This window comes from Ranitomeya variabilis, chromosome 2 (genome assembly GCF_051348905.1).
Source record: "Ranitomeya variabilis isolate aRanVar5 chromosome 2, aRanVar5.hap1, whole genome shotgun sequence".
Taxonomy (NCBI): domain Eukaryota; kingdom Metazoa; phylum Chordata; class Amphibia; order Anura; family Dendrobatidae; genus Ranitomeya; species Ranitomeya variabilis.
In genome coordinates this window covers 975,402,436-975,474,524 of record NC_135233.1, presented here as the reverse complement: position 1 = coordinate 975,474,524, position 72,089 = coordinate 975,402,436, and positions in this window count along the sequence as shown.

Sequence of the window (72,089 nt, the reverse complement as noted above, 5' to 3'; positions counted from 1 at the left end):
TGCACTGGATGCACATGAGGTATGTCCACCCATGATAAGATTGTTCAAAGAGACTAGGTGTGAGGAAACCAGATTATATCTTAATTACAAAAACTATTTTTTAGCAAACCAAGAAGAATATGCTGTTATCTATGATTTTGCTTGTATAAGCCTGACTTGGAAGCTGATATTCCATATAACATAGTGTGCGCTTATCTTTGATGACTAGTGATGTTTGCTGATGTGCTAATTATGATTATATTATGGAGCCAGTTTGTTGACGCAGAAATCAGAGAGGAAAAGTATGCAAATAGAGTAAATAATCAAGTAACGCTACTTGATCTCATCACTATTGTTTCTCATATCTTGATGCTGGACTGAAGGACACTTGTTAAATCTAAAATTAGATTATATGCCTTAGTATAAAGAGACTCAGAGTCAGAGAGACTGAGAGAGAGACAGCCAGAGATTCTGCGAAGACATATACATCCAAAGGACCAGAGACAGGACAGCACCCAATATCATGGCACCATCACGTGGGACACAGATCTATAATTCTACAGGAAACAACCTAGGGATTTACGGCTCCAGTTGGAAGAATACAGATCTGCTCCATTGACCATTGCTGGACCATGGATATGTTTGAGAAAGCCAGGATTGGACCCGCTGGTCACCTGGCTCCATAGAAATGTTTGGTTAATCCAGGTTGTGACTCTCATGTCCACTGACCTTTTACCTTGTATGGACTATTGGTCTATGGACTATGGTCATCTTCCTATGCTTGTTGTTACCTCCTCTCTGTGTGTACCACAGGTGGAGAAGCGACCATAGGAGCTCTGACATAACATCTGCCATCATCCTGGTGGGTCAGTGGAAGGGTGAGACTCTGTAATGTGCACCATCTTCGATACTGTGCTGAGACTCTTTGTTATCTGCCTGTTTTGTGGTTCAGTAAACATTGCCGCACTGCTTTACCCTCACCCTGTGTTTTCTGAGTAGCATTATGAAAAAATGGACCCTTGATGCAGGTTACGAGCTTGCGTATTTTGGCCAAAATATCGACCAAGCCCAGCACTTTTGGTCTTGTATACAGGGGTGTTCACACTGGGATGCATAGAGAGAGTGCTGGCCAGCCTGCCTAATCAAATAGTATGGGCGTGACTAGTAGGCTGAGATCCAGACACTATGCATTTCCTTTATGTGAACAGTATCCTATATAGGCCTATATTGTGCAAATGTATACTAAGCAGTCACCCCCTCCATGAATGGGTTGGTGGTGAGTGGCTCTCTATTTAATATTTTGCACCTGTGTTGCCAACATCTTGCTATATGGGCTGGCTACATCCAGTAGTGCATTTGTTCAAAGACCTGGACAGGAAAGCTGTGCTGCCTTTTTTCTGCTGTTTTTTTTTTTTTTTGAGGATTTTAATCCTTATTTGTGGCTTTGTAATTAGTTTAGTGATAGGACTTGCAAGTGTGGAGACCCTTGACGTGGGTTGCGAGCTTGCGTATTTCGGCCAAAATATCGACCAATACCTCACTATTTTTATGTATTTTGTGCACTATAATTTTTAGGGTGCAGCTAAGCCCAGCACGTTTGGTCTTGCATGCAGGGGTGTTCACACTGGGATGCATTGAGAGAGTGCTGGCCAGCCCACCTAATCAAATAGTAAGGTCGTGACTAATAGACTGAGAACCAGACACTATCCTTTATGTGAACAGCATTCTATACAGGCCTTTATTGTGCAAATGTGTACTAAGTAATCACCCCCTCCATGAATGGGTAGGTGGTGAGTGGCTGTCTAATTAGTATTTTGCACCTGTGTTGCCAGCATCTTGCTATATGGGCTGGCTGCATCCTGTAATGCATTTGCTCAAAGACCTGGGCAGGTAAGCAGTGCTGCCTTTTTTCCGCTGCAGCATTATGTAGCATTTCTGTTTTTCTGAGTAGCATTATGCCCATGTTAAAGGGAGAGTGGGCATTTGGCAGGACGATCCCTGGTTCATGCGATTTTGGCTAGCGGACCTGGGTGCCCTCCGACCCCCCCCCCCCCCGTGTCTCTACACTAGGTAGATTTCAATATATGTTTTAAATGCCAGCTCATGTTCAAGTTAAGTTGAACTTTTGACTTACTGCTAGAGATAAACAAAGACATTTTAATGGAATTGAATGCTACTCAATTATTATGAAAAACTACATTTGCCAAAAAGCTGATTTTTTGCTATTCAAATAACTGGCGGACCTGACCTGCTTTTTTCTGCACTGTAACAAGTCATAAAAATGTTAAAAAACAAAACAAACAGAAAAAATTCTTAGATTTACCATATTACTCACCTTTCCTCCCCCTCTGCATTACTTGTCCAGTCTTTGCAACATTTTTAAAGGAATCTGCGCAAGTGCCCTAAAGGTCATCATGCTATGGCATGTGCCATTACCTTACATGCATATGTGCAGAGCACTCATCCAAACCGGAAGATGCGACCCAGCTTAAGAGACAGGGGTTTGAGGGCAATTAGTGATGATCTGAAGATGTGATGAGGACCTGATGGGGGATGTTAAGGAGAGAAAGGTCTGGAGAGATGAATTGTAAGTGGAGTATGCTGAAATAATTTTTTTTCACTTTATACATTTTAAATTTATTATGCACTGTGGTCTGGAGGAAGAACCCAGAGCCAAAAATAGGGACATTAAAATCATGGAGAATAGCTTCTCTGCAAATCAAAGTTTTAACACAATCCATGTAATGTGGTATTTAACAAAATTTTTGCAATTATAGCAGGTTGTATAGCTGTCATTTTTTCAAGCAACACAGGAAAAAAATCATAATCCATGAATAACGTACAGTAAATATAATATCAACTAGATGGTAGCCCGATTCTAACGCATCGGGTATTCTAGAATATATATGTACAGTTTGTTTATGAAGATTTTAGAATAATACATTGAATACACAGGATTCGGCCGGCCGCGACCAATTAGCGAAGCGTGGTTCAAATCCCGCACCAATTTGCGGCCGGACAGCACCTGTCGCTGATTGTTCGTGGCTGGCCATGTAGTATATAACAGCCCACGTAGTAAATAGCATAACCATGTAGTATATTGCACAGCCACGTATTATATAGCACAGCCACGTAGTATATAGCACAGCCCACAGAGTATATAGCACAGCCCACGGAGTATATAGCACAGCCCACGGAGTATATAGCACAGCCACATAGTACATAACACAGCCCACGGAGTATATAGCACAGCCACATAGTATATAGCACAGCCCACGGAGTGTATAACAGCCCACATAGCATATAACACAGCCACGTAGTTTATAACAGCCATAGTACATTGCACAGCCCACGTAGTACATTGCACAGCCCACGTAGTATATAGCAGAGCCCATGCAGTATATTGCGCAGCCCACGTATTATATTGCACAGCCCACGTAGTACATTGCACAGCCCACGTATTATATTGCACAGCCCACATATTATATTGCACAGCCCACGTAGTATATTGCACAGCCCACGTATTATATTGCACAGTCCATGTAGTACATTGCACAGCCCACGTAGTACATTGCACAGCCCACGTATTATATTGCACAGCCCACGTATTATATTGCACAGCCCACGTAGTATATTGCACAGCCCACGTATTATATTGCACAGCTCACGTATTATATTGCACAGCTCACGTATTATATTGCACAACCCACGTAGTACATTGCACAGCCCACGTAGTATATTGTACAGCTCACGTAGTATATTGCACAGCCCATGTAGTATATTGCAGAGCCCATGCAGTATATTGCACAGCCCACGTAGTATATTGCACAGCCCATGTATTATATTGCACAGCCCATGTATTATATTGCACAGCCCATGTAGTATATTGCACAGCCCACGTATTATATTGCACAGCCCATGTATTATATTGCACAGCCCATGTATTATATTGCACAGCCCACGTAGTATATTGCACAGCCCACGTATTATATTGCACAGCCCATGTATTATATTGCACAGCCCATGTAGTATATTGCACAGCCCGCGCAGTATATAGCAATGTGGGCATCATATCCCTGTTAAAAAAAAGAATTAAAAAATAAAATAGTTCTATACTCACCTTCCGTTGGCCCCGGATCCAGGTGAAGCGGTTACCGACACTCCGTGCATGCTCCAGTCCCGAGACCGCTACATCATCATCTTGCGAGACCGCAATGCATGGAGCGGTCACCGGAGCATCGCGAGGAGCGGGAAAGGCCAGTTCTGCATCCGAGGGGCAGACGTACGGTGAGTATATAACGATTTTTTATTTTTTTATTATTTTTAAAATTAGATCTTTTAACTATTAATGCCGCATAGGCAGCATCAATAGTAAAAAGTTGGTCACACAGGGTTAATAGCAGCGGTAGCGGACTCCGTTACACCGCGGCACAATGCAGTCAATTACCGCTGCCATTAACCCTGTGTGAGCGCTGACTGAAGGGGATTATAGAGTGGGCACTGACTGCGGGGAGGAAGGGGCGGCCATTTGCCGCCAGACTGTGCCCGTCGCTGATTGGTCGTGGCCGTTTTGCCGCGACCAATCAGCGACTTGGATTTCAATGACAGACAGAGGCCGCGACCAATGAATATCCGTGACAGACAGAAGGACAGACAGAAGGACAAACAGAAAGACGGAAGTGACCCTTAGACAATTATATAGTAGATTTAAAATATACTGCTGTTTGCTTTTGAATCTGCTTTTAAATGGGGTATTCCCCTCTTACACATTTATGGTATTTTCACAGGATATTCCATAGATGCTTGATAAATGTATATAATTAAGAATTATCATGCACTGTTGCAGCGGAGAGGTGGGTTTGTGCGCTCTGCTTTTGCCATTCATTTTTATTGATGTACTGAAAATTGCCGCAAGATTGCGCTTGACAGTTTTTGGAACTGTTACACAAATGTATGGAGAGAGCATCACATTAGTGGAATGTTACAGGTCCCTATTCTGAAGATAGATGTGAGACCTCAAAGTTGTGACCCACATCTTTCATACATTTATGCTATGTGCGCCGAATATGTCATAAATGTAAGATAAACTTTTTAAGTTGCTTCTACAATTTATGATAATTTTAAATGCATGCAGATTTGTAGACATTTTCAGACAATTATTATATATTAGTGATAAAAAAGGATAACTTATTACAAATGGAATTTTTTTTACTAATAACAATGAATTAAAAAATAAAAATAACGACAAATTAATAAATTCTTAACCCTTTCCTGTGAATAGGCTATAAGTGTTGTTCCTGGGAAAATCCCTTTAAGTAAGATATTTAAGAAATGTAATTAAAAAGAAAAGAAATGTCCAACTGAACAAACCTTATCTGCACTACGAAATAAAAAAGCTAACTTTTATGAAGTATAATTATAAAGAATGCCAGTGAATGCATAACACTTGGATATATATCTTCTGTTGTCTGACAGAAAGTATTTTGTAGATCCATCAATTTCCAAATCGCTTCTGAAGCTGCTCAATTTATCTTTTTTATTTGTAGTTTTTCTAACTTTTACTTCAATTTTACGATCTATTCTGATAGAGAACAAAATTATTTTAGATTAAAATGTAGCAAAGGAGAAGGAATATCTTGTAGTAAATCACTACTTGGATGTATCGTATAACATTACAATGCGTATTTGTAGTTTACTGTAACAGAACATGCCAGAGGGAGATATAGAATAGATTAGGATAGGACACTTTCTTACTAATGTATGTTACAGTTTACAAGCAAAATATAATGTGTTATAGCAAGAGATGAGCAAATATATCCGAGTGGAATAAAATTCTCCTTGAATTTTACAAAAATTCATATTCTATAGAATATGGAGGAATATGACATTTTTTGCAATTTGCTTTGCATGAATATGCCATTTTTCTGAACCGCAAAAGAAATTCCCTGGTGATGCTTGATGCAAAATGCATGTCAGGAGCATTTTATCTTATAGATAAGACTTTATTGATACGTCTGAGCATGCACTTTGTTATATGTGACCCCCTTCTCTTTTGTACTGTGTTTGCCTATAAGGCAAGACACGTTGCGGATTGGTGTGCGGATTTTTCCCCACTGTTTTTTTCAAAATCTGCAGGTAAATCGCGGATTTCCTGTGGTTTTTGTGCAGATTCCACCTGCAGTTTTACACCTGCGGATTCCTATTGATGAACAGGTGTAAACTGCTGCGGAATCCGCACAAAGAATTGACATGCTGCGGAAAAAACACTGCCGCGTTTCTGTGCATTTTTTTCCGCAGCATGTGCACTGTGGATTTTGCTTTCCATATGTTTACATGGTACTGTACAAAGCATGGAAAACAGCTGCAGATCTGCAGCGTCAAATCCGCTGCGGATCGGCAGCAAAATCCGCAACGTGTGCACATTGCCTAAAAATATCCTTTGAATTTTTTATTCTCTGAACATATACCTCCTATATTTTTAAATTCAAATTCACCAATTTTGCCACATTTTTGCAAAAACCTTTCATCTGTGGCAACTGAAAGAAGCACATATTTAAGGTGCCTTTAATTGCCTTGAAAATATGTGTAGAATAGTGATGAGAAAACGTGCTCAGTGAAATTCAGATAACACTCGAGTACCTGGGTGATCGGATATGATTGCCACTGGTCAAGCATTGTCTGGTGCTCAGATTGAATGCTGACTTACCCGCCTGACATGTTTGTTGCATGTTTCACAGCCTATAAACATGCTGGGATTGCCTGCTAGTCACTGTAATGCTGTAGCTATCTTGGTAGTGGCTTTACTGTGATTGGCTGGCCGCAATAACTAATTAGAGGTTATAAAAGGACTGGTGCCACCATGCTCGGCACACTGATGCCATTGCACAATTGAGGGACAAATGTGATAGCAGGAATAGAGTAGTTGTCCAGGCCTCGGAATGCACTCTTTGATTAATCAGAGTCGTATACTGGTGCTACTGGTTCTAATGCTGAACCATCATACTAAAAGTCCTTCTAAGGGTTAATCCTGTTCTTCTCCTGTTTCTAAGAGATCCCTTCTGCATTTTGCCTAGGGACAACTGCTTGAGCAAAGATAATGGCTGAATACAGCCTCTAGGCAAGGCATAGAGGTTTACATTTCATTGCTAAAGATATACAGTGCCTTGCGAAAGTATTCGGCCCCCTGGAACTATTCAACCTTTTCCCACATATCATGCCCAATACATAAAGATACCAAATGTAAATTTTTGGTGAAGAATCAACAACAAGTGGAACACAATTGTGAAGTTGAATGAAATTTATAGGTTATTTTACATTTTTTGTGGAAATTCAAAAACTGAAAAGTGTGGAGTGCAATATTATTCGGCACCTTTAACTTAATACTTTGTTGCGCCACCTTTTGCTGCGATTACAGCTGCAAGTCGCTTGGGGTATGTCTTTATCAGTTTTGTACATAGAGAGACTGAAATTCTTGCCCATTCTTCCTTGGCAAACAGCTCAAGCTCAGTGAGGTTTGATGGAGATCGTTTGTGAACAACAGTTTTCAACTCTTTCCACAGATTCCTGATTGGATTGAAGTCTGGACTTCGACTTGGCCATTCTAACACCTGGATACGTTTATTTGTGAATCATTCCATTGTAGATTTTGCTTTATGTTTGGGATCATTGTCTTGTTGGAAGACAAATCTCCGTCCCAGTCTCTGGTCTTTTGCAGACTCCAACAGGTTTTCTTCAAGAATGGTCCTGTATTTGACTCCATCCATCTTCCCATCAATTTTAACCATCTTCTCTGTCCCTGCTGAAGAAAAGCAGACCCAAACCATGATGCTGCCACCACAATGTTTGGCAGTGGGGATGGTGTGTTCAGGGTGATGAGCTGTGTTGCCTTTACGCCAAACATATCGTTTGGCATTGTTGCCAAAAAGTTCGATTTTGGTTTCATCTGACAAGAGTACCTTCTTCCACATGTTTGGTGTGTCTCCCAGGTGGTTTATTGCAAACTTTAAACTACACTTTTTATTGATATCTTGGAGAAATGGCTTTCTTCTTGCCACTCATCCATAAAGGCCAGATTTGTGCAATGTATGACTGATTGTTGTCCCATGAACAGACTGTCCCGCCTCAGCTGTAGATCTCTGCAGTTCATCCAGAGTGATCATGGTCCTCTTGGCTGCATCTCTGATCAGTCTTCTCCTTGTTTCAGATGAAAGTTTAGAGGGAAGGCCGGGTCTTGGTAGATTTGCAGTGGTATGATACTCCTATTTCAATATTATTGCTTGCACAGTGCTCCTTGGCATGTTTAAAGTTTTGGAAATCGTTTTGTATCTAAATCCAGCTTTAAACTTCTCTACAACAGTATCACGGACCTGTCTGTTGTGTTCCTTGGTCTTCATGATGCTCTCTGTGCTTCAAACAGAACCCTGAGACTATCACAGAGCAGGTGCGTTTATTCGGAGACTTGATTACACACAGGTGGATTGTATTTATCATCATTAGGCATTTAGCACAACATTGGATCATTCAGAGATCCACAATGAACTTCTGGAGTGAGTTTGGTGCTCTGAAAGTAAAGGGGCCGAATAATATTGCACGCCCCACTTTTTTAATTTCCCCCCAAAATTTAAAATTACCAATAAATTTCATTCAACTTCACAATTGTGTTCCACTTGTTGTTGAGTCTTCACCAAAAATTTACATTTGGTATCTTTATGTTTGAAGCATGATACCAGGGAAAAGGTTGAAAAGTTCCAGGAAGCCAAATACTTCCGCAAGGCACTGTAGGTTTTGCAGGTTACCACATTTTTGGGGTGAAAAAATTGAATGTATTGTCATCCATGCAGTTTACGGTGATTTGTGTAAAATTATGGTGGTTAAAAATTTGTAAAAACCGCTTGGCCTTGCTGTATTTCCATTCTTTGTTTTTGTTCCAAGAATTGACTATTGTCATCCTTACAGTTTAATGTGCTTTATGGAAAATTACGGTGGTCTAAAATAAAAAAATAATGCCTGGTCTGATACAGTTAACATAATTTTTTGGTTCCAAAAACATACTATTGTCATTCATATAGCATAGCCTGCTACAGGTGACAATTTTTTTTATTAACCCCTTCATGACCTGAGGTATTTTCGTTTTTGTTTTTTCTCCCCTTCTTCACAGAGCCCTAACTTTTTTATTTTTCAGTCAATATGGCCATGTGAGAGCTATTTTTTGTGAGATAAGTTGTACTTTTGAACAATACCATTTGTTTTAACATATCTTTTATTGGAAAACAGGAAGAAAAAATCAAAGTGCCGTGAAATTGCAAAAAAGTGCAATCCCACAGTTGTTTTTGTTTTGTTTTTTTTACTATGTTCGCTAAATGCTAAAACTGACCTATATGATTCTCCAGGTTATCTTGAGTTCATAGACACTAGTGATGAGCGAACGTGCTCGCCACTGCTCGTCACTATGCTCGGTGTACTCGGCAAGCAGAGAGCATTTCCAGGATTATTCGGTGGTAACTGCAGTCTCCACTCAGTGTTTTTGGCAGACTTTAGAGACCCAATCACGGTGCAGGGATTGTCTGCCAGGCCATGAAACGCCGCAGCCATCTTTGTTGTGGTCGTGCAGTGATTGGCTTGGTCGCACAGCATCATCCTGAGTATAAGAGACCTGGCGCCACCCTGCTCGCCTCATTCAACTCCAGATTCAGCGAGAGTAGGGAGCGCTGCTGCTGAGATAGGGTCAGAATTGTGGTTTTTAGTGTCAGTGTAGGTCTGCAACTGTGAAATCCACAACTCCTGAGAAACCAACAGTCCTTTTTAGGGCTAATTTGTGGGTCCCGATATTGTAGCGCTAGGCAGGCAGGGCACAGCATATTCACATCAGTGCAAGGGTTGCAGGCACTGTATGCACGTCCATTGCTCCCATGGCATCCCTCCCAAAGCTCCATAACTGTCTGCTGCTGCAGCTTCGTTACTATATACCTTTTTTTTTTTTTCAAAAAATTCACCCCCAAAAAACAAAAATATACAGTCTGTTTTGTCAGACCGAGGCCTGTTGAAAAATCCTAGTTTGTCAGGCATACGTAGCATAGTTGTGTGTGCTAGCCTTGTACCACTGTTTTTTTTGTGTGTTAAATTCACTGAAAAAGGCCTCATATATCTGCGTGCTTCAACTTTGGGCATTGTAGGCCGGTGGACCCCCTTTTTTTGCTGTCTGAGACTCTAATTCCATACAGCCGTATTTTGCATCTTAAAAAAAAAGGCCACATATTTTACAGTGTGGTATTTTCGTGACAGCCCTCATATATCTGTGTGCTCCAAGTTTGTACATTATAGGCTGGTGTACCTATTTTTTGCTGTCTGATACTCTAATTCTATACAGCAGTATTTTGCATTTTATTAAAAAAACAGGCCACATATTTGTCAGTGTGGTATTTCCGTGACAGCCCTCATATATCTGCGTGCTCCAAGTTTGTGCATTGTAGGTCAGTGTACCTCTTTTTGCTGTCTGATTCTCTAATTCTATACAGCAGTATTTAGCATTTTACAAAAAAGGCCACATATTTGTGAGTGTGGTATTTCCGTGACAGCCCTCATATATCTGCATGCTCCAAGTTTGTGCATTGTAGGCCGGTGTACCTCTTTTTATGCTGTCTGATAGTCTAATTCTATACAGTATTTTGCATCTTAAAAAAAAGGCCACATATTTTACAGTGTGGTATTTCCATGACAGCCCTCATATATCTGTGTGCTCCAAGTTTGTGCATTGTAGGGCAGTATTTTGCATCTTACAAAAAAAAATGCCACACATTTTTCAGTGTGGTATTTCCGTGACAGCCCTCATATATCTGTGTGCTCCAGGTTTGTGCATTGTAGGCCGGTGTACCTCTTTTTTTGCTGTCTGATACTCTAATTCTATAAAGCAGTATTTTGCATTTTATAAAAAAACAGGCCACATATTTTACAGTGTGGTATTTCCGTGAGAGCCGTCATACATCTGTGTGCTCCAAGTTTGTGCATTGTAGGCTGGTGTATCTCTTTTTTTTGCTGTCTGATACTCTAATTCTATACAGCACTATTTAGCATACATTTACTTCACCAAAAAGCCCCCAAAAACTGAATAGAGTCTGTTAGATCAGGCCGAGGCCTGCCTGGTGTTTGGGTTTGAAAAATCTTATATTTGCAGGCATACTGATCAGATATTATTTTGCTACTGATAAATATATTTTTTAAGCATTTGAAATAACACTTTAGTCAATTTAAAATGGGCAAGGCAAGGGGCAAGGGACAGGGAAGTGGACGTGATGATGACGGTGCATGCAGAGGACGAGGCCATGGCCAAGGTGAAAGTGGGCAACAACAAAGACCCACATCTTCTCAATCGACCTTCCTGTTCCAGTTTCTTGGGGACCGCAGCACCCACTATTGAAGCCAGAGCAGTGTGAAATGGTTGTTGGCTGGATAGCGGATAATGCTTCCAGTCACTTAGCCACCACCACCAACACCATGTCCTCCACATGGTCAAGTCTGAGTAGCTGTGAGCGTGGCCCGGATTTTCCTCACCCTGATCCTCCTTCCTCACACCAAGCCGAGTGCCCTGAGACAACTGATCCCACACTTGGACACTCTGAAGAGCTGTTCAGTTTTCCATTTCAAGATTCCGGACTCTCTGCCAGTCAACCTCAATTGGGGACAGATGATATCGCATGTAGAGCTGCCCAAAGCTTTGACCAGCCTCAGTCACACGAAGTCGATTATGGGAAAGTCTCACAAGAGGTGGACGATGATAGACACAATTGCCAGAAAGTCAGGAGGAGGAGCAGGGTGCGGATGTGGAAGACGAGGTGTTGGATGACATAGTGAGTGACCCAACCTGGCAGGAGGACATGCATAGCGAGGACAGCAGCACACAGGGGGAAGGAGGCATATCCCCCAAACAGGCAGGAAGAAGCAGTGTGGTGGCCACAGACAGGAGGAGTGCATCCATTCCCCGTAACACCAACATGAGTGAAGTTGCCATTCCACCTGTGAGATCTTCTCGAGCCTGGCTATTTTTTTAAAGACTCTGCCGATAACCCCAAACAGGCCATTTGCAGCACCTGCCATGCCTGACAACCACCAGCATGATCAGGCACATGGCAGCAAAGCACCTGACTTTGTGGGCGGAACCCAAGACTCCAGGACCACTGCCTGCAGGTCACACCACTGTTTCTTCCACAGTTTTGCAGAGAAGCCAATCCCCAGTATACCGTGCATGTGAAGATGCCTCTACCCCTACACCTGTTGGGGCCCACAGTCAAGCAGCACCATCATCAAGGCCGTCCACTACCTTGTCCCAGCGCAGCCATCAATTGTCTATAACCCAGTGTTTGGAACGCAAGAGGAAATACCCCACCAACGCCCCATAGGCCACAGTCCTAATTTCAAATATTTCTCTTCTGCTTGTGCTAAAAATGCTGCTTTTTAGGCTCATTGAGACGGAAGCTTTCCACAACCTGATGGCAGTGGCCATCCCAAGGTACTCGGTCTCCTGTCACCACTATTTCTCCCGGTGTGCCATACCGGCATTACAGCAGCATGTGTCCCACAACAATACCCATGCCCTCAACAATGCTGTTACAGGGAAAGTCCACCTAATCACGGACATGTGGACAAGTGGTTGTGGGCAGGGATGATACATCTCACTGACGGCACACTAGGTTAACATAGTGAAAGCCGGGACCCAGTCAGACCTTGGGATGGAACACATCCTCCCCACGCCGAGGATTGCTGGCCCTATGTCAATCAGAAATCTCTGAAATCAACGCATCAGTCCAAAGCTGGAAGCACTGCAGCACTGCCGCAGCCAATCGGCAACAGGCTGTGCTGCATAGGTGACAAACCGCACAATGCAGAAGAGTTGTGGACAGCTCTGAAACAACAGTCAGATGTTGGGATGACACTGCTGAACCTACAGCGAGGCATGGTCATTTGTGACAATGGCCGTAACAATTTGCCCAGCGGCTCTGAGGCAAGGTGAGCTCACACACATATAGTACCTGTCTTGGCCCATATGCTTAACCTTGTGGTTCAACGGTTTCTGAAAAGATACCCGGAGCTGCCAGATCTGCTAGTGAAAGTACGCCATCTGTCTGCCCATGTTAGAAAGTCAGCTACAGCTTCTGCCGCCCTTGCCGTGCTTCAGCAGCTTTTTCAGCTTCCAGATCACCGACTGTTGTGTGTTGTCCCCACACGCTGGAACTCTACGATGCATATGTTGGAAAGGATTTGTGAGCAAATGAGGGCAGTTGTTGACTACCAACATCAACAAGGCCATCAAATTTCAGGTCAGACTCCACACATAAGACCTCAGGAGTTGACATGGATGTCAGACATATGTAACATCCTCCAAAACTTTGAGGACTGCACCAAGATGGTTAGCAACGATCATGCCATAATTAGTGCCACCATCCCGCGTCTCAGCATTCTGAAAACTTCTCTGCTCACAATTAAAGAGGATGCATTGAAGGCAGAGCACGAGGACATGGAGCAAGGAAACATACAGGGGGATTACACTCAGCTCAGCCTCATGTCTTCTCAACGTGGATTGGTAGGCAATGAGGAGGAGGAGGAACAGGAGCTACTTTCATACGCTATAGACGGTACTACAATCACATCTGTATTAGCATCTGTTCAGTGGGGATGGCCTGAGGACAGGGAGGAGAAGGATGAGGATGAGGAGGAGGAGGACAGATTGGTCAGTCGTCCTGTTAGTGAGGACATGGAAGTCTTGCCTGTTAGCAGTCTGGCACGCATGGCTGACTTTATGTTGTGCTGCATTTCACGTGACCCTCGCAATATCAAAATTTTGGGTGACACTCATTACTGGTTGGTGACACTTCTTAGACCCACGCTACAAGGAGAACTTTCAATCTCTTCTGCCTGAGGCAGAGAGGTGTACTAAAATGTTGCAGTACCAGAGGGCCCTTGTAGCGGAATTACTTAGAAAATTCCCATGTGCGAAAGCCGGCAGCAGACGTCAGAGTTTGTTGAACAACCAAGGAGTCCAAGCGAGAGAGACAGAAGTGCAATCCAGCTCAGGCAGGGGAACCCTGGCCAAGTTCTGGGATGGCTTTCTCAGACCCTCCCATCGTGGCGGCCCAGAGGCAAGGGGTGCTGTCACAAGAAGTGCAATGTCTATGAAGATGGTGAGGGAGTACCTTGCAGATCGCACAAACATTCTCCGTGATTCCTCTGTGCCTTTTAATTATTGGGTATCCAAGCTGGACACGTGGCATGAACTGGCTCTCTACGCCTTGGAGGTCCTGGCCTGCCCTGCTACTAGCGTTCTGTCAAAGAGGGTTTATAGTGCCGCTGGTGGAATTATAACAGATAAGTGCATCCGCCTGTCAACTGAAAATGCTGACAAGCTGACTCTTAAAAAAATGAACAAGGGCTTGATTGGGAAAGACTTCTGTACACCACCAAGTGAAAACAGTGAAACATAACCTCAAATACATTCTCTATTTTGGGGAGGTGTATTCTCATACACCCCTTCACAACCACACATGGGTATATGCTTCCAGATTTGGTCTGTTTGTTCTTATCCTCCTCCTTATCCTCATCTTCATTATCCAGAACCACTATATCACTAGGGTGAACGTGCTATGTAAAGTGCTTTTTGGCCAAGGGGGCTGTGATGGCACTCTTTTATTTTTTAAAAAAGGATCACACATTGGGGATTTGGGCATGACATTACTTTGGGCCTACTTCTTAACTCGGTCTCCTGCAATCTGTCCTGTACGTGCCAGTAGATCACCAGAGTGAAAGTGCTTTGTATGGTGCTTTTTGGCCAAGGGGGCTGTGATGGCACTCTTATTTTTTTTTTAAAAGTATCCCACATTGAGGAATTGGGCATTACATTACTTTGGGCCTACTTCTTAACTAGGTCTCCTACAATCTGCCCTGTACCTGCCAGTAAATCACCTGGGTGAACATGCTCTGTACTGTTATAGGCCGGTGAAGTTTGGACAAGGAGTGTTATGATCTGGTGACCTTGGAGCCGCATGAAACTTTCTCTGGAGTCGGTGGAACCTGTACTGACCGCAAATCCTGAACTAACACCGCAACTAGAAGTAGCCGTGGGGTCTGCCTAACATACCTTAGACACCTCGACACAGCCGGAGGACTAAATACCCCTATAGATGGAAATAGGAATGCTACCTTGCCTCAGAGCAGACCCCCAAAGGATAGGCAGCCCCCCACGAATAATGACTGTGAGTAGGAGAAGAATAGACACACACAGGTAGAAAACAGGATTTAGCAAAAGAGGCCACTCTAGCTAAATAGGAAAGGATAGGACAGATTACTAGGCGGTCAGTATTAAAACCCTTCCAAAAATATCCACAGCAAATAATACAAAAAGTTCCACAATCTAACTAAAGACATGGAATGTATATCTGCCACTCCAGAGAATTCAACAAGACTGAGAAAATACTGACACAATCTAAGCTGGACAAGAAAACACAAAGAATAGCACTGAATTGTGAAGCACACAACATGTGTGCCACAGGAAAAAAAAACAGACACTTATCTTTGCTGATTTGGCAGAAAGGCAGGAGGAACCAGGCAGAGTTCCTACACCTCCCAACAACAATTGACAACTGGCAAGGACTAATGAATCCTGCACGCCTAAATACCCCAGTCAGAACTGCAATCAGCAGATACACCTGACCAGGACTGCAACTCAGGGGCAACTGCATTACCACCTACAACCACCGGAGGTAGCCCAAAAGCAGAATTCACAACAAAGGAGCCTGCAATGGCATTAGTCTATTTTTAAAAAAGGTACCCCCATTGGGGAATTGTTTGGCAGATCATGCACTGCATTACAAGTATCAGAGACACACAACACTACACTGGGCCTAATTCTTAACTCTGTCTCCTGCAATGTCTCTTGAATAACTGCCACTAGATCACCAGGGTGAACGTGCTTTGTACTGTTATAGGCTGGTGAAGTTTGGGCAAGGGGGGCTGTGATGGCACTAGCATATTTTTAAAAATGTACCCCACATTGGTGAAACCACATCCTCACTGGCAAACACTTCATAACATTTGTGTACCTTAGAGCTACCTTGAAAAGCTCCTTTTTGTTTGTGTTGCCTGGTTGCTCACACTGGACACAATACACTTCATATAAATTTTATAAAGCAATGCTGTTAGTTTGGCTCAGTAGTTCATTAAAATTAATACTTTGTCCACTATATTAGTTTCTCTCTTTGAGAGCCTTAACTTTGGCTGCCTCAAATGTACAAATGGTGAATATACCAATGGTGATTTGTAACCAAGATTAAAATACTGTACACCCAATGCATTGAGACAATCACATAGCTGCATTTCTTGTAAAACATTCACAGATGTGACAGACAATGCTCATAGTGACACAATCTTGATAAATGTTTGTTTATTCACTTCACAAACAGTTCTAAGCCCCTATATGTTTGATGTTTGTCATTGTAAAACATTAAGGTTTACTGAAACTATGCCTATGGTGGTTTGATCTAAATCCTTGTGGGGTTCTCTATCTTGGTGTTGCTTCTCTGATATTCCAGACGAATGATGTTTAAAAGCCTCTTGGTGATGATCTAAGTATACTGTATGTAGTTAATCTTCATACATATGTAATCACTATATTTATTTAATCTTTATATGTACTTATTAACCTGTGTTTGTTAACACATGCAAAAGTGAACGCACTCAAACTATTCAATCATACTATTCCTTGAATTTTTTAGTTTGCAATAAAATTGCCTTGTATTGCAAGTATTAGCCTTTTTTTAAAGCCGTATCTGAACCTTAGTGTTAAAAACATGGCAAATAAAATTGCCAAATACTACTGTAAATAATTGTGCAAAGAGGGAACCATCATACCATTAAAAAATACATGAGGATTTTCATGGACCCATCCAGTATGTGGGTTCCAAGGCCTAATGTGGTGAATATGACTGACTATGCAGCAGGGCTGGCTTTGCTGTCCATGTGTAAAGCAAAGGAGTACGGGAGTACAAAATGCATATTGTGAAGTGGATTTTCATGGACCCATCCAGTATGTGGGTTCCAAGGCCTAATGGGGTGCATATGACTTACTATGCAGCAGGGCTGGCGTTGCTGCCAATGTGTAAAACAAAGGAGTACGGGACTACAAAATGCATATTGTGAAGTGGATTTTCAGAGGCCCATCCAGTATGTGGGTTCCAAGGCCTATTGGGGTGCATATGACTATGCAGCAGGGCTGGCATTGCTGCCCATGTGTAAAACAAAAGAGTACGGGAGTTCAAAATGCATATTGTGAAGTGGATTTTCATGGGCCCATCCAGTATGTGGGTTCCAAGGTGTAATGAGGTGCATATGACTATGCATCAGGGCTGGCCTTGCTGCCAATGTGTAAAACAAAGGAGTACGGGAGTACAAAATGTATATTGTGAAGTGGATTTTCATGGGCCCATCCAGTATGTGGGTTCCAAGGCGTAATGGGGTGCATATGATTGACTGTGTAGCAGGGCTGGCTTTACTGCCCATGTGTAAAACAAAGGAGTACAGGAGTATAAAATGCATATTGTGAAGTGGATTTTCATGGACCCATCCAGTATGTGGGTTCCAACGGCTAATGGGGTGCATATGACTGACTATGTAGCAGGGCTGGCTTTGCTTCCCATGTGTACAACAAAGGAGTACAGGAGTACAAAATGCATATTTTGAAGTGGATTTTCATAGGCCCATCCAGTATGTGGGTTCCAAGGCCTAATGGGGTGCATGTATAACCTACAACATAATTACCATGGCCGAGACGGAATTCTACCGCTTAGGTCGAATACATTATACTAGGGTTGAGCGACTTTTATTTTTATAGGATTGGGTCGGGTTTCACGAAACCCGACTTTCTCAAAAGTCGGGTCGAGTGAAATCGGCCGATCCTATAAAAAAGTCGGGGTTGGGGTCGTCCGAAACACGAAACCCAATGCAGTGCAATGGGATACTATGGTTCCCAGGGTCTGAAGGAGAGGAAACTCTCATTCAGGCCCTGGGATCCATATTAATGTGTAAAATAAAGAATCAAAATAAAAAATATTGATATACTCACCCTCGGACGCGCCCTGGTACTAACCGGCAGGCTTCCTTCCTAAGAATGAGCGCGTGAATGACCTGCGGTGACGTCGCGGCTTGTGATTGGTCACGAGCGGTCACATGGACAAGCCGCGACGTCATCTAAGGTCCTTCACGCGCTCATTCTTAGGAAGGAAGGCTGCCGGAAAGAAGCAGGGCGCATCCGAGGGTGAGTATATTCCTATTAGGTATATACTCACCCTCGGACGCGCCCTGCTTCTTTCCGGCAGCCTTCCTTCCTAAGAATGAGCGCGTGAAGGACCTTAGATGACGTCGCGACTTGTCCATGTGACCGCTCGTGACCAATCACAAGCCGCGACGTCACCGCAGGTCATTCACGCGCTCATTCTTAGGAAGGAAGCCTGCCGGTTAGTACCAGGGCGTGTCCGAGGGTGAGTATATCAATATTTTTTATTTTGATTCTTTATTTAACACTTAAATATGGATTACGATACCGATTCCCAATATCGCAAACATATCGGAACTCGGTATCGGAATTCCGATACCAGATTCAGAAGATCGCCGACCTCATGGCCGACCCCACACAGGGGTCGGGTCGGGTTTCATGAAACCCGACTTTGCCAAAAGTCGGCGACTTCTGAAAATGGCCGACCCGTTTCGCTCAACCCTACATTATACCAACAACGAAAGCTCTGATCTCTGTACTGAAAAGCTCTTGCTGTATTATAAAACTATATTTATATCAGCATATCTCAATAAAGACTTAAGGTACCTTCACACGAAGCGACGCTGCAGCGATAGCGACAACGATGCCGATCGCTGCAGCGTCGCTGTTTGATTGCTGGAGAGCTGTCACACAGACCGCTCTCCAGCGACCAACGATGCCGAGGTCCCCGGGTAACCAGGGTAAACATCGGGTTGCTAAGCGCAGGGCCGCGCTTAGTAACCCGATGTTTACCCTGGTTACCAGCGTAAAAGTAAAAAAAACAAACAGTACATGCTCACCTGCTCGTCCTCCAGCATCTGCTTCCTGACACTGACTGAGCTCCGGCCCTAACAGCACAGCGGTGACGTCACCGCTGTGCTTTCACTTTCACTTTAGGGCCGGTGCTCAGTAAGTGTCAGGAAGCAGACGCTGGAGGACGAGCAGGTGAGCATGTACTGTTTGTTTTTTTTACTTTTACGCTGGTAACCAGGGTAAACATCGGGTTACTAAGCGCGGCCCTGCGCTTGGTAACCCGATGTTTACCCTGGTTACCAGTGTAAAACATCGCTGGTATCGTTGCTTTTGCTTTCAAACACAACGATACACAGCGATCGGACGACCAAATAAAGTTCTGGACTTTATTCAGCGACCAGCGACATCACAGCAGGATCCTGATCGCTGCTGCGTGTCAAACGAAACGATATCGCTAGCGAGGACGCTGCAACGTCACGGATCGCTAGCGATGTCGTTTCGTGTGAAGGTACCTTAAGAGGATTTTTTAGTGAGAAAATATAATTTTATTATACACATTAAACATATCAGACAGACAAAATGGCATTTATATATGAGAAGCAGCTAAAACTCACTGGCACCGTAAAAGTTGAAAAATATAATGCCAGGAATAGAGAAATAATGGTGTCTCAATGGGCACAATTATGCACTGTTGTATCGGGTGGTAAACAAAAGACTGAATCTAATGTATCATATATGTCATATAACACTGATCAGTGGGTCAGGTTCAGGGATTAGTGTGTCAGCTGTACCTAAAAATAGTCACACACTGAAGCAGTTAGAAGCTCTTTATAGTATAACCGTAATCTGCGCTATATGGCTCCCCGTTGCTCCCCATCATGACCCAATATAAAAGTTGTAATTAGTAAGTCAGTTAGTCCACAGTGCCAAGGCAAGAACCCGAAGTTTAAGTTTAAGTGAATTTACCTTGATGAACACTCTGTGCTATAGCGTCCGTGAGACACGCAAGAGGCTCTTGCGTGTCTCATGGATGCTATAGCACAGGGTGTTCATCATGTCTCAAGGTAAATTCACTCCTGGGGGGTATTGCAATGGGGATCGGATCACTCACTATGACATGTCCAATTTCTTCACCAGATAATTCTACCTGTTGTCTCTGCACCAGAGCGCCGATTTCTTTCTGTAGGACACATTGCTCACTGGAACCAGCAGTTTCGGCCACCTGTTGTAACAAGACAATAATCTAGTCAAGACAATTTTCAATGACATTAGTACCAATGGTCATCTTAGGGTTACATTCAAGTTACATTCAAGTCGATCAATATCAACAATCACCTTTCCTTTGGCCTTCAATTCTACCTGCCCCACCTTAATGGTGACCTCTTTGTACCCCACCTGTGGCAAAGGCTGACCATTAAGGGCAACTATTGTTAAATCACTATCTGGGCCACTGGTAATGCCTGTGTCAGCCCAGTACCATTTATATAGGCTGTAAGGCATAGTCGTCACCTGAGAACCAGTGTCCAATAGCGTTCATCGGGATGCCGTCGATCACAATGGGGAGGACCAGTCGTCCTCTGACATACTTGGTTCACCAACTTTCTGGGCCTGGTCGTCCTTCTGCCCCAGGGGTCGCTCGTTTAAATGACAGTACCTTGCAATATGTCCTGCCTGGTTGCACAGCAGCAGATGGGTCTTCTGTCCTGATGATAGCGGTCATTATCTCTTCCTCTGGTCAGTGGAATCCTCTTCGGTCTTCGCCAGGGGACATCCTCAGGGCTGGCAGCCAGCTTGATCTTTTCTTTCAGAGATTCCTGCAGGGACTGCATGGTCCTGGCTAGTGCATCTACGCTTTTTGTCAGTTCCTGTACCTGGAGGCGTAGTCCTGTGGAAGGATCATCATCCAGGATCTGTGCGTTGGCCTCAACAGGGACCTGAGGATATGATGCCACCTCCTGGTGGCACATGAGGGCTGGATGCCTAGGGGGCACTGTGCGGCTGGGCTGAGGTTCGTGCAGCACCCGGATGGCCGGTCTTTAAATTGCACAAAGTCCAGGTCAGGGTTTTGCAAGGCCAAGATGCATAGCTGGGTCCTGTGGGTGCTGGACAGGAGTCCCTCAATGAACTGCTCCTTTAAGAGCTTGTCTTCATCCTGTATGCTGTACTGGTCAATTTGTTTGATGGCCCGCAGTACCTCCTGTAGATTAAAGGCATAGTCCCATATGCTATCCTGTGTTCTCTGCTTGCACCCGAAAAACGTCATTTTGATTTCTGCAATGGTGCGGGTGTCAAAGATGATTTTAAGTTTGGCAAAAATTTGCTGCACAGTCCCTTTTTCTATATCTGGCCAGGATTTTACCTCTCTTATGGCTGCGCCAATTAGTTGCGTTTATTTGTGAAAAAAATGGAAATTTGGCAAAAATTTTGAAAATTTCACAATTTTCCAAATTTGAATTTTTATGCAATTAACCCCTTAATCCCGTATGACGTACTATACCGTCGAGGTGGGGTGGGCCTTAATTCCCGGTGACGGTATAGTACGTCATACGCGATCGGCCGCGCTCACGGGGGGAGCGCGGCCGATCGCGGCCGGGTGTCGGCTGCATATCGCAGCTGACATCCGGCACTATGTGCCAGGAGCGGTCACGGACCGCCCCCGGCACATTAACCCCCGGCACACCGCGATCAAACATGATCGCGGTGTACCGGCGGTACAGGGAAGCATCGCGCAGGGAGGGGGCTCCCTGCGGGCTTCCCTGAGACGATCGGTACAAGGTGATGTACTCACCTCGTACCGAACGTCTTCTCCCTGCAGGCCCCGGATCCAAAATGGCCGAGGGGCTGTATCCGGGTCCTGCAGGGAGCACTTCCGGGTCGGAGCAGGCTGCAGATGAAAGCTGCAGCCTGCACGGCTGTAAGTGAGATCGGAGATCTCACAGAGTGCTGTGCACACTGTGAGATCAGCGATCTGTAATGTCCCCCCCTGGGACAAAGTAAAAAAGTAAAAAAAAAAATTTCCACATGTGTAAAAAAAAAAAAAAAAAATTCCTAAATAAATAATAATAAAAAAAAAAAATATTATTCCCATAAATACATTTCTTTATCTAAAAAAAACAAACAAAAACAATAAAAGTACACATATTTAGTATCGCCGCGTCCGTAACGACCCAACCTATAAAACTGGCCCACTAGTTAACCCCTTCAGTAAACACCGTAAGAAAAAAAAAAAAAAACGAGGCAAAAAACAACGCTTTATTACCATACCGCCGAACAAAAAGTGGAATAACACGCGATCAAAAAGACGGATATAAATAACCATGTTACCGCTGAAAACGTCATCTTGTCCCGCAAAAAACGAGCCGCCATACAGCATCATCAGCAAAAAAATAAAAAAGTTATAGTCCTGAGAATAAAGCGATGCCAAAATAATTATTTTTTCTATAAAATAGTTTTTATCGTATAAAAGCGTCAAAACATAAAAAAATGATATAAATGAGGTATCGCTGTAATCGTACTGACCCGACGAATAAAACTGCTTTATCAATTTTACCAAGCGCAGAACGGTATAAACGCCTCTCCCAAAAGAAATTCATGAATAGCTGGTTTTTGGTTATTCTGCCTCACAAAAATCGGAATAAAAAGTGATAAAAAATGGTCACGTGTCCGAAAATGTTACCAATAAAAACGTCAACTCGTCCCGCAAAAAACAAGACCTCACATGACTCTGTGGACCAAAATGTGGAAAAATTATAGGTCTCAAAATGTGGAGACGCAAAAACTTTTTTGCTATAAAAAGCGTCTTTTAGTCTGGTTTCACACTTGCGTTTTTATCTGCATGCGTTTTTTAAAAAAACCGCATGTGTGAAAAAAATGCATGTAAACGCGGTAAAACGCATGCGTTTTTATAGAAAAACACAAGAAAACAAGAAAAAAACAAAAAACCCTACCCCTAACCTGAAATACGTGGCACTGAAATACGTGGCACTGAAATATACGTTTATATACGTATATACGTATATAAGTGCCACGATATTTCAGTGGCCACGTATTTAAGTGCCACGTATTTAAGTGCCACGTATTTAAGTGCCACGTATTTAAGTGCCACGTATTTAAGTGCCACGTATTTAAGTGCCACGTATTTAAGTGCCACGTATTTAAGTGCCACGTATTTTTCAGTGCCTGAAATACGTGGCACTGAAATACGTGGCACTGAAATACGTGGCACTGAAATACGTGGCACTGAAATATCGTGGCACTTAAATACGTGGCACTTAAATACGTGGCACTTAAATACGTGGCACTTATATACGTGGCACTTATATACGTGGCACTTATATACGTGGCACTTACATACGTGGCACTTACATACGTGGCACTTACATACGTGGCACTTACATACGTGGCACTTACATACGTGGCACTTATATACGTGGCACTTATATACGTGGCACTTATGACTGTCAGAAAATGTTCAGTAAACGGTTAGGGGTGAGGTTAGGGGTAGGGTTTCAGGTAGAATTGGGGAGTTTCCACTGTTCAGGCACATCAGGGGCTCTCCAAACGCGACATGGCGTCCAATCTCAATTCCAGCCAATTCTGCGTTGAAAAAGTAAAACAGTGCTCCTTCCCTTCCGAGCTCTCCCGTGCGTCCAAAAAGGGGTTTACCCCAACATATGGGGTATCAGCGTACTAGGGACAAATTGAACAACAACTTCTGGGGTCCAAGTTCTCTTGTTATCCTTGGGAAAATAAAAATTTGGGGGGCTAAAAATCATTTTTGTGGGAAAAAAAATATGTTTTATTTTCACGGCTCTGCGTTGTAAACTGTAGTGAAACACTTGGGGGTTCAAAGTTCTCACAACACATCTAGATAAGTTCCTTGGGAGGTCTAGTTTCCAATATGGGGTCACTTGTGGGGGGTTTGTACTATTTGGGTACATCAGGGGCTCTGCAAATGCAACGTGACGCCTGCAGACCAATCCATTTAAGTCTGCATTCCAAATGGCGCTCCTTCCCTTCCGAGCTCTGTCATGCGCCCAAACAGTGGTTCCCCCCCACATAGGGGGTATCAGCGTACTCAGGACAAATTGGACAACAACTTTTAGGGTCCAATTTATCCTGATACCCTTGTGAAAATACAAAACTGGGGGCTAAAAAATCATTTTTGTGAAAAAAAAAATAATTTTTATTTTCACGGCTCTGCGTTATAAACTGTAGTGAAACACTTGGGGGTTCAAAGTTCTCACAACACATCTAGATAAGTTCCTTGGGGGGTCTAGTTTCCAATATGGGGTCACTTGTGGGGGGTTTGTACTGTTTGGGTACATCAGGGGCTCTGCAAATGCAACGTGACGCCTGCAGACCAATCCATTTAAGTCTGCATTCCAAATGGCGCTCCTTCCCTTCCGAGCTCTGTCATGCGCCCAAACAGTGGTTCCCCCCCATATAGGGGGTATCAGCGTACTCAGGACAAATTGGACAACAACTTTTAGGGTCCAATTTATCCTGATACCCTTGTGAAAATACAAAACTGGGGGCTAAAAAATCATTTTTGTGAAAAAAAAAATAATTTTTATTTTCACGGCTCTGCGTTATAAACTGTAGTGAAACACTTGGGGGTTCAAAGTTCTCACAACACATCTAGATAAGTTCCTTGGGGGGTCTAGTTTCCAATATGGGGTCACTTGTGGGGGGTTTGTACTGTTTGGGTACATCAGGGGCTCTGCAAATGCAACGTGACGCCTGCAGACCAATCCATTTAAGTCTGCATTCCAAATGGCGCTCCTTCCCTTCCGAGCTCTGTCATGCGCCCAAACAGTGGTTCCCCCCCACATAGGGGGTATCAGCGTACTCAGGACAAATTGGACAACAACTTTTAGGGTCCAATTTATCCTGATACCCTTGTGAAAATACAAAACTGGGGGCTAAATTTCATTTTTGTGAAAAAAAAAAAAAATTATTATTTTCACGGCTCTGCGTTATAAACTGTAGTGAAACACTTGGGGGTTCAAAGCTCTCAAAACACATCTAGATAAGTTCCTTAGGGGGTCTACTTTCCAAAATGGTGTCACTTGTGGGGGGGTTTAATGTTTAGGCACATCAGGGGCTCTCCAAACGCAACATGGCATCCCATCTTAATTCCAGTCAATTTTGCATTGAAAAGTAAAATAGCGCTTCTTCCCTTCTGAGCTCTGCTATGCGCCCAAACAATGGTTTACACCCACATATGGGGTATCGTCGTACTCAGGACAAATTGCACAACAACTTTTGTGGTCTAATTTCTTCTCTTACCCTTGGGGAAATAAAAAAATGGGGGTGAAAAGATCATTTTTGTGAAAAAATATGATTTTTTATTTTTACGGCTCTGCATTATAAACTTCTGTGAAGCACTTGTTGGGTCAAAGTGCTCACCACACATCTAGATAAGTTCCTTAGGGGGTCTACTTTCCAAAATGGTGTCACTTGTTAGGGGTTTCAATGTTTAGGCACATCAGGGGCTCTCCAAATGCAACATGGCGTCCCATCTCAATTCCAGTCAATTTTGCATTGAAAAGTCAAATGGCGCTCCTTCCCTTCCGAGCTCTGCCCTGCGCCCAAACAATGGTTTACACCCACATATGGGGTATCATCGTACTCAGGACAAATTGCACAACAATTTTTGGGGTCCAATTTCTTCTCTCACCCTTGGGAAAATAAAAAATTGGGGGTGAAAAGATCATTTTTGTGAAAAAATATGATTTTTTATTTTTACGGCTCTGCATTATAAACTTCTGTAAAGCACTTGTTGGGTCAAAGTGCTCACCACACATCTAGATAAGTTCCTTAGGGGGTCTACTTTCCAAAATGGTGTCACTTGTTAGGGGTTTCAATGTTTAGGCACATCAGGGGCTCTCCAAATGCAACATGGCGTCCCATCTCAATTCCAGTCAATTTTGCATTGAAAAGTCAAATGGCGCTCCTTTGCTTCCAAGCTCTGCCATGCGCCCAAACTGTGGTTTACCCCCACATATGGGGTATCAGCGTACTCAGTACAAATTGTACAACAACTTTTGGGGTCTATTTTCTCCTGTTACCCTTGGTAAAATAAAACAAATTGGAGCTGAAATAAATTTTGTGTGAAAAAAAGTTAAATGTTCATTTTTATTTAAACATTCCAAAAATTCCTGTGAAACACCTGAAGGGTTAATAAACTTCTTGAAAGTGGTTTTGAGTACCTTGAGGGGTGCAGTTTTTAGAATGGTGTCACACTTGGGTATTTTCTATCATATAGACCCGTCAAAATGACTTCAAATGAGATGTGGTCCCTAAAAAAAAATGGTGTTGTAAAAATGAGAAATTGCTGGTCAACTTTTAACCCTTATAACTCCGTCACAAAAAAAAATTTTGGTTCCAAAATTGTGCTGATGTAAAGTAGACATGTGGGAAATGTTATTTATTAAGTATTTTGTGTGACATATGTCTGTGATTTAAGGGCATAAAAATTCAAAGTTGGAAAATTGCGAAATTTTCAAAATTTTCGCCAAATATTCGTTTTTTTCACAAATAAACGCAAGTTATATCGAAGAAATTTTACCACTAACATGAAGTACAATATGTCATGAGAAAACAATGTCAGAATCGCCAAGATCCGTTGAAGCGTTCCAGAGTTATAACCTCATAAAGGGACAGTGGTCAGAATTGTAAAAATTGGCCTGGTCATTAACGTGCAAACCACCCTCGGGGCTTAAGGGGTTAAATCACAGAGATATGTCACACAAAATACTTAATACCGTATATACTCGAGTATAAGCCGACCCGAGTATAAGCCGACCCCCCTAATTTTGCCACAAAAAACTGGGAAAACTTATTGACTCGAGTATAAGCCTAGGGTGGGAAATGCAGCAGCTACCGGTTAATGTCAAAAATAAAAATAGATACCGATAAAAGTAAAATTAATTGAGACATCAGTAGGTTAAGTGTTTTTGAATATCCATATTGAATCAGGAGCCCCATATAATGCTCCATACAGTTCATGATGGGCCCCATAAGATGCTCCATATTAAAATATACCCCATATAATGCTGCACAAAGGTTAATAATGGCCCCATAAGATGCTCCATAGAAACATTTGCCCCATACAATGCTGCATAAAGGTTGATGGCCCCATAAGATGCTCCACACATTATGGCCCCATAAGATGCTCCACACATTATGGCCCCATGAGATGCTCCATACATTATGGCCCCATGAGATGCTCCACACATTATGGCCCCATACGATGCTCCATACATTGTGGCGCCATAAGATGCTCCACACATTATGGCCCCATAAGATGATCCACACATTATGGCCCCATGAGATGCTCCACACATTATAGCCCCATAAGATGCCCCACACATTATGGCCCCATGAGATGCTCCATACATTGTGGCCCCATGAGATGCTCCACACATTAGGGGCCCCATGAGATGCTCCACACATTATGCCCCATACGATGCTCCATACATTGTGGCCCCATGAGATGCTCCACACATTAGGGGCCCCATGAGAGGCTCCTCATATATATGCCCCATAAGATGCTCCTCATATATGCCCCATAAGATGCTCCTCATATATGCCCCATAAGATGCTCCTCATATATGCCCCATAAGATGCTCCTAATATATGCCCCATAAGATGCTCCTCATATATGCCCCATTTGCTATTGCTGCGATTAAAATAAAAAAAAAATCACATACTCACCTCTCTTCGCTCAGGCCCCCAGCACTTGCGATAGTCACCTTCCACGTTCCATCACTGCGCGCTGCTCTGTCTTCTATTCTCGGCACTGACTGTTCAGGCAGAGGGTGCACACTAGTCACGTCATCGCGCCCTCTGACGTGTACAGTCACAGCCAGAGGAAGGAAGACAGAGCAGCGTGCAGTGGTGGAACGAGGAAGGTGACTATCGCGCAATGCTCCCCCTCCCCTGATATACTCACCTGCTCCCGGCGCAGTCCCCTGGCAGCGTCTCACTGTCAGATAGTCTCCGGGAGCCGGCGGCATCTTCCTGTGTTCAGCGGTCACGTACCGCTCATTAGAGTAATGAATATGCATGCATATTCATTACTTTAATGAGCGGTACCACGTGACCGCTGAACACAGGAAGCGCTGCCCAGAGACCATGGGACATTCAGGGACAGAGCCAGGAACAGGTGAGTATATCACAGCCGCCGCTCCCCCTCACCCGCCGACCCCACACCGACATTGACTCGAGTATAAGCCGAGAGGGTCACTTTCAGCCCAAAAAAGTGGGCTGAAAATCTCGGCTTATAGTCGAGTATATACGGTAAGTAACATTTCTAAATGTCTACTTTACATCAGCAAAATTTTGGAACCAAAATTTTTTTTGTTAGGGAGTTATAAGGGTTAAAAGTTGACCAGCAATTTCTAATTTTTACAACACCATTTTTTTTTAGGGACCACATCTCATTTGTAGTCATTTTGAGGGGTCTATATGATAGAAAATAACCAAGTGTGACACCATTCTAAAAACTACACCCATCAAGGTGCTCAAAACCACATTCAAGAAGTTTATTAACCCTTCAGGTGTTTCACAGGAATTTTTGAAATGTTTAAATAAAAATTAACATTTTACTTTTTTTCACAAAAAATTTATTTCAGCTCCAATTTGTCTTATTTTACCAAGGGTAACAGGGGAAAATGGACCCCAAATGTTGTTGGACAATTTGTCCTGAGTACACCGATATTCCATATGTTGGGGTAAAGCACTGTTTGGGTGCATTGCAGAGCTCGGAAGGGAAGGAGCGCCGTTTGACTTTTTAATGCAAAATTGACTGGAATTGAGATGGGACGCCATGTTGTGTTTGGAGAGCCCCTGATGTGTCTAAACATTGAAACCCCCAACAAGTGACACCATTTTGGAAAGTAGACCCCCTAAGGAACTTATCTAGATGTGTAGTGAGCACTTTGACCCATTAAGTGATTCACAAAAGTTTATAATGCAGAGCCGTAAAAATAAAAAATCATATTTTTTCACAAAAATGATTTTTCGCCCCCAATTTTTTTTTGCCAAGGGTAAGAGAAGAAATTGGATGGCAAAATTTGTTTTACAATTTGTCCTGAGTACGCTGATACCCCATATGTGGGGGTAAACTACTGTTTGGGCGCATGGGAGAGCTTGAAAGGGAAAGAGCGCCGTTTGACTTTTCAATTCAAAATTGACAGAAATTGAGATGAGACGCCATAATGCGTTTGGAGAGCCCTTGATGTGCCTAAACAGTGGAAACCCCCCCAATTATAACTGAAACCCTAATCCAAACACACCCCTAACCCTAATCCCAATGGTAACCCTAACCACACCCCTAACCCAGACACACCCCTAACCCTAATCCCAACCCTATTCCCAAACGTAAATGTAATCCAAACCCTAACCCTAACTGTAGCCCCAACCTAACTGTAGCCTTAACCCTAGCCCCAACCCTAACCCTTGCCCTAACCCTAGCACTAACACTAACCCTAACCCTAGCCCTAACCCTAACCCTAGCCCTAACCCTAATGGGAAAATGGAAATAAATACTTTTTTTTAATTTTTATTATTTTTCCCTAACTAAGGGGGTGATGAAGGGGGGTTTGATTTACTATTTATAGCGGGTTTTCTATCGGATTTTTATGATTGGCAGCCGTCACACACTAAAAGATGCTTTTTATTGCAAAAAATATTTTTTGTGTTACCACATTTTGAGAGCTATAATTTTTCCATATTTTGGTCCACAGAGTTATGTGAAGTCTTGTTTTTTGCGGGACGAGTTGACATTTTTATTGGTGACATTTTCGGGCACGTGACATTTTTTGATCGCTTTTTATTCCAATTTTTGTGAGGCAGAATGACCAAAAAACAGCTATTCATGAATTTCTTTTGGGGGGGCATTTATACCGTTCAGCGTTTGGTAAAATGGATAAAGCAGTTTTATTCTTCGGTTCAGTACGATTACAGCGATACCTCATTCATATCTTTTTTTATGTTTTGGCGCTTTTATACGATAAAAACTATTTTATAGAAAAAATAATTATTTTTGCATCACTTTATTCTGGGGACTATAACTTTTTTATAATTTTGCTGATGATGCTGTATGGCAGCTCGTTTTTTGCGGGACAAGATGACGTTTTCAGCGGTACCATGGTTATTCATATCTGTCTTTTTAATCGCGTGCTATTCCACTTTTTGTTCGGCAGTATGATAATAAAGCGTTGTTTTTTGCCTTGTTTTTTTTTTAACGGTGTTCACTGAAGGGGTTAACTAGTGGGACAGTTTTATAAGTCGGGTCGTTACGGATGTGGTGATACTAAATATGTGCACTTTTATTTTTTTTTTAAATTTAGATAAAGAAATGTATTTATGGTATTTTTTTTTTTTGTAGGAATTTTTTTTTTTTTTTTTACACATCTGAATATTTTTTTTTTACACTATAACATTGCCCCAGGGGGGGCATCATGTTATAGTGAAAGATCGCTGATCTGACACTTTGCAGAGCACTGTGTCAGATCAGCGATCTGACTTACAGTGCTGCAGGCTTACCAGCGCCTGCACTGAGCAGGCGCTTGTTAAGCCACCTCCCTGCAGGACCTGGATGCAGCCCCGTGGCCTATTTGGATCCGGGGCCTGCAAGGAGAAGAAGGTAGGAGACCCTCGGAGCAACGCAATCACATCGCGTTGCTCCGGGGGTCTCAGGGAAGCCCGCAGGGGGCCCCCTCCCTGCACGATGCTTCCCTATACCGCCAGAACACTGCGATCATGTTTGATCGCAGTGTGCCGGGGATTAATGTACCAGGGCAGTCCATGACCACTCCTGGCACATAGTGCCGGATGTCAGCTGCGATAGTCAGTTGACACCCGGCAGCGATCGGCCGCGCTTTCCCCGTGAGCGCGGCCGATCACTATGACATACTATCCCGTCTGTGGTCATACGGGCCCACCTCACCTCGATGGGATAGTACGTCTAATATCAGACAGGGGTTAAAGTCACCGAGTGGTATTGTCAGTGTCACTAAGCCATGCCAAGTCAGACATGGCTCTTCCCCCTTGCTAACCTGGTAACAGCTGGGGGTCTCCTCTCCGGAGTCTGCAGCGGTTCCCCCGTTTCCTGCGCTCCTCACGGCACTCCTTCTGGTAGCTGCTGGCAGTTATTTTTAAAACAAAATGCGCGCACTGTGTGATGCAGTGATGGCAGTGTTTTGATGGTGATGTTTTAGAAACCCATTAAAGTCTCTGGCATACAACTTATTAAAGTCCCTCTTTTAAGCACAGTCACTTAGACCCACTTCAAAGGGTCAGTCCATCCTGTTCGTGACGCCAAGTTGAGTCGCACGTCAGGGCCGTGGGGTCAGGTAGCAATTAAAGGGGAGGTCACGGTGGCAGTGACCCGGTCAATGGCCCTGGGCACCCAAGTAAAAGGGATGGTCTTTAAAGGGGTAAGGAAATAAGGAAAGTTCATGACGCCCTCTGGGGGCAATGGTGCTCCTGCAAATATGATGTCACTTCCCACAGGTGAAGCGGTGTCCCCAGGGCTCCCGGTGTATTTGGCAGGGATGGTGAATGCTGCAAATAATTGGAGGACACAGGGTTGCAGTCTTTACCTGGTTTACTGAGATGGTATTCAGCCTCAGTCCAGGGTACCGGTAACAGGTGTAGCTCGAGTTCAGGAAGGCTGAAAACAGGTGGAAATCCCCTTGACAGGTCAGTTTGGGAGCCCTCCACTATGCGCTGGTCTGTGGTCCCTTGCTGCCTTTAGCTCTCTAACAAGGCCCTCTTTCTTTCCTGTCCAGGGACAGTACCTGCACAGTAGTAAACTTGAGCCATCTCTTTTGGGTCTCTGTTCACTGTGACTCTGGACTCTGATTGCTGCTGTACCTCAGGTATTATGTGGGCAAGTCCCTTTTAGTTTCTTGCCCTCTGGTTCTGCCGTGGGGCTTGCAGTCCCCCTCAGCCTCAGCCTCTCGGTACCCGGTTTCTGCACTCAGCTCAGAGAAGCCCAGTCACAAGCCTCCTCTAGCTCCTAAGTACTTCTGTGCTCCTTCACTGTCGGCTATCAACTGTCAACTGTCTGCCTGCCTAGCAACTGCCTAGCAACTGACTCATCCTCCCGACCAGAGAGAGCAGCTCCCCTCAAGTCGGGTGCAGAGCTCCCCCTTATGGCCAGGAGTCAGAATGTGTTGCATGTAAGGTTACCTGCCAAAGGGATTCCTCCTGTCTCCAAGCATGGCATTACCCTCCTCGAGAGGAAGGCAATACCACTGTGGGACCTGAACTCCTGGGGTGCCACATTAGCATGTATGAGCATTCGTCTTTAGGCACAACAAAGACCTTTAAATTCTACTTACTGTCAAAACAAAAATATAGGGTTACATATAACGAATTGGAGCATGGGAACAGATAAAGCTTCAGGTGACATTTTTCACTTGGAAACAATAAACGTCATGCACCTCTGAAGATAACTAGAATGCTATCTCTGTAAATGCCTCGCTTGACCATCCTGATCTTGATCTATTTTCTAAAAATAATGTTTATCATTGTCTAAGGTGTTCTCTAATCATATGTCATCCTAATCTAACCTGATCTTTAATTACTTCTCAACAAAAAACCTTTTAGATATAGTTTATTGACTTTAACTTTTTTTTAAAAGATCATGGATAGAGTAAAAAAGTAATACAAAGTTACATTGTACTATTGAAATTGCAATATATTAAATAGAAAGAAATTGACAATTTGTTTAGAAATGTATAGGTCAGGATTATACAAATAGTAGAGAATAGAGAAAAAGGGTCTGAAGTATAAACAAAAAGATTCCTTATGTGGGTTCAACACAGTGTATATGTAGTTATTGTTTCTTATGCATGTACAACATTAAAAAATCTACTATTTGTACATCTGAAACTACTTTAATAGAAATAAATATATTATAAATTTTATTGCTTTTGGAAGAGAACATTGCATAATAGACAATGCAAAAAAAGTCAGTCTTTTAAAAAATTGTCTCAACCTGTGAATTTTAGATTCATACATTTGTTTTCCTTGATAACGGTGTATTTCATATCTCATTTCATAATATGAGTGAGCAGTAGGATAAGGTCATCACAGGTGGAATATACTCATTTCAGAAGTTCTGAGTATCGTTAGATGATATTGTAAAAAAAAAATTGGGGGATGTTTTCCCAAGAGAAATAGGGTCTGCGTACATCTATGCGTTCACATGGACCATTTGTCTGTGTGACCCACACTTAGACATGTCAGTTTTTTCCAGCAACAAGATTCACAATGCGTCCTACACATTCATGATATATACAGTTGTGCTCAAAAGTTTACATACCACAGCAGAATTTTTGCGTTCATGGCCTTTTTGTCAGAGAATATGAATGATAACATCAAAACTTTTTCTCCACTCATGCTTGGTGGTTGGGAGAAGCCATATCAAACTACTGTGTTTTCTCTTTCTAAATCATAAATGACAACCCAAAACGTCCAAATGACACTGATCAAAAGTTTACATACCCTGGTGATTTTGGCCTTATGATATGCACAGAAGTTGACACAAATGGGTTTGAATGCTACTAAAGGTAAAACCCTCACCTGTGACCTGTGTGCTTGCAATCAATGTGTGTGCATAAAAACTGATTGAGTTTCTGGAATCCAGACAGTCTGTTGCATCTTTCATCCAGCCACTGACATTTCTGGGTTTTAAGTCATGGGGAAAGGAAAAGAATTGTCAATGCATCTCAGGAAAAGGTAGTTGAACTGTATTTAACAGGAAAGGGATACAAAAAGATATCCATGGAATTGATAATGCCAGTCAGCAGCATTCACACTGTGATTAAAAATGGAAAATCTGAGGCTCTGTAAAAACAAAACTATGGTCAGGTAGACCAACAAAAAATTTTCATCCACAACTGCTAGGAAAATTGTTTTGGATGCAAAGAAAACCCACAAATAACATCAGTTGAAATACTTGACTCTCTGAAAACTAGCAATGTGGCTGTTTCAAGATGCACAATAAGGAGGCAATTGAAGGAAAATGGGCTGCATGGTCGTGTCGCCAGAAGAAAGCCATTACTGCACAAATGCAACAAAGTATCTCACCTACAATGCACAAAACAGCACAGAAACAAGCCTCAAAACTTCTGGAATAAGGTCATTTGGAGTGATGAGACTAAATGGAGTGATGAGACTAAAGTTGCATTTTTGGGCTACAACAATAAAAGTTACATTTGGAGAGAAGTCAACAAGGCCTATGATGAACCGAACACCTTTCCTACTGTAAAGCACGGAGGTGGATCGCAGATGTTTTGGGGTTGTTTGAGCTACAAATGCACAGGAAACTTGGTCAAAGTGGAAGGAAAGGTGAATGCAGAATGGTATCAGCAAATACTGGAGGCAAATTTGCAATCATCAACCTGAAAGCTGCGCATGGGGCGCACTTGGATGTTCCAACATGACCACAATCCAAAACACAAGGCCAAGTTGACATGTCATTGGATACAGCAGAACAAAGTGAAGGTTCTGGAGTGGCCATCTCAGTCTGCTGACGTCAATATCATTGAGCCACTCTGAGGAGATCTAAAGTGCGCAGTTCATGCTAAACAGCCCAGGAATTTACAGGAACTGGAGGCTTTTTGCAAAGAATAGTAAGCAGATTTACCATCTGAGAAAATAAAGAACCTCATCCACAACTACCACAAAAGACTTCAAGGTGTCATTGATGTTAGAGGGGGCAATACACGGTTTTAAGAAATGGGGCATGTAAACTTTTGATCAGGGTCATTTGGATGTTTTGGGTTGTCATTATGATTTAAAAAGTGAAAACAAAGTAGTTTGACAATAAATGGCTTCAACAAACCACTAACTATGAGTGTATAAAAAGTTTTGGTGTTATCATTCATATTCTCTGAAAAAAATGCCAAGAAAACAAAAATTATGCAGGGGTATGTAAACTTTTGAGCACAACTGTACCAGTGGCTGGGAAAAACAGTACAGTTCACGCTGTTGACAGGCGCAGGGGTCTTACGACAACTGGCATTATCCTCTGCTGGTCTTCCTGCTATCAGCAAGACCAGGTGATGATGACAGTTGTAGACAGCACCCTCCTCCGGGGAATAGCGCTAGCTACAACTGTTAACATACTCAGTTGAGATCAGTGAGACCTGGCGACACTGATGATAGTTGCAGTCAGTGCATTAAATAAATCCTGTAAATGTCATGTAATAGTAAAACTCATTCCCCCACAATCACCCTTACTTATCCATTTATTACCATAAAAATGAAAGTTATCCTAACCTGTCCACCATAAATCCATAACATGAAGGTCCCACGATGATCCCTGTTTCTGGTACATCCAGATGTTGTGTTGAGCGCTGAAATCATTAATGTGACCACACACTATGGCAGCCCAATCACACTGAACATAGCATGAGAATCTGGCTGCAGTTACAAGTGATGATGTAATTAAGGTTACTGCAGATCACAAGCAGTGATTCTCAGGGTAACCTCTGTGTGAGCCAGCCTGTGAACTGCGGTAACCTTCCTGACATCACTGCTTTCAGTGTGAAATTCTCACCACTGCAATTCTCGATTCTTACTGACGTGACCGCTTGTCACTGCAGCTGAGAACATGCTACTCTTAGTGTGTTCCGGCTGTCCCGGTGAGCAGTCACGTTACTGATGTCACTGCCCACCACAGCATCCAGAAGTAGCAGAGTTGGGGATCGTCACCTGCCTTTTTAATAACAAGTAAAGGCTATGCAGAGAGCTGTGAGCTGATATTAATAGACTGCGAAGATGCATGGATATTGGCACCTTCCCAAAATAATAGCACCAGCTCACACCTGTCTGCTTTCCCTCAGGTTGTTATTAAACATAAGGGGAACCCCAAGCTATTTATTTATTTATTTAATTTTTAGTTAAATACAAGTGCAGAAAAGTACACATGTAAAGTACTGATATATATCTCACTGACATATTTCAAACTATTTCAATCTTTGCGCATTGAAAACCTAAACATCTGTCATTTGCATTCTTCATTCTATTCCAGTACTTGTCACACTGATGGTGCACACGGATGGACACGGATGGCACACAGATGGTATACACGGGCATCTGTATGCCACATGAATGGTGTCACACTGACACATGGATGACACATGGACTTCATTGGTACTGGAACAGTACCGGAAATTTCAGGACGTGTGAATGGGACCTTAGACGCATTTCCTTTTAATCCTAGCCAGCTCTCTTTGTCAGTCATTTGGAGTAAATTAGGTAAAAGGGTACTACTCTAACTTTAACTTGATTATTCTTCTTGAAAAATAGATGAACATGAATAATTGTGCTAATAAAAGATAGCATCTTTTAAGATGATGTCACATTGAATAGAGGATAAAACCAGATTTAAGAAACATGGTAATGGTAAATTCTGTACCATGTTAACTAAGATACTGTACATTTTTGATTAAATACTTTATTGGTGCACAAGAAAATCACATTCTAATAAATTTTCTGTTATAAAAATCCTCTGGGTGATTAAACAGATAGTTTCCATATTAGGAATACAAGAGTAAAATTTAGAGATTCGGTCCATACTGGAACTTTAGGGAATAACTTTGGCAATTATTGGTCTATCCACAAGTGCCATTCCCAAATCCATTTCAAAATTAAATTAAATTAAATATTATAAACAGAGATGAGCAAACTTTTTTAGAGAACATTCACCAATCCGAAAATCAACATGAATGTAGCACATTCAGATTCATGTTCGGTTTCCCAAGCTTTTTTTCTCAAAGTCGGCAAAATTCAGTCACAGATCGGTAAATGATCGCCCCTCCACTAATGCTTTTGTTTTGACTTTTTGTAGGATAGTGGTGCTGTATAATAAGTGGTGGGGATGTGTTTTATGAGGGGAGAGGGTGTGTCTAGATTAGAGTAATTTTTTTTCTATAATAACTTAATGAGTGTACATTTTGCCAGCCAATCAGGGTGCAGAAACCATCCACAACATCATGACATAAGGTCTTCAATGATTGCCTGCCGAAATCACATGTCCCTCTCCATTTAAAAAGCTGACATTTTGTTTTGCTGGAGCCATTTTATCAGCGTAACAGTGCAGAGAGGCCACTCTTGCTGCTGCTGCAAATGATGTTGTCATTTAGTTAGATAGGATCCTGTCCTGTTTGAAATCGATCTTCCAGCATCTAACTAGATTGTGGTAAAACTGTGTTGCAATCAGAAGGCCCCATTTGCTAATCCAAATAGTTTGAGCTAACACTGTGTTGCAGTGAGGAATCAGGAGGCCCCATTTGCTCATCAAAATCATTAGCAGTAATATAGCGGTTCAGCCAGGAGGCCCTATTTACAAATCCAAATCATTCTCGCTAAAACTGTGTTGCAAGTGAGGAATCAGTAGGCCCCATTTGCTCCTCAAAATCGTTGTTCCTAATATAGTGTATCAGCCAGGAGTCCCTATTAGCTAATCCAAATCATTTGGGCTTAAACTGTGTTTCAGTGAGGAATCAGGAGGCTACTTTTGCTCAAAATCATTAGGTCTAATATTATGGTTCAGCCAGGAGATCCTATTTGCTAATCCAAATCATTTCGGATAAAACTGTGTTGCAGTCAGGAGGTCCTATTCGCTAATCCTAATCATTTGGGATAAAACTGTGTTGAGGAATGAGGAGGCCACATTTGCTAATCTAAATCGTTAGGGACTCCTTGATGAACCCTTATATTAGGCCTTACAATTTCGATTAGCAAATGGGGCCTCCTGGTTCTTGACTGCAACACAGTTTTATCCCACATGATTTAGATTAGGAAATAGGGGCTCTTGGATGAACTCCTGTATTAGAACTATTTGCTAATCCAAATTTTTTGGGATAAAACTGTGTTGCTAGGAATCAGGAGGCCCCATTTGCTAAACAAAATCATTAGGCCTCAAATTGAAGTTCAGCCAGGAGGCCCTATTTGCTAATCAAAATGATTTGTGCTAAAACTGTGTTGCAGTCAGGAATCAGGGGGCACAATTTGCTAATCTAAATCATTAGATCTAAGAGTGTTGTTCAGGCACACTACGAAAATAAACAGTGATTGTTCATTTAGTGACAGATGACTGACAGTTGTGGGTTTAAAAAGGGGAAGGTACATACAACATGAGTGAGAAAAAGCGAGGTTGTGATGGAATGGGTAATAGGCTGCACTTACTTTCAGTCAACACCCTGTGATACTTTCCTTACATTTTTCTACCTATAGTACTGTATGAAACTAATGTTTGTGCCATCTGACTGTGGCTGGAAAAAAAAATAGAGGTGTTGCATTAGGTATCAGAGCTTCCATCTTATAAGACTTACACCACTCCCTTAACCACTGGTCCTCATTGAAACTTTAATTAAAAGCTGTAAATGCTGGCCCACACCCTGATATCTTATCAATGGCTCATGCATGGCTGACTTCTGCAGTGTCACTTTCAAATTTCTACTGTGAGTCAATTGATGACACTTTTCATGGTGTCTGCCCTTACTTTTAGCTGTTTGGATAGCTTTTTGTCTCCTCTTAAAGTGTTGTGTATACATTTTGTTTGCCTCTCATTGAATTTACTGGGGTTAGGGTACATTTGTCGAACTGTTTGGCAAACATTTTTGGCGAACTTGTAAGCATTCAGTGAATAGAACCGAACCGAGCCTTGAAAGTTTCGCTCATTTCTAGCTGTAACAACACCACTTGCTGTCAATTGTGTCTCATCATCATCCATCTTTTACAACCGCAATTTCATTTTTCCACCATGTCCTTCTTGTTAGCGTCGCTGCTCAAATATTTTGGGCATCACTACATGCGATCTCCTTGTGTTCCGTTTGAAATGGACAGGGCGAGAGGCCGTAATCTGTAAATGGAAATGTGAACAGCTCTGTGAAGTGTCCAAGTGTTGGATCACTTGTCTCCGAGAACTCGGCTTGGAGGGAGGAAGGAAGATCAGGTTGAGGATTATATGGTCCAGAATAGCGGATACAGAGACTGAACCAAGTGGAAGACAGGGTGGTGCTTGCAAAGTGACAGGAAGCATGTTCTGCTATCACTCCAACAACCTTTTCACATTAGGCTGGTTTCAAGAGTAGTGTTCTGTGCTCCCCTTCAAAGTGGGACAGGAAGCTAGATTGACATGATGCATTTGTTTAATAAAAACCTATATACAAAGCAAACAGCCAAACAATGTACCGCTAATCAGAGGATCAGCATATAGGGGTGCAAGGACGTATAGAAAAGGTTAAGTGCAAGGATAATGAAAATCATATAAAGAAAAGCACTGACAAAAACCAAGATACTAAAAGTAAAAAAAACATAATTGAGATATCAATAAAACATGATATAAACACATGAAAAATAACAGGGAAATGATAGTGGTAAGCAAGGACCATAAAGGTGAAATATGTGTATTCCTGGGGAGTTACCTGAAGGACCATGGTTCCTCCCATCCCAACGCGTGTTTTGGCTTAGTGCCTTCTTCCAGGGGTCATGTATGTGATTGTTGTCCTCCCGTGGCAGGCACAGTTTCACCTTGCCCACGGCCTCGGCCTCTGCGTCCACCATCAGCATCATTTCTGATTCAACCACTCCTTACTTCCCGGCTTGCACATTTTAAGTTATGCATGATATCTCCCTGTTGACAAACCGTTGCAATATTTCAATGGCAGGAAAACTTATCCACTTCAGCTGGACTGCAGTATCAATATAGTGATGCTATTTTTAACCAAGCAAGTATTTTAATTTTGTTTGTTTTGAAGAATGGGAAAAAATGCTTTTCTGAGGTTCCACCTTTTAGTTGAGGGAACATTTTTGTAAACCACTGTCAGGTGGTCATCACTAGTGTTGAGCGATACCGTCCGATACTTGAAAGTATCGGTATCGGAAAGTATCGGCCGATACCGGCAAAGTATCGGATCTCGCCGATACCGATACCCGATACCAATACAAGTCAATGGGACTCAAGTATTGGAAGGTATCCCTGATGGTTCCCAGTGTCTGAAGGGAATTTAGGACCTGAGGGATGACGTCGCGGCTTGTGATTGGTCGCGTGGTGGTCACATGAGCGGCACGCGACCAATCAGAAGCCGTGACGTCATGGAAGGTGCTGAACGCACTCATTTTAAGCAAAGCAGGCTGCCGGTTACTACCAGGGCGCGTCAGAGGGTGAGTATATCCCTATTTTTTATTTTAATTCTTTATTTTTTACATGGATATGGATCCCAGGGCCTGAAGGAGAGTTTCCCATACACTGGGAACTTCCGATTCCGATTCCCGATACCACAAAAGTATCGGATCTCGGTATCGGAATTCCGATACTTGCGGTATCGGAATGCTCAACACTAGTCATCACATAGAAAGTTCTCACACTGCATATAGGATGTCACAGCCATGACAGGAGACTATGTACAGTAAGCAGAGAAGATCCTGGTATCCTCTATATTAGGCTGAGTAGATCTTTTTTGTAGCAAATAGATAATGGCTGCACTCAAGTTTATTGTGCTAAAGCAAGGAAATGTGCAATACATGAAATGTAAACAGCATAATGGCTTGTGAAATTTATGAAAAAACACATGAGATTTTTAGCACAAAATTTGGCCAAATATTGTGAGCCCATTCACCAAACGTCAAGGTAATCTCAGATCGAATGGGTAACTAACCTGTCTGCCTAGTGTGAACACTTACCTATGGCTAATAAAATGGTAAAGCCTGTATTTATAGAGGAGGTTAGAACCAACTGTGTTTGGATGTAGTTAAAATCACAGCATGGTGAAGGGCGGGGCGTTCAAGTCAGAAAAAGCAATACATAGTAAATATAGAAAAACTGACTGAACAGCCATCTAGTCTGAACTGGTGCATAACCAAAAAGTCTTACATAGCAAATAGATAATGGCTGCACTCAAGTTTATTGTGCTAAAGCAAGGAAATGTGTCATGATCTCTGCAGGCAGAGATCATAGCAAGCCTATAGAGGGACAAGCTCTCGGAAGATGGAACTATACTGACCATGAACTAAGCCTGCCGCGCAACTAGAAATAGCCAGGTAGCATTTCCTATTTATCGCTAGATGCCCAGCTCTGGCCTAAGACCTAAATAGCTAGCAGAGGGAAATATAAGACCTGGCTCACCTCTAGAGAAATATTCCAAAGAAGACAGTAGCCCCCCACATATAATGACGGTGAGTTCAGATGAAACAACAAACGCAGCAGGAAAATAGTCTTAGCAAATTTGAGGTCCGCTTACTAGATAGCAGAAGACAGATAGTATACTTTCATGGTCAGCAGAAAAACACTAACAAAACACCATCCAGAGATTACCTTAAACTCTGGCATTAACTCATAACGCCAGAGTAGCAATCCCTGATCAACGAGAGCTTTCCAGACACAGTAACAAAACTTCAGCTGTGAACTGGAACAAATAGGCAAAACAAAACATGGACAAAAGTCCAACTTATCTAGTAGTTGTCTAGAAGCAGGAACAAGCACTGAGAGGCATCAGATAACATTGTTGACCGGCAAGAAACCACCAGAGAAATGAGCTTAAATAGCGACACCCACTACTGATGGAACCAGGTGAAACAGGAAAGAGGATGACAAGTCCAATTCCACAAGCGGCCACCGGGGGAGCCCAGAATCCAAATTCACAACAGTACCCCCCCCTCAAGGAGGGGGCACCGAACCCTCACCAGATCCACCAGGGCGACCAGGATGAGCCCTATGGAAGGCACGAACAAGATCAGAAGCATGAACATCAGATGCATTGACCCAAGAATTATCCTCCTGGCCGTAACCCTTCCAGTTGACCAGATACTGGAGTTTCCGTCTGGAAACACGAGAGTCCAAAATTTTCTCCACAACGTACTCCAACTCACCCTCAACCAACACCGGAGCAGGAGGCTCAACTGAAGGTACAACAGGTACCTCATACCTGCGCAATAACGACCGATGAAAAACGTTATGAATGGAAAAGGACGCAGGGAGGTCCAAACGGAAAGAAACAGGATTAAGAATCTCCAATATTCTATAAGGGCCGATGAACCGAGGTTTAAACTTAGGAGAAGAGACCCTCATAGGGACAAAACGAGAAGACAACCACACTAAATCTCCAACACAAAGCCGAGAACCAACACGACGATGACGGTTGGCAAAACGCTGAGTCTTCTCCTGGGACAACTTCAAATTGTCCATAACCTGCCCCCAGATGTGATGCAATCTCTCCACCACCGCATCCACTCCAGGACAATCCGAGGATTCCACCTGACCGGAGGAAAATCGAGGGTGAAACCCCGAATTACAGAAAAACGGGGACACCAAGGTGGAAGAACTGGCCCGATTATTGAGGGCGAACTCTGCCAATGGCAAAAAAGCAACCCAATCATCCTGGTCAGCAGAGACAAAACACCTCAGATATGTCTCAAGGGTCTGATTAGTCCGCTCGGTCTGGCCATTAGTCTGAGGGTGAAAAGCAGATGAAAAAGACAAATCTATGCCCATCCTAGCACAGAATGCCCGCCAAAATCTAGACACAAATTGGGTACCTCTGTCAGAAACAATATTCTCAGGAATACCGTGCAATCGGACAACATTCTGAAAAAACAGAGGAACCAACTCAGAAGAAGAAGGCAACTTGGGCAGAGGAACCAAATGGACCATTTTAGAGAAACGGTCACAGACCACCCAGATGACAGACATCTTCTGGGAAACAGGCAGATCTGAAATAAAATCCATCGAGATGTGTGTCCAAGGCCTCTTAGGAATAGGCAAGGGCAACAGCAGTCCGCTAGCCCGAGAACTACAAGACTTGGCCCGAGCACAAACGTCACATGACTGCACAAAGACTCGCACATCTCGTGACAGGGAAGGCCACCAGAAGGATCTTGCCACCAAATCCCTGGTACCAAAAATTCCGGGATGACCTGCCAATGCAGAAGAATGTACCTCAGAGATGACTCTGCTGGTCCAATCATCCGGAACAAACAGTCTATCAGGCGGACAACGATCCGGTCTATCCGCCTGAAACTCTTGCAAGGACCGCCGCAGATCAGGAGAAACGGCCGACAAAATTACTCCCTCCCTAAGGATACCTGTGGGTTCAGAATTACCAGGAGAGTCCGGGTCAAAACTCCTAGAAAGAGCATCTGCCTTAACATTCTTAGAACCCGGTAGGTATGACACCACAAAATTAAAGCGAGAAAAAAATAAAGACCAGCGCGCCTGTCTAGGATTCAGGCGTCTGGCAGTCTCAAGATAAATCAAATTTTTGTGGTCAGTCAATACCACCACCTGATGCCTAGCCCCCTCGAGCCAATGGCGCCACTCCTCAAACGCCCACTTCATGGCCAAAAGCTCCCGATTCCCAACATCATAATTCCGCTCTGCAGGCGAAAATTTGCGAGAAAAGAAGGCACAAGGCCTAATGACGGAGCAGTCGGAACCTTTCTGCGACAACACTGCCCCAGCTCCGATCTCCGAAGCGTCAACCTCAACCTGAAAAGGCAGATTCACATCAGGCTGACGCAACACAGGGGCAGAGGCAAAACGGCGCTTAAGCTCCTGAAAGGCCTCTACAGCATGAGGGGACCAATTAGCAACATCAGCGCCTTGTCTGGTCAAATCAGTCAGTGGTTTAACGACATCCGAAAAACCAGCAATAAATCGGCGGTAAAAGTTGGCAAAGCCCAAAAATCTCTGAAGACCCTTAAGAGAGGAGGGCTGAGTCCAGTCACAAATAGCTTGCACCTTGACGGGATCCATCTCAATGGAAGAGGGAGAAAAAATATACCCCAAAAAGGAAATTTTCTGGACCCCAAAAACGCACTTAGACCCCTTCACACATAAAGAATTAGACCGCAGAACCTGAAAAACTCTCCTGACCTGCTGGACATGAGAGTCCCAGTCATCAGAAAAAATCAGAATATCATCCAGATATATTATCATAAATTTATCCAGAAAATCGCGGAAAATATCATGCATAAAAGACTGGAAAACTGAAGGGGCATTAGAAAGACCAAAAGGCATGACCAAATACTCAAAGTGGCCCTCGGGCGTATTAAATGCGGTCTTCCACTCATCCCCCTGCCTGATCCGCACCAAATTATATGCCCCACGAAGATCAATTTTAGAGAACCACTTAGCACCCTCTATACGAGCAAACAAATCAGTAAGCAATGGCAATGGGTATTGATACTTAACAGTGATCTTATTCAGAAGCCGATAATCAATACATGGTCTCAAAGAGCCGTCTTTTTTTGAGACAAAGAAAAACCCAGCTCCCAAGGGAGAAGAAGATGGACGAATATGTCCCTTTTCCAAAGACTCCTTTATATATTCCCGCATAGCAGCATGTTCCGGCACAGACAAATTAAACAAACGACCCTTTGGATATTTACAACCCGGTATCAAATCTATGGCACAATCGCACTCACGGTGCGGAGGTAACGACCCAAGCTTGGGTTCGTCAAAGACGTCTTGATAATCAGAGAGGAACTCAGGGACTTCAGAGGGAATGGACGACGAAATAGAAACCAAAGGTACGTCCCCATGAATACCCTTACATCCCCAGCTCAACACAGACATTGCTCTCCAGTCCAAGACTGGGTTGTGAGACTGCAACCATGGCAATCCCAGTACCAAATCGTCATGTAAATTATACAGCACCAGGAAACGAATAATCTCCTGGTGATCCGGATTGATACGCATGGTTACTTGTGTCCAGTATTGTGGTTTATTATTAGCCAATGGGGTGGAGTCAATCCCCTTCAGAGGAATAAGAGTCTCCAAAGGCTCTAAATCAAAACCACAACGATTGGCAAAGGACCAATCCATAAGACTCAGAGCGGCGCCAGAGTCAACATAGGCGTCCGTGGCAATGGATGACAAAGAGCAAATCAGGGTTACAGACAAAATAAACTTAGACTGAATGGTGCCAATGGAAACAGACTTATCAAGCTTCTTTGTACGCCTAGAGCATGCCGATATAACATGAGTAGAATCCCCACAATAGAAACACAATCCATTCTTCCGTCTAAAATTCTGTCGCTCGCTCCTGGACAGAATTCTATCACACTGCATACTTTCTGGCGTCTTTTCCATAGACACCGCCAGATGGTGCACCGGTTTGCGCTCCCGCAGACGCCTATCAATCTGAATAGCCATTGTCATGGACTCATTCAGACCTGCAGGCAAAGGGAACCCCACCATAACATCCTTAACGGCATCAGAGAGACCTTCTCTGAAAGTTGCCGCCAAGGCGCACTCATTCCACTGAGTAAGCACAGACCATTTACGGAATTTTTGGCAGAAAACTTCAGCTTCGTCTTGCCCCTGAGATAGAGCCATCAAAGTTTTTTCTGCCTGAAGTTCCAAATGAGGTTCCTCATAAAGCAAGCCCAAGGCCAGAAAAAACGCATCCACATCGCGTAACGCAGGATCCCCTGCTGGCAATGAGAAGGCCCAATCTTGAGGGTCACCCCTGAGCAAGGAAATCACAATCCTAACCTGCTGAGCAGGGTCTCCAGCTGAACGAGACTTCAGGGACAAATAAAGCTTACAATTATTTCGGAAATTCTGGAAGCTAGCTCTATTCCCTGTGAAGAACTCCGGCAAAGGAATTCTCGGCTCAGATACCGGAGCATGTACCACAAAATCTTGTAAATTTTGTACTTTCGTGATGAGATTATTCAAACCCGTAGTTACACTCTGGAGATCCATTATTGTCAGGTGCACACAGAGCATACAGAGATTAGGAGGAGAGAGAGAAAAAAGACTGCAGCAAGGCAGACTGGAGGAAAAAAAAAAAAAAAAAAAAAATTCCAGCAGACTTCTTATAACTCTCCTTTCTCAACCTGGGTCTTTAACACTTTATTGGCCGGTCAAACTGTCATGATCTCTGCAGGCAGAGATCATAGCAAGCCTATAGAGGGACAAGCTCTCGGAAGATGGAACTATACTGACCATGAACTAAGCCTGCCGCGCAACTAGAAATAGCCAGGTAGCATTTCCTATTTATCGCTAGATGCCCAGCTCTGGCCTAAGACCTAAATAGCTAGCAGAGGGAAATATAAGACCTGGCTCACCTCTAGAGAAATATTCCAAAGAAGACAGTAGCCCCCCACATATAATGACGGTGAGTTCAGATGAAACAACAAACGCAGCAGGAAAATAGTCTTAGCAAATTTGAGGTCCGCTTACTAGATAGCAGAAGACAGATAGTATACTTTCATGGTCAGCAGAAAAACACTAACAAAACACCATCCAGAGATTACCTTAAACTCTGGCATTAACTCATAACGCCAGAGTAGCAATCCCTGATCAACGAGAGCTTTCCAGACACAGTAACAAAACTTCAGCTGTGAACTGGAACAAATAGGCAAAACAAAACATGGACAAAAGTCCAACTTATCTAGTAGTTGTCTAGAAGCAGGAACAAGCACTGAGAGGCATCAGATAACATTGTTGACCGGCAAGAAACCACCAGAGAAATGAGCTTAAATAGCGACACCCACTACTGATGGAACCAGGTGAAACAGGAAAGAGGATGACAAGTCCAATTCCACAAGCGGCCACCGGGGGAGCCCAGAATCCAAATTCACAACAGAAATGTGCAATACATGAAATGTAAACAGCATAATGGCTTGTGAAATTTATGAAAAAACACATGAGATTTTTAGCACAAAATTTGGCCAAATATTGTGAGCCCATTCACCAAACGTCAAGGTAATCTCAGATCGAATGGGTAACTAACCTGTCTGCCTAGTGTGAACACTTACCTATGGCTAATAAAATGGTAAAGCCTGTATTTATAGAGGAGGTTAGAACCAACTGTGTTTGGATGTAGTTAAAATCACAGCATGGTGAAGGGCGGGGCGTTCAAGTCAGAAAAAGCAATACATAGTAAATATAGAAAAACTGACTGAACAGCCATCTAGTCTGAACTGGTGCATAACCAAAAAGTCTTACATAGCAAATAGATAATGGCTGCACTCAAGTTTATTGTGCTAAAGCAAGGAAATGTGCAATACATGAAATGTAAACAGCATAATGGCTTGTGAAATTTATGAAAAAACACATGAGATTTTTAGCACAAAATTTGGCCAAATATTGTGAGCCCATTCACCAAACGTCAAGGTAATCTCAGATCGAATGGGTAACTAACCTGTCTGCCTAGTGTGAACACTTACCTATGGCTAATAAAATGGTAAAGCCTGTATTTATAGAGGAGGTTAGAACCAACTGTGTTTGGATGTAGTTAAAATCACAGCATGGTGAAGGGCGGGGCGTTCAAGTCAGAAAAAGCAATACATAGTAAATATAGAAAAACTGACTGAACAGCCATCTAGTCTGAACTGGTGCATAACCAAAAAGTCTTACATAGCAAATAGATAATGGCTGCACTCAAGTTTATTGTGCTAAAGCAAGGAAATGTGCAATACATGAAATGTAAACAGCATAATGGCTTGTGAAATTTATGAAAAAACACATGAGATTTTTAGCACAAAATTTGGCCAAATATTGTGAGCCCATTCACCAAACGTCAAGGTAATCTCAGATCGAATGGGTAACTAACCTGTCTGCCTAGTGTGAACACTTACCTATGGCTAATAAAATGGTAAAGCCTGTATTTATAGAGGAGGTTAGAACCAACTGTGTTTGGATGTAGTTAAAATCACAGCATGGTGAAGGGCGGGGCGTTCAAGTCAGAAAAAGCAATACATAGTAAATATAGAAAAACTGACTGAACAGCCATCTAGTCTGAACTGGTGCATAACCAAAAAGTCTTACATAGCAAATAGATAATGGCTGCACTCAAGTTTATTGTGCTAAAGCAAGGAAATGTGCAATACATGAAATGTAAACAGCATAATGGCTTGTGAAATTTATGAAAAAACACATGAGATTTTTAGCACAAAATTTGGCCAAATATTGTGAGCCCATTCACCAAACGTCAAGGTAATCTCAGATCGAATGGGTAACTAACCTGTCTGCCTAGTGCGAACACTTACCTATGGCTAATAAAATGGTAAAGCCTGTATTTATAGAGGAGGTTAGAACCAACTGTGTTTGGATGTAGTTAAAATCACAGCATGGTGAAGGGCGGGGCGTTCAAGTCAGAAAAAGCAATACATAGTAAATATAGAAAAACTGACTGAACAGCCATCTAGTCTGAACTGGTGCATAACCAAAAAGTCTTACATAGCAAATAGATAATGGCTGCACTCAAGTTTATTGTGCTAAAGCAAGGAAATGTGCAATACATGAAATGTAAACAGCATAATGGCTTGTGAAATTTATGAAAAAACACATGAGATTTTTAGCACAAAATTTGGCCAAATATTGTGAGCCCATTCACCAAACGTCAAGGTAATCTCAGATCGAATGGGTAACTAACCTGTCTGCCTAGTGTGAACACTTACCTATGGCTAATAAAATGGTAAAGCCTGTATTTATAGAGGAGGTTAGAACCAACTGTGTTTGGATGTAGTTAAAATCACAGCATGGTGAAGGGTGGGGCGTTCAAGTCAGAAAAAGCAGACTAGATGGCTGTTCAGTCAGTTTTTCTATATTTACTATGTATTGCTTTTTCTGACTTGAACGCCCCGCCCTTCACCATGCTGTGATTTTAACTACATCCAAACACAGTTGGTTCTAACCTCCTCTATAAATACAGGCTTTACCATTTTATTAGCCATAGGTAAGTGTTCACACTAGGCAGACAGGTTAGTTACCCATTCGATCTGAGATTACCTTGACGTTTGGTGAATGGGCTCACAATATTTGGCCAAATTTTGTGCTAAAAATCTCATGTGTTTTTTCATAAATTTCACAAGCCATTATGCTGTTTACATTTCATGTATTGCACATTTCCTTGCTTTAGCACAATAAACTTGAGTGCAGCCATTATCTATTTGCTATGTAAGACTTTTTGGTTATGCACCAGTTCAGACTAGATGGCTGTTCAGTCAGTTTTTCTATATTTACTATGTATTGCTTTTTCTGACTTGAACGCCCCGCCCTTCACCATGCTGTGATTTTAACTACATCCAAACACAGTTGGTTCTAACCTCCTCTATAAATACAGGCTTTACCATTTTATTAGCCATAGGTAAGTGTTCACACTAGGCAGACAGGTTAGTTACCCATTCGATCTGAGATTACCTTGACGTTTGGTGAATGGGCTCACAATATTTGGCCAAATTTTGTGCTAAAAATCTCATGTGTTTTTTCATAAATTTCACAAGCCATTATGCTGTTTACATTTCATGTATTGCACATTTCCTTGCTTTAGCACAATAAACTTGAGTGCAGCCATTATCTATTTGCTATGTAAGACTTTTTGGTTATGCACCAGTTCAGACTAGATGGCTGTTCAGTCAGTTTTTCTATATTTACTATGTATTGCTTTTTCTGACTTGAACGCCCCGCCCTTCACCATGCTGTGATTTTAACTACATCCAAACACAGTTGGTTCTAACCTCCTCTATAAATACAGGCTTTACCATTTTATTAGCCATAGGTAAGTGTTCACACTAGGCAGACAGGTTAGTTACCCATTCGATCTGAGATTACCTTGACGTTTGGTGAATGGGCTCACAATATTTGGCCAAATTTTGTGCTAAAAATCTCATGTGTTTTTTCATAAATTTCACAAGCCATTATGCTGTTTACATTTCATGTATTGCACATTTCCTTGCTTTAGCACAATAAACTTGAGTGCAGCCATTATCTATTTGCTATGTAAGACTTTTTGGTTATGCACCAGTTCAGACTAGATGGCTGTTCAGTCAGTTTTTCTATATTTACTAGATCTTTTTTGTGTCATCTTACTTTTTCTCCTCCTCTTCCTCTACCACCATATCAACAGGGTCATCATGTTACCCTCGCTATATTTTTTTTAAAGGTGTTTATGATGCCCACATTACGATTTTTTAGAGGCCTACCTCTAGCATTCTTTGATACATATGTACACCCCCTAGGGGTAATTGTTTTTCAGCCCATGCAGTTAGTGTATGCGCCTTACAAGTCCAGGATACCCACTGCTTAATAATTTTGAAAAAAAAAATGTTTTCTTTGGCCTTCCACTACATCTCTTAAAAGGGGCATTGTACTGCCTCTTCATGTATGATTACTGAAGAGCCTGATCTCCTTCATATCAGGCTGTGTAGATGTGAAATGCTCCATTATATTTCCCAGCAGGGTTGATGAAATAACAGTCCTTGATGCTGCTACGTTAACCTAATTACTTTGATCAGGGCTGAATCAAATAGATTCTATTCTGTAATAATACCGCTCATATCTGCAATTTGCGTAGGGTGAGCTGTCACAGTATGGATAGCATATGACAGGCATCTAGTAAGGGATTTTTGCCTTATAAATGGTAATCCATGCTGCTGCTTTTTTCCATACACTCATTGACAGAATTATGTTTTTTTAGTGATCTGCACTCAGAAATTCTTCAAAGCTGGCAGTGTTGCTTGTGCTTCTCAACAGTTTGCTGCTGCCATGTACAAGAAAATATATTTTCAGGGCCAGTTCAAATCCCGTCTAGATTCTACAATAATATTGCTCTTATTTGAAATTCATCTATGGTGAAATGTAGCAGTAGGGATAGCATAGGGCATATGGCAGTAGGGCTTCTTGAAGTATGTTTGGGGTCATTGTCCTGCTGTAAGAGCCATGATCTAGGATGCAAACCCAGATTTCTGACACTGGGCGTTACATTGCAACCAAAATCCTTTGTGCGTCTTTACATTTTATGATGCCTTGCACTCAGTCAAGGCATCAAGCTGAGTAGATGTGAAACACAGTCAAGGCACCCAGTGCCAGAAGCAGCTAAATAACCTCAAAATATTTTTTAACCTCACCATATTTTACTGTAACTACTGTGTTCTTTTATTTGTAGGCTTTATTTAAGTTACAATAAACAGTAAGTAAGCGCTGTGGAATATGTTGGCGCTATATAGATAAAATTGTTATTATTAGAATGGGGTGCTTTACCAAAAAGCTCCATCTTGATCTCATCTGTCCACAAGACACCTATTGGCCCTCTAAAAATAGTGATGGCTGCCTGCTGGCCGTCTATAAATTGTGAGGGCTTCCTGCTGGCCTTCCAAGTTTCAAATTTGACATTATTAATACAAAAAAAAGCAATTGCCCACCTCAGATTGATAAATTACATTGCAGTATCAATACATGGTTTGCAAAGCATAGCCATCTGCTGGCCTTCCAAAAATACTTAGTGAGAGCTGGCTACTGGCCCTCTACAATAACTGTGAGGGCCACCTGATGGCCCTCTAACAATAGTGAGGGCCACTTGCTGGCCCTCTAACAATAGTGAGGGCTGACTGCTTGCCTTCTAACAATAGCAAAGACCGCCTAATGGCGCTCTACAAAGAGTGAGAGCCACCTGATGGCCCTGAAAAAAATAATTGTGTCTTTTAAAGTCCCTCTTTCATAAAGAAAACATGATGTGTCTGATCATGTCTCAAACACCACATGGCCAGATAAGGCACTGAAATGTTAAACTCACATCTCCTATAGAATGTTTTTTTTCACCATTGAAAGCAATGCATTGTGAAAAAACACAGTGGAAACACTACATGTGAACATAGCCCAATGTGAGAAGGAGCATATGCAATTTATTACCACTAAAATGCTCTAGTTTCTTATTGACTTCTATTATACTCATTACTCGAGCAACCGAGCATTACGATTTGCTTGACTCAAGCAACAAGCACTCAACCAGTTTAGTGCTCATTCATCTCTAATAAATAAGTTTTGTTGCCATTTGTAGGGCAAGGAAATATTTTTTCTGGACTGCTGTGTTTTCTAGTAGTATGGCAAAGTGTTTTTTCTGTACTCTAGTCTCAAACAAAGGATGTGGACATGGATGTGCTGGTGCTGGTAGTGTAGCTGCTCTAAGGAAAGGACATGATCATTCTGTGCCTGCTAAGTGCCCAAATACAACACTTTCCTTTGGTGCATGCATGTGAAAGGACGTTATGCATCCTTTCGTAAGGCCGAGTACCTCTGCATTAATGATGAGGTCACAAGATGTTGAAAGGTGTTAGAATAGATGGCTGAGAGTGGCTCCAGTTGCATCACATTATTTCCACCTGGTCCATTGCAGAAAGTGCAGAGTGGGCACCTGAGGACCATGGTCTCCCAGCTTACACCTAAACCTATTGGAATCACATGTTATAGGATGATGAAGCACAGTTTAAAACTTCAGTGTCTTTCTACCGTGTGCAGACCGGCAAGGGGGCCAGTGGGAGGGATGCGAGGGATGATGAGGTTCTAGACCCCAAATGGAGTGGAGGCCATCCTAGTGATGTGTGCAGTTCAGAGGAAGAGGAGGTGGCCATGCTGCCCAAGCAGCACAGAAAAAGATGAAGCAGGGTGCAAAGGCACAGTGGGCAGCCGCTAGTCAGTACGACGGCTGCTACTGCCCACCGCTGAAATCAGCTCCCTGGTGAGTCTTTTCTTCAAGGAATGTTCTGACGACAAGTGACTGGTGGTAAGCAAGCTATACCATCAGAGCCTGAAGTGAGTTATAAATCTTCTTAACCAGAGCACAAACTGCAAAACGAGACATTCAATTCCAAACACGAGGTGCAATTGGGTACACACCTTAAAAAGCATGACAGATCTGAGCCTTCTCCTGCTCCCTCTGCTGCTGCTGTCTCAATCTAATCCACCCGCTGATGAGCTACAGGGCCACCTGCAACCCCATGAAGGGAGGATGTGGTAGTACCAACATCAACAACACCAGTGACAACAAAATAAAACTACTCTTTACAGCACAAAATTTCAGGCCCCTGATAACTGTCAATTTCGCTCTCACATGATTGCACTGCTGTTCTCTGTTCACTTCACTGCAGACTGCCCCCAGTGTTGGCTTCCATGGGATCTTTTTCTCTTCAGCTCATGCTTTTGGGGGCCGTCCTTCTGAGGCTCTCATTGTGCCACTCGTAACTCCCGGCGACTTTGCCTTCGGCTGCGCCTCTTTCACTAGTTGTCTCTTACTCTTACTCTTACTCTATTTCATTTTGAAATGCACTCTCTTCTGGTCTGGAACATGACTCCTTTTCTGGACCAAACCCTTGCATATCTAATCTTCTGGGTTATACTTCCAATGGGCGGAGCACCTTTTGTGCCCTCAGGCTCCATCGACTCCCAAGATGGGCCGGATTTCTCCTCCTCAAGCCTCAGGTAACCTCCATTTTGGGATCCATGCTGTTGGCCGCCATCTTAGTTTGTTCAATTTTAGGTACTGTCATATCTGCATCACCATCCACCATTTTGGAATTTATATGCTGTACCATTTCACGTTGTTCATTTTCAGGTGCTTCTTCAATTGAGCCATGGGCATTCTTCACCCCGTTTTCTCCATGAGAAGAACCCGCATCCTGCTGACTACTCCCAAATGTAACATGTCCTAAGGTGGTAGTCATGGGCAAGTGTAGTAAAATTGGCACCTCGGCTTGCTTGTAAAATATGGGGACCTTTGTGTTCATGGGTGTGTGGAGTGCAGTGTTTGGTGATGTAGATTTTCACACTCACTTCTGATTAGCCTACCGCAATGTTAATTCTTTTGATTTTCAGAAGGAGAAAGCCGCAAAAGCTTGTACTCTCAAAGTCATCTTGACTTATCAACACTTTTAGATACAGGGAGCAGCATGTAATTTGTTTTCCTTGATGATATGTCACAAGCAATGGCTCTTTCACTTTGATGATGGATATAGACAATGTGCTTACACTACAGATCACTGCAGAATGTTTCAGCCCTAAGGATAACTCAGTTTCCTTGGAACCTTGACTTGGTAAAACTAACTGTTTCAGCTGCTTGGCTATCCTGGATTCACGTTCTAAGCAATGCATTGTTTTCCACTGAATCCCCTCTTCATCATGGCCCCAATTTCAGCAGATAAGAAAATAGAAACAGAGTACTATTCCATTATCCCTACGTGGAATATTCTTTGCACAATAATTTTTTCCAATACACTTTGGGCTACTGAAACCATTAGGCAACAGCATTGGGGAGGTGCCCCAAGGCAAAGGAGCTGGGATTGCCAGTAGCAAGCCTTGTGGCGGACTGCCAGCTCGATCCAAAATCATACTAACAGATGTTCTTTTGTAATGTATGCTACTGGAGCTGTAATGTTGGCATTGTGGGGAAAATGTGAAAACATGCTCTGTGGGTGTTTTTTTATCAGATTCTGTGGAGGTACTGTGCCCCATGCTCTGTTGGTGAATCTTTTATATTGCTTCTGTGGTGGTACTGTGCCCCATACTCTGTGGGTGAAATTTGTAAGCTGCTTCTGTGGGGGTACTGTGCCCCATGCTCTATGTGGGGATATTCTGCTCCATGATCTGCTGGAGACATTTTAAACTAGACTGCTGGTAGCAAGCCTCGTGGCAAACCGCCAACTCAGTCCAAAATCATACTACCAGCTTTTCATCAGCGATTGCTGTAATGTACGCTACTGGAGCTGAAATTTTGGAGCTGTGGGTAAAATGTGAAAACATGCTCATTGAGTGAAGTTATTTATCAGCTTCTGTGGAGGTTCTGTGCCTCATGCTCTGTAGGTAAAATTTATAAGCTGCTTTTGTGGTGGTACTCCACCCCATGCTCTGTAGGTGAAATCTTTAACTGGACTGGTGGTAGCAAGCCTTAAAGGCTAAATCTGTCACCCCAAAAATGGCCTATAAACTAAGGCCACTGGCATCAGGGGCTTATCTACAGCATTCTGTAAAGGCTGAGTCACACATAATGATATCGTTAACAATATCGTTGCAACGTCACACTTTTGGTGACGTAGCAATGATCCCGCTAATGATCTCTTTATGTGTGACAGCGACCAACGATCAGGCCCCTGCTGGGAGATCGTTGGTTGTTGGGGAATGATCAGGATCATTTTTTGGTCTCTTATCACCCCCTGTCATCGCTGGATCGGCATGTGTGACGTTGATCCAGCGATGTGTTCACTTGTAACCAGGGTAAATATCGGGTTACTAAGCGCAGGGCTGCACTTAGTAACCCGATAATTACCCTGGTTACCATTGTAGAAGTTAAAAAAACAGTACATACTCACATTCTGATGTCTGTCACGTCCCCCGGCGTCCACAGGGTTAAAACTGCTTTCGGCAGGAGCGCTGCTAATGCACGCGCTGCTGCCGAGAGCTTCCCTGCACTGACTGTGTCAGCGCCGGCCGTAAAGCAGAGCACAGCGGTGCCGCTGTTGCTGCCGGCGCTGACACATTCAGTGCAGGGAAGCTCTCAGCAGCAGCGCGTGCATTAGCAGCGCTCCTGCCGAAAGCAGCTTTAACCCTGTGGATGTCGGTGGGGTACGTGACAGACATCAGAATGTGAGTATGTACTGTTTTTTTTTTTTTACTTTAACAATGGTAACCAGGGTAAATATCGGGTTACTAAGCGCGGCCCTGCACTTAGTAACCCGATGTTTACCCTGGTTACCCGGGTGCTGCAGGGGGACTTCGGCATCGTTGAAGACAGTTTCAACGATGCCGAAGTTGTTCCCCTGATCGTTGGTCACTGGAGAGAGCTGTCTGTGTGACAGCTCCCCAGCGACCACACAACAACTTACCAACGATCACGGCCAGGTCGTATCGCTGGTCGTGATCATTGGTAAGTCGTTTAGTGTGACTCCAGCTTAATGCTGTACATAAGCCCCCAATGTATCCTGAAAGATAAGAAAAACAGGTTATATTATACTCACCCAAAGTACTGCAGTGTGCAGGCACCGGGAAAGGTCAGAGAGGCCCGGCGCCTGCACACTGCAGTACTTTGCTCTGCCTTCAACAAGGCAGACAAAGTATGCCTACACCGGAGCCGCGGCACGAAGACAAGAAGAGGACGTCATCCTATGAAGATGGGAGGCACTGGACCTGGACCGCGACACCCATCGGACCGGACCACAACAGGACCGCCCCTGGGTGAGTATAATATAACCTGTTTTTCTTATCTTTCAGGATACATTGGGGGCTTATCTACAGCATTACAGAATGATGTAGCTAAGCCCCTGATGTTGGTGGCCGTAGTTTGTAGGCCATTTTTGGTTTGACAGATTCCCTTTAAGGCTTGCTACCGCCAGTCCAGTTAAAGATTTCACCTGATGCCGGTGGCCTTAGCTTATAGGCCATTTTTGGGGTGACAGATTCCCTTTAATTTCTAAGGGGACACTGTTAACATTTTTGTGTTATTCATTTACTTTCTATTTTACCATGATTACTATGATGAAAGAACCCCTTTAAGTAATTTCCCTATCCACGTTTGTTTGCAGGGAAAATGTCTTGCTATTACTCCTATTTTTCTTCCTCTTACAGCTCTTAGCTCTTACTCTGATCATTTTACAGCCATTTTACAGCACTCGAGTTTGGTTTCCCACTGACTTATACAGGGTTCGGGGTCTGGGGTCAAGTTTGGGTCTCAAACCAAACTTTTAAATAAGTCTGTCCTAACTCAGACATCCACGGTTCTGCTCTCGTAATAATGATGTGAATCCATTTATATCCTTAGCTCATCATGCAGCTTCATATATTCTAAGGCATCAGCCAACTCCTAATAAAGTTGATGCTTAGTATTCCTGGTACATGTATTCAAGCGGCACTGACTGAATTGTTGATAGTATTTGAGAGGAAATAATTACAGCAATAATGTAGCTTTTACAATCTGAGTTTTTGGAGTAGTCGTACATGAATTTTACATATTTCTAACTTGTTTGAAAGCTTTCCAGGGGAAACTTTCTAAATAATTAGCATAATTATGTTGTGCTTTACATTACATGCCTGCTGATCAGTATTTTAATCTGCTTCTTTCTTGATTAGGTTTGCGTATGCTTGGTACAGTATGTAAAATATAATCATTTGCACAGTATGAATATATTTTCCAAACCCATAAAATGAAGATATTGCCATTTGCCATGATTATTCAATGTTATAATGAAGTGGAAGTAATTATCCTATTTACTGTATTCTTTCTTGGCCACAATAAATAAATATTTATTTATGTGAAAGTGAAGCTTTATGGCTCAATTTACTTTTATGTACATTATTAAATTGGGTGTCATTTTTATTGTTTAATATAGATGGAACTGAGTTTAATATCCTATTTTTTTATATTGTATTATTATAGTTAATAAATGTTTCCAATGTGGAGTGTTGTTTAATATTCTTATCTCCACTGCTCAGTGTATGGTAAAGATATTACTGGACTGAAGAAACGGGTTTTTATAGTGAAATAACAATTCTTTAAAACATGATACAAATTATGTTCTTTGTCATCATCATTCACACCATTATCTAACAGGATTCATGTAATTGTGTTTTTTTAGAGAATAACTAAGTCATCAGCTCTCCTGACATGTCTTCCTTTTAAATACAGCACTTGCATTTTTCATGCAATAGCAATTATGGTCCATATGACTTTGCTTTGTGCCATATTCTGTTATTCCTGGATAAGTAAATAATATCAGATCTCGAGGAGTCAACAACACCTTCATCCATCTGCTCTTTGCAGCTCCCATTGCAAAGGAGTAAATAGTTTAATGCAGCTCATCGCCCATTTACTTTAATAGTTGCTTAGTGTCAGCACTCAAGAATGGCCACTACATAGTTTACTGAGCCTTGCTGAGCGGGCTCTCTAAACTGTGTACACCCAGCCATCGCAGAACCCCACTGAAATTATATTGATGACCTATCCAAAATATGTATAATTGCTTATATATCATGACATCACTGTTTATTTAGTACTCTACTCTGATATAAATTTAGGAGAGCTGGGATCTGTTATTCCTTATTCAGTTCACCTGAGTTTTGCTGAAGATAGCTACTGTATTTATCAGATGTGATCAGCTCTCTAACGGGAGCCATTAGTGGAGCTCTTTTTTTATTTAAACCCCTAGCAGTCCGTCTCTATACGCTAGGCATTAGTTATTGTTTTCCTGGTTTATGCTCCTCTAGCTCTGCTATGAAACACCTTGTTTAACCCCTTAGTGACAGAGCCAATTTGGTACTTAATGACCGAGCTAATTTTTACAATTCTGACCACTGTCACTTTTTGTTTTTTCGTGACATATTGTACTTCATGTTAGTGGTAACATTTCTTCGATATTACTTGCGATTATTTATGAAAAAAATGGAAATATGGCGAAAATGTTTACGATTTTGCAATTGTCAAACTTTGTATTTTTATGCCCTTAAATCAGAGACATATGTCACAAAAAATAGTTAATAAATAACATTTCCCACATGTCTACTTTACATCAGCAGAATTTTGGAAACATTTTTTTTTTCTTAGGGAGTTCTAAGGGTTAAAAGTTGACCAGCAATTTCTCATTCTTACAACACCATTTTTTTTAAGGACCACATCACATTTGAAGTCATTTTGAGGGGTCTATATGATAAAAAATAACCAAGTGTGACAACATTCTAAAAACTGCACCCCTCAAGGTGCTCAAAACCATATTCAAGAAGTTTATTAACCCTTTACGTGCTTCACAGGAACTGAAAAATGTGGAAGGAAAAAATGAACATTTAACTTTTTTTTGCAAACATTTTATTTCAGAACCATTTTTTTTATTTTCACAAGTGTAAAAACAGAAATTTAACCATAAATTTTGTTGTGCAATTTCTCCTGAATACACCGATACCCCATATGTGGGGGTAAACCACTGTTTGGGTGCACCGCAGAGCTTGGAAGAGAAGGAGTGCCGTTTTACTTTTTCAATGTAGAATTGGCTGGAATTGAGATCGGACGCCATGTCGCGTTTGGACAGCCCCTGATGTGCCTAAACAGTGGAAACCCCCAACAAGTGACTCCATTTTGGAAACTAGACCCCTTAAGGAACTTAACTAGATGTGTGGTGAGCACTTTAAACCCCCAGGTGCTTCACGGAAGTTTATAATGTAGAGCCGTGAAAATAAAAAAATAGCATTTTTTCTACAAAAATGATCTTTTTGCCCCCAAATTTTTATTTTGACAAGGGTAACAGGAGAAATTAGATCACAAAAGTTGTTGTGCAATTTCTCCTGAGTACGTTGATACCCCATATGTGGGGGTACACCACTGTTTGGGCGCACCACAGAGCTTGGAAGAGAAGGAGTGCCGTTTTACTTTTTCAATGTAGAATGTGCTGGAATTGAGATCGGACACGTCGCGTTTGGAGAGCCCCTGATGTGCCTAAACAGTAGAACCCCCCACAAGTGACTCCATTTTGGAAACTAGACCCCTTATGGAACTTATGTAGATGTGTGGTGAGCACTTTAAACCCCCAAGTGCTTCACAGAAATTTATACAGTAGAGCCGTGAAAATAAAAAATGTTTTTTTTTTCCTCAAAAATGATTTTTTAGCCTGCAATTTTTTATTTTCTCAAGGGTAACAGGAGACATTGGACCCCAAAATCTGTTGACCAGTTTGTCCTGAGTACGCTAATACCCCACATGTGGGGGGGCACTGTTTTGGCACCCATCGGGGCTCGGAAGGGAAGGAGCACCGCTTGGAATGCAGACTTTGATTTACCTAAACAGTAGAAACCCCTCACAAGTGACCCCCATTTTGGAAAATAGACCCCCAAAGAGCTTATCTAGATGTGTGGTGAGCACTATGAACCCCCAACTGCTTCACAGAAGTTTATAATGTAGAGCCATGAAAATAAAAAAAATCATATTTTTTCCACAAAAATGATCTTTTCACCCCCAAATTTTTACTTTCACAAGGGTAACACGAGAAATTGGACCACAAAATTTATTGTGCAATTTATGTTGTGTAGGCTGATACCCCATATGTGGGGGTAAACCACTGTTTGGGCACATGGCAGAGCTCGGAAGGGAAGAAGCGCCGTTTTGGAATGCAGACTTTGATAGAATGGTCTGCGGGCATTATGTTGCGTTTGCAGAGCCCCTGATGTACCTAAACAGTAGAAACCCCCCACAACTGACCCATTTTGGAAACTAGACCCCCAAGGAACTTATCTAGATGTGTGGTGAGAACTTTGAATGCCCAAGTGCTTCACAGAAGTTTATAATGCAGAGTCGTGAAAATAAAAAATATTTTTTTTCCACAAAAAAGATTTTTAGCCCCCAAGTTTTTATTTTCACAAGGGTAACAAGAGAAATTGGACCCCTAAAGTTGTGGTCCAATTTGTCCTGAGTTCACTGATACCCAATGTGTGGGGGTAAACCACTGTTTGGGTGCACGGCAGAGCTTGGAATGGAAGGAGCGCCGTTTTGGAATGCAGACTTTGATAGAATGGTCTGCGGGCATTATGTTGCGTTTGCAGAGCCCCCGATGCACCTAAACAGTAGAAACCCAACACGTGACCCGATGTGGGAAACTAGACCCCCCAAGGAACTTATCTAGATGTGTGGTGACTAGTGTTGAGCATTCCGATACCGCAAGTATCGGGTATCGGCCGATACTAGCGGTATCGGAATTCCGATACCGGGATTCCGATACTTGGCGCGTATCGGATACCGGAATCGGAAGTTCAATGATTCAAAATTCAGAAATTCAGCCAATGAGAAAGATTCCAAGTGTGGGCACATCCTGTTTAGCATGGAGGGCATGAAACTACTGGCAAGGCTGTGATTGGCTGCTGAAATGATGTCATGATGCAGTTTAAAAGTCGCTGGCGCCATTTTGCGATCACTCTGCTGTGAATTCAGTTAGTGACAGGACGCTGTTTGCTGACTGAGGGACAGTTTAGAGATAGCGATTTGCTTCTTTGTGCTTTCCAAAGGCTAATTTAGCAACCGCTGTGTTCACCTACTATTCACCTTCCTTTTGCCTTGTAGCGCTGTTTTCACAGCGATCTGCAAGGTCTCTCTGTGTGTGTGTGTGAGTGCAGCCCACTCTCTAGTCTGAGTGCAGCCACATAGGCCATCCATAGCTGGTTGTATTCAGTTCAGGGAGGGTGGTTCATTGCCTCATACTGTCCTTTTTTTTTTTTTTTCCAAGTAGTGTAGTCTGCTGCTAATTTATTCAAAAAAATCCTATTAGTGTCTTTCCACCCGTCTCCAGCTAATTTGTGGAAAAACACTACATAGGATAAAGTAGAGGAGGGTTTTTGGGCCTTGCAGCGCCGTTTACGGCTGTCTGCACGGTCTCCGTGTGACTGCAGCTCGCCCTGTAATCTGTGAGCAGCTATAGCCTGGTTGTCTCCAGCTCAGGGTTTTTCACTGCGTCATACCGCCAAATCAATTTTCTTTTTTTTCAAAGTAGTGTAGTCTGCTGCTAATTTATTTTAAAAAATCCTATTAGTGTCTTTCCACCCGTCTCCAGCTAATTTGTGGAAAAACACTACATAGGATAAAGTAGAGGAGGGTTTTTGGGCCTTGCAGCGCCGTTTACGGCTGTCTGCACGGTCTCCGTGTGACTGCAGCTCGCCCTGTAGTCTGTGAGCAGCCGTAGCCTGGTTGTCTGCAGCTCAGGGTTTTTCACTGCGTCATACTGCCAAATCAATTTTCTTTTTTTTCAAAGTAGTGTAGTCTGCTGCTAATTTCTTTTAAAAAATCCTATTAGTGTCTTTCCACCCGTCTCCAGCTAATTTGTGGAAAAACACTACATAGGATAAAGTAGAGGAGGGTTTTTGGGCCTTGCAGCGCCGTTTACGGCTGTCTGCACGGTCTCCGTGTGATTGCAGCTCTATCCGTTGTCAGTTCAGCCCCCAAAAAATAAATAAATAATAAAGTTCACCAAACACACCAGTTACACACCACTTTACATTTGTGTAGGCCACATTAGCTCATATTCAAGTCTAGTCCACACTTTAGAAAATTAGTGTGTCTTATACCTGTTAGGAGGAGTTGCTCAGGAATAAGCACACAAAGCCGTTAGTACTTTTCTGCTTATCTTTATCAGTCAACCAAGATGAAGAAGGCAGTGAGTAAGGCACGTGGGCGTGGGCGTGGGCGCGGAGCAGGGAGGGGACGTGGGGATTCTGTGCCTGCTGCGGGCACCGGTGAGTCATCAGCACCCACTTTCACAAGGGAACAGTCGTTCATGCGCAGCTTTGTCGCCGAGCGCCGTACACCGCTGCTGCGTGAAGACCAAATTGAAGCCGTTGTGGGATGGATGGCAGCTAATGCATCAACTTCCATTAGTGCCACATCCTCTCAGACACAGAGCACTGGAGAGCAGCCATCTGTCTCTTCACCACCTGCAAAATTGCCCAGGCAGACAGAGATCCCAGGACAGGAGCAGTCTCTACTTCTGTTCTCTGAATCATCTCTTGGCTTGGAAACAGAGGGCCAGCCAAGCAGCATTGGAGAAATGGAAGAAGAGGCAGGGTGCAGTGATGCCCAACAGCTTTTTCTGTCTTCCTCTGAAGAGGCGGGTGGGCCAGTGGCTCCGGTCACCACCTCGCAGGCCGCATCAGCTGATGATGACACTCAGGTGCCACTTACTGGTGCGTGCTCTGCTGCTGAGACTACCCAGGAGGAGCAGTTGGGGGCAGAGGGTAGTGTAGATGATGAGGTCCTTGACCCATCTTGGCGTCAGGGACAGGAAGGTGGTGGGAGCAGCTCTGAGGAAGAGATTCCCCGTACGGCCCAAAGAGGGAGAGGGAGGGGGAAGACTGCGGATCCTGCAGCCTCCGCTTTGGCACCCGTAAGGAGCATGTCTCTTCCAAAAGTCAAAAGGGGGGCTCCCAAGACTTGCAGTGCCTGGTCCTTTTTTGACACAGTTGCAGATGACATTTGCTATGTCAGATGCAAGGTGTGTCATCAAAAAATCAAAAGAGGTCAAAAAGTCGCCAACCTCAATACCTCCAACATGTGGAAACATGTGCGCAACAGGCACCCGGCGGAGTTAGACAAACACACTGAAGAGCTAGGCCAACCAACAGCGGCAGCTACCACCTCTTCAGCTCGTGTTGCCTCTTCCTCTAGCTCACACGCAGCTGGTTCGGCTTCCTCCCAGGATCGCCGTGGAAGAACCTCTGGCCCTGTTGTCCAGAGACCCGCTGTCATTCCACCCGCAGCACCACTTTCCCAGTCAACCACACACTCCCAGCCCAGTCTACAGCCATCGGTAGTACAGGCATGGGAGAAAAGGCGGCCTTTCTCGTCAAACCACCCACGAGCACAGGCTCTGACTGCAGGCATTGCCAAACTTCTGTCACTGGAAATGCTGTCATTCAGGCTGGTGGAGACTGACAGCTTCCGTGACTTGATGTCATTGGCAGTCCCACAGTACAGTGTGCCCAGCCGCTTTTACTTCAGCAGGCAAGCCGTCCCTGCCCTGCACAAGCATGTGGAGGGACACATAAAACACGCGCTACTGAACGCCGTCAGTAGCAAGGTCCACCTCACCACCGATGCGTGGACCAGTCAACATGGACAGGGGCGATACCTTTCCCTCACTGCCCATTGGGTTAATGTCGTTGAGCCGGGTACAGACCGTGCGAGTGGCGCAGGACGTGTCCTGCCCACTCCAAGGATTGCAGGAATCCATTCTGTACGCATTGACTCCTCCTCTTACACCAGTTCCTCAGAATCATCGCTGCAGGAGCCGTCACAGTCCACCTCCACATGGACCCGTGATGAACGTGTACCTGTTACGACTGACATGAGCACAGCCGTGGCCAAACGTCAACAGGCCGTCTTGAAATTAATTTTTTTGGGGAATCGTAGCCACACAGCGCAGGAGCTCTGGAATGCCATCAAGCAGGAGAGCGATGTGTGGTTTGAGCCAGCGAATCTCCAGCCAGGCATGGTAGTGTGTGATAATGGCCGAAATCTGGTGGCAGCCCTGGGCCTCGGAAACCTCACTCACATCCCATGTCTGGCACATGTGCTCAATTTGGTCGTGCAGAGTTTTTTGAGGGACTATCCGGATCTTGATGCACTGCTGCACAAGGTCCGCCTAGAGTGTGCTCACTTGCGGCGTTCCAGCACGGCAAAAGCGCGCATTGCGGCTCTGCAGCGCCGACACCGCCTGCCGGAACATCGCATCATATGTGACCTACCTACCAGGTGGAATTCCACGTTACATATGTTGGAGCGGTTGCGTGAGCAGCAGCAAGCTGTAATGGAGTACCAGCTGTATCAGGCGCAAAAAAGTCGCAGTCAGCGCCGTACAGACTTCACAACCACAGAGTGGGCCACTATGAAGGATGTCTGCCAGGTTTTGCGTCCCTTTGATTATTCCACGCGGATGGCGAGTGCAGATGATGCACTAGTCAGCATGACTGTCCCCCTTATCTGCCTGCTTGAAAAATCACTGCAAGCGCTAAGGGATGATGTTGTGGAAGAGGTGGAGGATGAGGATTCACCACTTCCATCATCTTCTGGACAGTCAGCGCCACGTGGTTCCTCACAAACGCGTAGGCAGGGGACAGTTTGTGAGGAGGATGAGGAGGAGTCAATGGAGGAGGAAGACATCCGTCCAGAGGAGGGAGTTCCCGAATTGTCCAGTACTCAGTGTGTACAGCGAGGGTGGGGTGATGACGAGCGGGCAGAGATCACGCCTCCAGCTGGGGACAGCGTTTCTTGGGCAGTTGGCAGTCTGCAGCACATGGTGGATTACATGCTGCAGTGCCTGAGAAACGACCGCCGCATCGACCACATTCTCAACATGTCTGATTATTGGGTGTTCACCCTCCTCGATCCTCGCTACCGGGACAACGTAGAAAGCCTCATCACACCGTTGAACCGGGAGCGAAAAATGCGGGAGTACCAAGACACACTGGTCAGTTCCATCATCTTCTCCATTCCAACTGAGAGAAGTGCTGCTAGTGCATTCCAAAGCAGCTCAGTGCGTCCAGGCAGTGGTGGAGGCTCTGCACAAAGAGGGAGCAGAAGCAGTGCCTCTGCCCAAGGCAAGACCAGTATGGCCGAACTGTGGCACAGTTTTCTGTGCCCGCCACAAAAGTCTACACCATCACAGACGGCTCCAGTCAGCAGGAGGCAACGGTTCCGTCAGATGGTGACAGACTACATGTCTTGCCCTCTTGCTGTACTCCCAGACGGCTCTTCCCCTTTCAAGTTTTGGGTCTCAAAGCTGGATACATGGCCAGAGCTAAGCCAGTATGCATTGGAGGTGCTGTCTTGCCCTGCGGCCAGTGTATTATCGGAACGTGTCTTTAGTGCTGCAGGTGGTGTACTAACTGACCGTCGCATGCGACTATCCTCCGATAACGTTGACCGGCTTACTTTCCTGAAAATGAACAAGGCCTGGATCTCGCAGGAATTTGCCACTCCTCCTCCTGATTAAATAATTAGGTCACTGTATACGTTATCCAGGTCTCCTGTTGTGTTCATCTTTCTACCACCTGAACTTAAATTCCTGGGCTCCAACACCGCCAGTTGAGGCTCAGATGTGCCGTCTGCACAGTCAAAACATACGACCCAGTGTTATTGGGTTTCAGTAACGTCAGCTGATCCCCAGCTGTGTAGCCGGCAATGTGTCATGCGACCGCCACGCTGACACAACAACTGAAATGTAAGGGAATCTGTCCCCCCCCCCCAAGGCGTTTGTTACTGAAAGAGCCACCTTGTGCAGCAGTAATGCTGCACAAGGAAAAAGGTAGCTATTTTGGTTTTGCTCCTTGCACACGCAAAACTTAACACTTATAAAATGTGTCCACTGATACCGTAAAACCGTCCCGGAGGTGGGACTTTCCTTCGTAATATGACGCAGCACAGCCGTCATTCCTACCCCCCCGGCGCCGCGCCCCGGCTCCTCAGCGTTGTTTGATTCCGTCCCGGAGCCTGCGCTGTTATGTTGTCCCGTGGCCAGGCACACTTAGCGCTGCCCGTCTTCTGGCATCATTTGGTGTCAGGCTGGCTGCGCCTGTGCGGCCACGCTGGCCGAGAGCCCGCCTCGCAGTGTCTTCTGATTTAATCCCACTGGGGGCCTGGGATCTATGGACATGCGCAGTGCATATCTGAACCTCCACCTCTCACTCATCTCCCTATGGCTTCTTCAGACTGTTCGGTGTCAGCTGGTCCCTAATAGCATGCCACGGCCGTGACACCGCACAGTCTGAAAAAGAAGCCGTAGGGAGGGGAGTGAGAGGCGAGGATATGCACTGCGCATGGCCATGGATCCCAGGCCCCCAGTGGGATTACATCAGAAGACACTGCGAGGCGGGCTCTCGGCCAGCGCGGCCGCACAGGCGCAGCCAGCCTGACACCAAATGATGTCAGAAGATGGGCAGCGCTAAGTGTGCCTGGCCACGGGATAACATAACAGCGCAGGCTCCGGGACGGAATCAAACAACGCTGAGGAGCCGGGGCACGGCGGCGGGGGGGTAGTAATGATGGCTGTGCTGCGTCATATTACGAAGGAAAGTCCCACCTCCGGGACGGTTTCACGGCTTCAGGGGACACATTTTAAAAGTGTTTAGTTCTGTGTTTGCAAGGAGCATGATGAAAAGAGCCACCTTTTCCTTTTGCATCTTTTGTGCTGCACAAGCTGGCTCTTTCAGCTACAAACGCCTTGGGGGGGGGGGTTAAAGGTTCCCTTTCGACTTTCTCAGGCTTCGGCCTACATTGTGTTCCTCTGCTTTTCCACCTGCCCCTGGGCTCCAACACCGCTAGTTGCCGTCCAGAAGTGCTGTACGCACAGTCAACAGTCGCTCCTCTGTTATTGGGGTTCAGTAACGTCAGCTGTTCCCCTGCTGTGTGTGTGGCAATCCCTCCTACCTCCTCCAACCTCCTCCAACCTCCTCCTCCTCCACCTGTCCCTGGGCTCCAACACCGCCAGTTGCCGTCCAGAAGTGCTGTACGCACAGTCAACAGTCCCTCCTCTGTTATTGGGGTTCAGTAACGTCAGCTGTTCCCCTGCTGTGTGTGTGGCAATCCCTCCTACCTCCTCCTACCTCCTCCAACCTCCTCCTCCTCCACCTGTCCCTGGGCTCCAACACCGCCAGTTGCCGTCCAGAAGTGCTGTACGCACAGTCAACAGTCCCTCCTCTGTTATTGGGGTTCAGTAACGTCAGCTGTTCCCCTGCTGTGTGTGTGGCAATCCCTCCTACCTCCTCCAACCTCCTCCAACCTCCTCCTCCTCCACCTGTCCCTGGGCTCCAACACCGCCAGTTGCCGTCCAGAAGTGCTGTACGCACAGTCAACAGTCCCTCCTCTGTTATTGGGGTTCAGTAACGTCAGCTGTTCCCCTGCTGTGTGTGTGGCAATCCCTCCTACCTCCTCCTACCTCCTCCAACCTCCTCCTCCTCCACCTGTCCCTGGGCTCCAACACCGCCAGTTGCCGTCCAGAAGTGCTGTACGCACAGTCAACAGTCCCTCCTCTGTTATTGGGGTTCAGTAACGTCAGCTGTTCCCCTGCTGTGTGTGTGGCAATCCCTCCTACCTCCTCCTACCTCCTCCAACCTCCTCCTCCTCCACCTGTCCCTGGGCTCCAACACCGCCAGTTGCCGTCCAGAAGTGCTGTACGCACAGTCAACAGTCCCTCCTCTGTTATTGGGGTTCAGTAACGTCAGCTGTTCCCCTGCTGTGTGTGTGGCAATCCCTCCTACCTCCTCCTACCTCCTCCAACCTCCTCCTCCTCCACCTGTCCCTGGGCTCCAACACCGCCAGTTGCCGTCCAGAAGTGCTGTACGCACAGTCAACAGTCCCTCCTCTGTTATTGGGGTTCAGTAACGTCAGCTGTTCCCCTGCTGTGTGTGTGGCAATCCCTCCTACCTCCTCCAACCTCCTCCAACCTCCTCCTCCTCCACCTGTCCCTGGGCTCCAACACCGCCAGTTGCCGTCCAGAAGTGCTGTACGCACAGTCAACAGTCCCTCCTCTGTTATTGGGGTTCAGTAACGTCAGCTGTTCCCCTGCTGTGTGTGTGGCAATCCCTCCTACCTCCTCCTACCTCCTCCAACCTCCTCCTCCTCCACCTGTCCCTGGGCTCCAACACCGCCAGTTGCCGTCCAGAAGTGCTGTACGCACAGTCAACAGTCCCTCCTCTGTTATTGGGGTTCAGTAACGTCAGCTGTTCCCCTGCTGTGTGTGTGGCAATCCCTCCTACCTCCTCCTACCTCCTCCAACCTCCTCCTCCTCCACCTGTCCCTGGGCTCCAACACCGCCAGTTGCCGTCCAGAAGTGCTGTACGCACAGTCAACAGTCCCTCCTCTGTTATTGGGGTTCAGTAACGTCAGCTGTTCCCCTGCTGTGTGTGTGGCAATCCCTCCTACCTCCTCCTACCTCCTCCAACCTCCTCCTCCTCCACCTGTCCCTGGGCTCCAACACCGCCAGTTGCCGTCCAGAAGTGCTGTACGCACAGTCAACAGTCCCTCCTCTGTTATTGGGGTTCAGTAACGTCAGCTGTTCCCCTGCTGTGTGTGTGGCAATCCCTCCTACCTCCTCCAACCTCCTCCAACCTCCTCCTCCTCCACCTGTCCCTGGGCTCCAACACCGCCAGTTGCCGTCCAGAAGTGCTGTACGCACAGTCAACAGTCCCTCCTCTGTTATTGGGGTTCAGTAACGTCAGCTGTTCCCCTGCTGTGTGTGTGGCAATCCCTCCTACCTCCTCCTACCTCCTCCAACCTCCTCCTCCTCCACCTGTCCCTGGGCTCCAACACCGCCAGTTGCCGTCCAGAAGTGCTGTACGCACAGTCAACAGTCCCTCCTCTGTTATTGGGGTTCAGTAACGTCAGCTGTTCCCCTGCTGTGTGTGTGGCAATCCCTCCTACCTCCTCCTACCTCCTCCAACCTCCTCCTCCTCCACCTGTCCCTGGGCTCCAACACCGCCAGTTGCCGTCCAGAAGTGCTGTACGCACAGTCAACAGTCCCTCCTCTGTTATTGGGGTTCAGTAACGTCAGCTGTTCCCCTGCTGTGTGTGTGGCAATCCCTCCTACCTCCTCCAACCTCCTCCAACCTCCTCCTCCTCCACCTGTCCCTGGGCTCCAACACCGCCAGTTGCCGTCCAGAAGTGCTGTACGCACAGTCAACAGTCCCTCCTCTGTTATTGGGGTTCAGTAACGTCAGCTGTTCCCCTGCTGTGTGTGTGGCAATCCCTCCTACCTCCTCCTACCTCCTCCAACCTCCTCCTCCTCCACCTGTCCCTGGGCTCCAACACCGCCAGTTGCCGTCCAGAAGTGCTGTACGCACAGTCAACAGTCCCTCCTCTGTTATTGGGGTTCAGTAACGTCAGCTGTTCCCCTGCTGTGTGTGTGGCAATCCCTCCTACCTCCTCCAACCTCCTCCTCCTCCACCTGTCCCTGGGCTCCAACACCGCCAGTTGCCGTCCAGAAGTGCTGTACGCACAGTCAACAGTCCCTCCTCTGTTATTGGGGTTCAGTAACGTCAGCTGTTCCCCTGCTGTGTGTGTGGCAATCCCTCCTACCTCCTCCTACCTCCTCCAACCTCCTCCTCCTCCACCTGTCCCTGGGCTCCAACACCGCCAGTTGCCGTCCAGAAGTGCTGTACGCACAGTCAACAGTCCCTCCTCTGTTATTGGGGTTCAGTAACGTCAGCTGTTCCCCTGCTGTGTGTGTGGCAATCCCTCCTACCTCCTCCTACCTCCTCCAACCTCCTCCTCCTCCACCTGTCCCTGGGCTCCAACACCGCCAGTTGCCGTCCAGAAGTGCTGTACGCACAGTCAACAGTCCCTCCTCTGTTATTGGGGTTCAGTAACGTCAGCTGTTCCCCTGCTGTGTGTGTGGCAATCCCTCCTACCTCCTCCAACCTCCTCCTCCTCCACCTGTCCCTGGGCTCCAACACCGCCAGTTGCCGTCCAGAAGTGCTGTACGCACAGTCAACAGTCCCTCCTCTGTTATTGGGGTTCAGTAACGTCAGCTGTTCCCCTGCTGTGTGTGTGGCAATCCCTCCTACCTCCTCCAACCTCCTCCTCCTCCACCTGTCCCTGGGCTCCAACACCGCCAGTTGCCGTCCAGAAGTGCTGTACGCACAGTCAACAGTCCCTCCTCTGTTATTGGGGTTCAGTAACGTCAGCTGTTCCCCTGCTGTGTGTGTGGCAATCCCTCCTACCTCCTCCAACCTCCTCCAACCTCCTCCTCCTCCACCTGTCCCTGGGCTCCAACACCGCTAGTTGCCGTCCAGAAGTGCTGTACGCACAGAGCCAAACACCTCGCCAATGTGTTAGTGGGGTTCAGCACCGCCAGCTGTTCCCCTGCTGTGTATACGGCAACGTGTACTGCGACCGCCACGCAGACACAACAAGTTAAATGTAAGGGAACCTGACCCCCCCCCCCCCCCCCCAGGCGTTTGTTACTGAAGGAGCCACCTTGTGCAGCAGTAATGATGCAAAGGGAAAAAGTGCCTCTTTTCGTGATGCTCCTTGCACATGCTGAACCAAACACTTATGAAATGTGTCCCCACACAGCGTTAAACCGTCCGGTAGGTGGAACTTTCCTTTGTCGTGTGACGCAGCACAGCCATCATTTTTACCCCCTTGGCGCCGTGCGCCCCCTCCTCAGCGTTGTTTGAATCTGTCCCGGAGCCTGCGCTGTTAGGTTAGCCCTTGGCCATGCACACATGTTGCGCTGCCCGTCTTCTGACCTCATTTGGTGTCAGGCTGGCTGCGCCTGTGCGGGTGCGCTGGCCGAGATCCCGCCTCGCAGTGTCGTCTAATGTAATCCCACCGCGGGCCTGTGATCCGTGCCCGTGCGCAGTGCATATCCTCTCCTCTCACTCCCCTCCCTACGGCTTCTTCAGACTGTGCGATGTCAGCTGGTCCCTAATAGCATGCCACGGCCGTGACACCGCACAGTCTGAAAAAGCCGTAGGGAGGGGAGTGAGAGGAGAGGATATGCACTGCGCACGGGCACGGATCACAGGCCCGCGGTGGGATTACATTAGACGACACTGCGAGGCGAGATCTCGGCCAGCGCACCCGCACAGGCGCAGCCAGCCTGACACCAAATGAGGTCAGAAGACGGGCAGCGCAACATGTGTGCATGGCCAAGGGCTAACCTAACAGCGCAGGCTCCGGGACAGATTCAAACAACGCTGAGGAGGCGGCGCACGGCGCCAAGGGGGTAAAAATGATGGCTGTGCTGCGTCACACGACAAAGGAAAGTTCCACCTACCGGACGGTTTAACGCTGTGAGGAGACACATTTCATAAATGTTAGGTTCCGCATGTACAAGGACCATAATTAAAAGAGCTAAGTTTACCTTTTCCAGCATTAGTGCTGTACACAATGGCTCTTTCAGCTACAAACGCCTGGGGGGGGGGGGGGTTAAAGGTTTCCTTTCAACTTGCTCGAGTGCAGGCTTCGGCCTACACTCCGCTCCCCCTGCTCCTCCTGCTGACCCTGGGCTCTAACACCGCCAGTTTTTGCCCAGATGTGCTAGCTGCACAGAGAAAAACACCAGCCAATGTGTCAGTGGGGTTCAGCACCGCCAGCTGTTCCCCTGCTGTGTAGCCGGCAACGTGTCCTGCGACCGCCACGCAGACACAAGAACTGAAATTGAAGGGAACCTGTCCCCCCTCCCCCAGGTGTTTCTATGTTTTACAGCTACCTTGAACAGCAGTAATGCTGCATGTGTTCAAGGTGGCTCAGAAACTTATTCTCCTTGCCCATGTTGAAGTGAACACGTCTAAAATGTGTCCTCTGTGACCATTAAAACGTCCCTCAGGTGTGATTTGACTTTGTATTGACACACGCAACAAGCTCCTTGGTAACGCTGCCCGTCTTCTGGCATCATTGTTTGGCTGGCTGCGCCTCTGCGGCCGCCCTGACCCACACAACGCCCCTCGTTGTCTTATTTAATGGGACTGCGAGGGTGTGATTGATGGGCAGGATCAGTGCATCAGTTCGCCTGTCCCTCCTCTCCTTCCGCCTTCTTCGGACTGTGCGGCTTCATGGCCGTGGCATGCGATAAGGGATCAGATGACGCCGCACAGTCTGAAGCGGGTGTAAGGACCCGAGTGTGAGAGGCGAACATATGTGCTGCGCCAGGCCCTGAATCCCAGCCCCGCAGTGTTTTAACAATGTTAAGACACTGCGGGGCTGGGATTCATGGGCATCGCGAACCGCACCGGCCGACATTACATGATGCCAGAAGATGGGCAGCGCTAACGGCGCTAGGCCAGGGGATAACACGA